The sequence below is a fragment of the Microcaecilia unicolor genome, chromosome 4 (genome assembly GCF_901765095.1).
Source record: "Microcaecilia unicolor chromosome 4, aMicUni1.1, whole genome shotgun sequence".
In the NCBI taxonomy this organism is placed as follows: Eukaryota; Metazoa; Chordata; class Amphibia; order Gymnophiona; family Siphonopidae; genus Microcaecilia; species Microcaecilia unicolor.
Window position 1 is genome coordinate 18,687,266 of NC_044034.1, and position 72,089 is coordinate 18,759,354.

The following is a 72,089-nucleotide window of genomic DNA, read 5'->3' on the forward strand; positions in this document are numbered from 1 at the left end:
AAATTGACTACTCCCCAGAAAAAGTCAATTTTTTGGACACCACGGTCTCAATCAGTGATGGCTGTATACAAACATCTATATACAAGAAACCCACAGACAGATGCAGCTACCTCCACAACTCCAGCTTCCATCCTTCACATACAAAAAGATCCATCATTTACAGCCAAGCCACAAGATACCACCGTATCTGCTCTGACCCAGGGGACAGAGACAGACACCTTAAAAGCCTGACTGCATCCTTCAAACAGAAAGGCTACAACCCCAAAATAATCTCCAAGAATATTGCCTCCTCCCTCAAAACACCCAGGGAGAATCTGCTACAGTACAAGGAGAAAAAATCCACAGACAGAATCCCCCTTGTAGTGACATACAATCCAGAGCTGGAAAAACTGAGGAAAATCATAAGAGATCTACAACCTATACTCCAGGAGGATGAATTACTGAAAGAGATATTCCCATCCCCACCAGTACTGGCCTTCCGACAGCCACCCAATTTAAAACACAAGCTAATCAGAAGTAAACTTCCATCACAGACTGAAAAGGAACAGAAGGGCACACTTCCCTGTAATTTATCCAGTTGCAAACTATGCCAAAATATTTCACAGGACCCCACAGTCATCCACAAAGGAAAGATATTCAACATAAAGGAATCTTTCACTTGCTCATCTTCCAATGAGGTATATATCATTCAGTGTAAAAAATGTAACGAAGGATGCTATATTGGAGAAACAGGCCAGATGCTTAAGACAAGATTCAATTTACATAGACATCACATGAACAATACTGGTGCCAGTAGGGCTCCCACCCCTGTTGGTCAGCATTTTACAGGACTAGGACACTGTACCAGTGACTTCACAGTGAGAATCCTGAAAGGTAACTTTAAAACCATACAAGAACATAAGACCTTTGAAGTCAGAATGATTGAATATTTTAACACCCAACAGAAAGGACTTAACAAGGATCTGGGGTTCCTAGCCCATTATAAACCATAAAGCTGTATTTCCCTGTTGATCACCCCACCCCTCACCTATCCACACCCATCCTGTTAGAATATCAATGATATGCTTTGATGTCCCCATGCATACCTCCTACCCACTCCCATCCTCCCACCCTGTCAGACTGTCATAGTAATGCTTGAATGTTTTCACTTATATACACTGTCAGCTAGCACATTTGCTTATTTCCGATCTGATGAAGAAGGGCAACCTTCGAAAGCTAATCAAGAAATGTATTAAGTTATGTCCAATAAAAAAAGGTATCATCTTATTTTCTTTTCCATGTTTTATTTTGTTTGATTTCTATTAATAACCCTCTGTAATTTGAGCACATAAAATAGTCTTGCTCTGCCATCTGCTGTTTCAGTGATTTTCTGCAGACCTGTATTGGATAAACACATTTCCTAAGCTGCTTTCTAATCCACAAGTGACACTGAGGTTGTCCTGCTGCTGAAAAGTGGCAAAGGGAAGAGGGATATAGTACAGAAGGCAAGGGATAAAATACCATTGATAACTGTCCTAACGTCCCTGCTGGTATCTAGGAATCTGCTGATGTCAGTACATTGTCAAAGTGATTCTCCAGCAGATTCCAAGGATCAGCAGATGTGAAAAGATAATGGATTACTACAATGGCAGAATGACATTTTCTGTATTGCTTGCTAAGGTGTGAGCAAAATCCAAATTCTAATCCTCTTGATTGCTGCTGCACATTGAGTCAGGGGCCCTATTACTAAGCCGCATAGGCGCCTACGTGCGTCCAACGTGCGTCAATTTGGAATTACTGCCCGGCTACCACGTGACCCGGGTGACAATTTCATTTTTTACGCGTGTCCACTACACGCACCGGAAAATAAATGTTGATTTTCCGGCGTGTGGCGCTAACCAGGCGGTAAAAGGCATTGTACATGCGGAGACCATTACCGCCTGGTAAACACGTGAGACCTTAGCGCTAACTGAATGGGTGGCGGTAAGGTCTCAGACCCAAAATGGACGCACGCCAATTTTCATTTTGCTACACGTCCATTTTCAGCAAAAAAATGCATTTTTTACAAGTCTGCTGAAAAATGGATCTGTGCGTGTCCAAAACACGCCCCTACACTAGTGCAGGCCATTTTTCAGCACGCCTTAGTAAAAGGACCCCTCAGTGTCCCCACAATGACTCTGTTGTATTATCTGGGTGCAAATGGCTAAATTAAAGCCCACTGTTGTGTATGGGAATCTTGGATTATTTATTCCCATGAACAATACATCACTTGGCACTACGTAGAAACACAGAAAAATGTTGATAGGTAAAGACCATATGACCTATTCAGTCTGCCCATCCATGCCATTTCCTCTCCCTATTACTCCCTTAGAGATCCTATGTACTTTTCCCAAGCTTTCTTGAATTCCGATACTGTTTTAGTCTCTGCCACTTCCACCAGGAGGCCATTCCACCAGGAGGAGTAGCCTAGTGGTTAATACAGTGGACCTTGATCCTGGGGAACTGAGCTCAATCCACACTGCAGCTGTCCCGTTGGTGGCCGTGCCACCCTTCAGACTTACCCTGTTTCTGGGAGTCAGTGTCTGTGCTGGCCCCTGCTTGTCTCTGTGTCTGTGTCTGTCTTAGGTTCTCTCTGGCTCTGTGTGCTGATTGCCCTACTGAACCTCACCTGTGTGGGCTTTGCCTCTTCCAAGATGGCTGCCGCCTCTTCGTCTCTGCCAGTATCCAAGATGGCTCCCGCTGTTACTTTCTATGGGATGCCTGCTCTGAGTGTCAAGCCTCTGTTTGGTTGCAAGGTGATTGCTGCACCTGTGGCTCTGGTGTTGATGGGCTTTATTAGTCACCTGAAGACTAGAGCCTTGGCCTTTGTATCTAATTCCATCTCATCTAAAGGTCCTGGTGTATAGAGTGCTCTGTACCCGGTGTCAGTGTTTGCTCTGTGTGAGTTTCTATGTTTGTTTGACTAGCTAGCTTAGGCACTGTGTAGCTTATAGCCTGTGTATAGCTTTGCTAGTGTTTTATGTTTGTTCAGACTAGTTAAGCTAAGGCACCGCCTGGCTTGTTGCCTGTGCATAGCTTTACTAGTGCTCTATGTTTGTTTCCAAGGTATGACTAGTTAGCTTAGGCACCGTCTGGCTTGTTGCCTGTGCATAGCTTTACTAGTGCTCTATGTTTGTTTCCAAGGTATGACTAGTTAGCTTAGGCACCGTCTGGCTTGTTGCCCGTGCATAGCTTTACTAGTGCTCTATGTTTATTTCCAAGGTATGACTAGTTAGCTTAGGCACCGTCTGGCTTGTTGCCTGTGCATAGCTTTACTAGTGCTCTATGTTTGTTTCCAAGGTATGACTAGTTAGCTTAGGCACCGTCTGGCTTGTTGCCTGTGCATAGCTTTACTAGTTCTCTATGTTTGTTTCCAAGATATGACTAGTTAGCTGAGGCACCGTCTGGCTTGTTGCCTGTGCATAGCTTTACTAGTGTTCCATGTTTGTTCCTCGTGTCAGCTAGCCGTCCTGCTAAGCTACTGCCAAGACTATGTTTGTTCCTCGTGTCAGCTAGCCGTCATGCTAGCTATTTCCAAGACCATGTTTGTTCCTCGTGTCAGCTAGCCGTCCCGCTAGCCATTTCCAAGTCTGTGTTTGTTTCTAGTGTTAGACTAGCCGCCCTTGCTAGCCACTATTCCAAGATTGTGTTTGTTCCTAGAGTGAGACTAGCCGCCCTTGCTAGCCACTATTCCAAGACTGTGTTTGTTCTTAGTGTAGACTAGCCAGCTTAGGCCCCGCTGGCGTGTAGCCTGTGTCAAGCCGCGCTAGTCTTCTGTGTTTGGGTCCAGGGCATGACTTGTTAGCTGGGGCACAGCTTAGTTGTTAGCTGGTGTATAGCCTTCCAAGCCTCTTGAGTCTGCTCTGTGTATGTTCTTGTGTATGACTGGGTTGCCCGGGTACAGCGTCTCTATGCGCCTGGGTCCAGCTTACTTGTCATTGTGTTGATTCCTGCTGACTACCAGAGCCCGGATAGTTCCTGATTGTCTGCCTTGCCTTCGCCTAGGTGCCAGGGGGCACTCCTGGATCTTCATTCCTGCTGTTCCTGTAAGTCCTACCGGCTGCAAGAACCTGAGGGCTCAACCCGAGGGGGAAGGCAGTCAAGTGTAGGTGAAGCCTAGGTCCAGGGTGTTCCAGTTCCGTGGGTTCCGCTCCAGTGTGTTCCAGTCCAGCGGGTTTCACTCCTGTATGTTCCAGTCCAGTGGGGCCACTCCAGTGTGTCCAGTCCAGTGGGCCCCACTCCAGTGCGCACCAGTCCGGTGCGTTCCAGTTCCGAGTGTTCCGGTGTACAACTCCAGTCCGGAGTTCCGGTTCAGTCTTTCCTGCTTTCTACCTGGAAGGTGATTTTGCCTTAAGGACTCACAAACCCCGCGCTCCCGGGGACGAAGCCTGAAGGTATGCCAAGGTCCTCGAGAGCGCGTCGAGCGCGTGAGGCGCGACAGAATACAAAGGCCATGAGTTCGGCGAGATCATCAGTCCAGGTGGGCTTCATGCCCATAAGTTCGTGCTCTACGGACCATCCCAGGGGAACTGCCAAAAAATCTTTTTTTTCTGATTCCGAGGACAGTCTAGTTTCTATTTTGGATCCCAAGACAAGCTTGGAGAAATACCGAGAGATACTTCTGACGAATCCAGCCTTTATGGCTACTCCTGAAGCAGCAGCGGAGAAAGAGCGGATTTACCGAAGTCTGTGCCATTATGACCCAGTTTTTGGCCTCTATGACCCAGTTTCTGAGATGAATTCGGCCATCCCGCTCAGTGAGTACCGCCGCCAACTTCGGGAGGACCCTGATCTATGGGATACTCTGGAGTCTGAGCTTGAAAGAAGCCGGGACTGTTCTCCGCCCGAGTTTTTTCGCCCACCTCAGCCGAGTAGCCGGCCATACTATGGTGGGGCAAGTCGTCATCGGGATCATAGTCCACAGATGCTGAGTCCAGTTCGAAGAGGGGCTCCAGTGAAGCCTCTAGTCAAGCCACTGCGGTCGGGCCGAGGGAAGCGTCAGACCACGCCCCAGACCTCAGTTCAAGTGGCGCGGCCTCCTAGGCGCTTGAGTCCAGTCCAGGGGATGCTTCATACTGAACCTCCTCTTCCAGTCCAAGTAACGAGGAGGCTTAAGTCTCTGAGACCAGTTCGAGGAAAGCGGTCGATGGAGCCTCAGATTCCTGTGCAAGTGGCACTTCAGGTCGAGCCTCCAGTCCTCCTTCAAATAGCCTGCCCTTTGAGGTCTCCGAGTCCAGTCCGAGGGAAGCTGTCGAGGGAGCCTCAGATTCCGGTGCAAGTGGCGCTTCAGGTCGAGCCTCCAGTCCTCATTCAAGTGGCACGCCCTTGGAAGCTGCCGAGTCCAGTCCGAGGGAGGCTGTCGATGGAGCCTCAGATTCCTGTGCAAATGGCACTTCGGGTCGAGCCTCCAGTCCTCCTTCAAAGGGCACGCCCGTTGAAGTTTCCGAGTCCAGTCCGAGGGAGGCTGTCGATGGAGCCGCAGATTCCTGTGCAAGTGGCACTTCGGGTCGAGCCTCCAGTCCTCCTTCAAATGGCACGCCCTTTGAAGTCTCCGAGTCCAGTCCGAGGGAAGCCTTCGATGGAGCCTCAGATTCCTGTGCAAGTGGCGCTTCGGGTCAAGTCTCCGGTTCTTGTTCAAGTGACCCGTCCAGTCAAGCCACTGAGTCCAGTTCGAGGAGCGCTCCAGATCGAGCCGCCGATCCCTGTCCTAAGGGTGTGTTCGGCCAAGCCTCAGTTAAAGTTCCGTCCCTGCCAGGAGGCAGAGGGCGTCTCGAGTTGCAAGTCCAGTCAAGATGCTGAGTCTGGATCGAGTTGCCAGTCCAGTCAAGATGCTGAGCCTGGACCGAGTTGCAAGTCCAGTCAAGATGCTGAGCCTGGATCGAGTTGCAAGTCCAGTCAAGATGCTGAGTCTGGATCGAGTTGCAAGTCCAGTCAAGATGCTGAGCCTGGACCGAGTTGCAAGTCCAGTCAAGATGCGGAGTCTGGACCGAGTTGCAAGTCCAGTCAAGATGCTGAGCCTGGACCGAGTTGCAAGTCCAGTCAAGATGCTGAGTCTGGATCGAGTTGCAAGTCCAGTCAAGATGCTGAGCCTGGATTGAGTTGCAAGTCCAGTCAAGATGCTGAATCTGCACCGAGTGCAGAGGTCAGCCACGATATTGAGTCTGCTATTGAGGAAGAGATGATGTTCCCAGAGGACTGTGATAGACCTTGTGTTGATTCAGCCTGGGAGAAGATCTCCGAAGCTATAGCTGAGAGAGGGTGTGTTCAACAGCTTGGAGCCCGGAGAAACCCATTTTCTGCATTTCAGCCTGCTAGCATGCTCTGGGGATACCAGGGCCGTCTCCTCTTGAACCCTGCTCGGCAGAGGCCGCCCGAAGCTAAGGTTAGAGAGACGTCCCAGTCCGGCCAGAGAGGGGCGTCCAGCCCTGCAGCTGAATCTCTTCCAAGTTCCAGTTCTAACCAAGATGCTAAGCCTGTTCCGAGTTCTAGTTCCAGCCAGGAGGCTGAGTCCGTGTCTAGTTCCAAGTCCGACCAAGATGTTGAGGTCGTCCTAAGGTCCAGTGTCCGTCAGGAGGCTGACTTTCTGTTGAGTTCTCGTTCCAGTCAGGCTCCTGAATTCAGTTCCAGTCAAGGGGTTGAGGCCAACCCAGGTGCTAGGTTCAGATTCATTTCTGTTCAGACTTCTAGCTCCTGCCAAGATGGGAATGCCACCTTGAGCCTCAGCCCAGCTGCTGATGTCAGCTGGGGTAGTGACTCCAGTCCTGTTCCTGTCATTTCATGGATTTGCCAAGAGGGTCAGGACATTGTGGGTTCCCTCAGGGGAGGGTTACTTTTGAATTGTGTTCCTCTTGATGCATCCATGTTCCTGAGATTGCCCCGTGGTGACTCGAAGGAGCTTCCTGGTCACAAGTTCTATTTTTGTTTGCCAGTTTTGATCTTCCTTGTGACTTCCAGCCCAGTGATCTATGTCTGGCTTTTGAGACCTATCAGGAAGTTTCATCATAGTTACCCCTGGATACCCGACCACCTCCGGGAGACCGAGAGGGGGGTCTTGAGGAAGGGATACTGTCCCGTTGGTGGCCGTGCCACCCTTCAGACTTACCCTGTTTCTGGGAGTCAGTGTCTGTGCTGGCCCCTGCTTGTCTCTGTGTCTGTGTCTGTCTTAGGTTCTCTCTGGCTCTGTGTGCTGATTGCCCTACTGAACCTCACCTGTGTGGGCTTTGCCTCTTCCAAGATGGCTGCCGCCTCTTCGTCTCTGCCAGTATCCAAGATGGCTCCCGCTGTTACTTTCTATGGGATGCCTGCTCTGAGTGTCAAGCCTCTGTTTGGTTGCAAGGTGATTGCTGCACCTGTGGCTCTGGTGTTGATGGGCTTTATTAGTCACCTGAAGACTAGAGCCTTGGCCTTTGTATCTAATTCCATCTCATCTAAAGGTCCTGGTGTATAGAGTGCTCTGTACCCGGTGTCAGTGTTTGCTCTGTGTGAGTTTCTATGTTTGTTTGACTAGCTAGCTTAGGCACTGTGTAGCTTATAGCCTGTGTATAGCTTTGCTAGTGTTTTATGTTTGTTCAGACTAGTTAAGCTAAGGCACCGCCTGGCTTGTTGCCTGTGCATAGCTTTACTAGTGCTCTATGTTTGTTTCCAAGGTATGACTAGTTAGCTTAGGCACCGTCTGGCTTGTTGCCTGTGCATAGCTTTACTAGTGCTCTATGTTTGTTTCCAAGGTATGACTAGTTAGCTTAGGCACCGTCTGGCTTGTTGCCCGTGCATAGCTTTACTAGTGCTCTATGTTTATTTCCAAGGTATGACTAGTTAGCTTAGGCACCGTCTGGCTTGTTGCCTGTGCATAGCTTTACTAGTGCTCTATGTTTGTTTCCAAGGTATGACTAGTTAGCTTAGGCACCGTCTGGCTTGTTGCCTGTGCATAGCTTTACTAGTTCTCTATGTTTGTTTCCAAGATATGACTAGTTAGCTGAGGCACCGTCTGGCTTGTTGCCTGTGCATAGCTTTACTAGTGTTCCATGTTTGTTCCTCGTGTCAGCTAGCCGTCCTGCTAAGCTACTGCCAAGACTATGTTTGTTCCTCGTGTCAGCTAGCCGTCATGCTAGCTATTTCCAAGACCATGTTTGTTCCTCGTGTCAGCTAGCCGTCCCGCTAGCCATTTCCAAGTCTGTGTTTGTTTCTAGTGTTAGACTAGCCGCCCTTGCTAGCCACTATTCCAAGATTGTGTTTGTTCCTAGAGTGAGACTAGCCGCCCTTGCTAGCCACTATTCCAAGACTGTGTTTGTTCTTAGTGTAGACTAGCCAGCTTAGGCCCCGCTGGCGTGTAGCCTGTGTCAAGCCGCGCTAGTCTTCTGTGTTTGGGTCCAGGGCATGACTTGTTAGCTGGGGCACAGCTTAGTTGTTAGCTGGTGTATAGCCTTCCAAGCCTCTTGAGTCTGCTCTGTGTATGTTCTTGTGTATGACTGGGTTGCCCGGGTACAGCGTCTCTATGCGCCTGGGTCCAGCTTACTTGTCATTGTGTTGATTCCTGCTGACTACCAGAGCCCGGATAGTTCCTGATTGTCTGCCTTGCCTTCGCCTAGGTGCCAGGGGGCACTCCTGGATCTTCATTCCTGCTGTTCCTGTAAGTCCTACCGGCTGCAAGAACCTGAGGGCTCAACCCGAGGGGGAAGGCAGTCAAGTGTAGGTGAAGCCTAGGTCCAGGGTGTTCCAGTTCCGTGGGTTCCGCTCCAGTGTGTTCCAGTCCAGCGGGTTTCACTCCTGTATGTTCCAGTCCAGTGGGGCCACTCCAGTGTGTCCAGTCCAGTGGGCCCCACTCCAGTGCGCACCAGTCCGGTGCGTTCCAGTTCCGAGTGTTCCGGTGTACAACTCCAGTCCGGAGTTCCGGTTCAGTCTTTCCTGCTTTCTACCTGGAAGGTGATTTTGCCTTAAGGACTCACAAACCCCGCGCTCCCGGGGACGAAGCCTGAAGGTATGCCAAGGTCCTCGAGAGCGCGTCGAGCGCGTGAGGCGCGACAGCAGCTCCTTGTGACTCTGGGTAAGTCACTTAACCCTCCATTGCCCCTGGTACAAAATAAGTACCTGAATATATGTAAACCGCTTTGAAGGTAGTTGCAAAAAACCTCAGAAAGGCAGTATATCAAGTCCCATTTTCCCCATCCCTTTCCATGGTAAATGGAGCTCATTCTGACAAAAAGGATGTTATCAGTGGTGTGCTGCAAGGTTTGGTTCTTGGGCCGGTTCTTTTTAACATTTTTGTAAGCGATATAGCTGAAGGACTGTCTGGTAAGGTTTGCCTCTTTGCAGATGATACCAAAATCTGCAATAGGTTAGACACCCCTGATGGTATGGATAACATTAAGAAGGACTTAGCAAAGCTAGAGAGAACGGTCTGGAATTTGGCAGCTTAGATTTAATGCTAAAAAATGCAGGGTCATGAATTTGGGCTACATGAACCCCGAGGGAACGGTGCAGTTTAGGGGGTGAAGAACTTTTGTGCACAAAACAGGAACGGGAGTTGGGTGTGATCGTATGTGATGATCTTAAGGTGGCCAAAGAGGTAGAAAAGGTGATGGTGAAAGCTAGGATACTTGGGTGCACAGGAAGAGGAATGGCCAGTAGGAAAAAAGCGGTGATGATGCCCCTGTATAAGACTGTGATAAGACCTCATTTAGGGGATCTTTTACAAAGGCACGGTAGTGTTGTTAATGCGACGTCCATAGGAATATATGGGCATCTCTAGTGTATACTCCCTGGTGACACCACATTGGCTCTATCTGCCCAACAAGATAACTCATATGTGCTACTTTTTGTGTATACCCTACTTTGATTTGTACCTGTGCTCTTCAGGGCACAGACCGTATAAGTCTGCCCAGCACTATCCCCGCCTCCCAACCACCAGCCCCGCCTCCCAACCACCGGCTCTGGCACAGACCGTATAAGTCTGCCCAGCACTATCCCCGCCTCCCAGCCACCAGCCCCGCCTCCCAACCACCGGCTCTGGCACAGACCGTATAAGTCTGCCCAGCACTATCCCCGCCTCCCAACCACCAGCCCCGCCTCCCATTACATGTTTGTACCATTACATGTTTTCTTTAGCATTGACTTATGTGTTTATTTTATATGCCTCCCCACATGTTTTACACGTTTTTTTAAATACGTTTGTTAAATATTTTCACTATATTTATATTTTCACTATTTTTACTAAGTTTGTACTATGTTTTAAATGCAATTGCATCTTTATTTTCATGTATATTTTACTGTTTTTACCATGCATATTTATTTAGTTTTTTTATTCTATTATTTTAATTATTCCATTGGTTCATATTTTTATCTAAGCAGACTCCTGAAGAAGGAAGTGTGCATTCCGAAACAGGGTACCTTGTTGAGTCATCCTCCATTAAAGATTATTTTTTGACGGTTGGTGTTCCTGGTCTGTTTCGAAGCACCTGACTCCGTTCCCACTGTTTGCTCCCTCTTCTGAAAACACACGCTTTGCATTCCCGTACAACAACCCCCTCTGTGAGAATCTATGTAAGATCTATCCCATTCTACCCCTGAGGTAGCAGTGTATATTAAGCCTGGATCTGGAAGTATATTGTGAAGAAAACTGGGATACTGTTCATTTACTTTACAAATCCAATATTATTATAGTTATCACCAGTGCATTTTTTCTAGCAAAAAAAGGTGCCGGTACTCAAATGCTAGGCCACCCTTCAGGGGTGGGGTGATCGCTGAGGGACCGCCAAGCCCCCTGCAACCAGTCAGAGAATCTATGACAAGGCAGGATTGGTGTGTGTAGAGTCTGATCTCTTTCATTAAAACTTGGGTTTCATGGGTCAAGTTTAACAGACAATGGAAAATGTGCTGGTACTCAGTACCCCCAAGTACCCCCTCAAAAAAAAAAAAAAGCTCTGGACAGACATCAATAATGCACAAGCCATTTGCAAAATGTCAAAAAACCCCACTCACTCGGAACGGAGATCAATCAATGAGAAAAAAACAAGGTTGGCCTCAACGCACGCTGCGCGTATCCCTTTACTCGATGCTTTTTGACCTACGCGGGACTCGTAGCGCTCGGCGTGCTGCGTTTCCATAGCGACGCACTGTGACCCCTGACCCGCGCGCTGTTGTTCTTTTCGTCAGTCGCTTTCCCGCCAGCAACGGGGCAACTGGCGGTCGTTTTATTTCCATGAAAAAATACAACAAATGCGTGAATTAGTGGCGGCGGTGGCGGCCATGGATGAGCTCTACCTGGAGAACATCGACGAGTTCGTTACCGACCAGAACAAGATAGTGAGTGGCGGGTAGGGAGGGGAGGGGAGCACGCGGTAGAAATGCCGAGCTAGGGGACGTTCAGGTACACGCGCAGGTGGTGGGGGGAGGGGGGATATGAAGATTAAGGAAACGTCGTTGCCATGACAGTTTGGACCTCTGTTGCCTTGTTTAGTTATCCTGCATTTAGCATCTGTCCATATGACACATAGGCCCGCAAAGTAGTTATTTTAAATGCAAACCATTATGTCATAACCATACTCTGGAAGCCACATTGAGCCTGCAAAGAGGTGGGATACAAATGCAATAAAATAAATAAATAAAAAGATGACTGAAATATAGAATAACAAAGCACGGAGAGGGCAATAACAAAGATAAAAGCCAATTTTCTTATTTGTTTATGACATTTATATCCCACATTATCTCAAATAGGATTCAAGTTCCTTGTGGCTCACAGTATAACAAAAGTAGAACTGACAAGGCGTTCTGATTACATATATATATATTGCACTTGTATCCCACATTTTTCCATCTATTTGCAGGCTCAATGTGGCTTACAAAGATCTGTTATGGTAACAGAGAAGAAATACAATTGGTGTTGCAAAGGGATAAAGAAGTCAAGAAGATCAGGTTATGCAGCTCTACAAAGAGACATTTTAAGTAAAGGAGTGTGAGGGTTGTGTTCTAGTCCTTATGGGTTCTCGTAGTAGGCTTTGCCAAAGAGAGAGGTTTTCACAGCTTTGCGGAAGCTGTTTAGTTCGTTGATCGCTTTCAAGTGAGCTGGTAGTGCATTCCACATCTTCGTTCTCATGTATATGTATATATATATATATATATATATATATATATATATATATATATATATATGTACACACACACACACACACATACACAGCATAACATGAAATCCTGATGATATAACATGTTTGTGGTAGTCTGATAAGCCTTTACCTCCCTTTTCAGGAGAAGGATCATAGGAGTTGGAAGATCTGCCTTTCAGTCACGTCTACACCCCTCCTCCCCCAGTTCCTTGGAGGGCCATTCCCTGCCCAAAATGTGGGAGACTCAGGAGATAATCATCTGTTTCATTGTGTGCCTGCAATCCTGAACAGATCATCTCAAAGCTGATACTCCCTGCTTTTAAGATAAGCAGATAGGAAGTAAAGGTCTTCAGATTTTAAGATGTTCAGAGTTGCAGATGGGTAGTGGGTAGGGCCAAAAATCTCCCCCTTGAAAATTACTATGAGGAGCACTGAGGTAGGGATTGAAGAGAATAGTAGTTAAGGTAGAGGGCAAAGTTGATAGAATGTATAGTCTTTATCTGCCATTTTATTTGTTACATTTGTACTCCACATTTTCCCACCTATTTGCAGGCTCAGTGTGGCTTGCATAATACCATAAAGGTGTTCGCCAGTCAGTTGATGAAAAATACAAGGTTATGTTGTGGTCGAATGAGGTAGTTGTGTATCAGGTGCCATGAAGGTCGGAGGGAGTGAAGATTCTGTATTGTCCAGTACCATCATTGGTTATGCTGTGTTGCTGGGTGTGGGGATTTATGTTGGATTGGTGGGGTAAGCCTTTTTGAAGAGGATGGTTTTTAGTGATTTCCTGAAGTTTAGATGGTCATGGATTATTTTCACAGTTTTTGGGAGTCCATTCCATAATTGTGCGCTTATGTAGGAAAAGCTGGATGCATAAGTTCTTTTGTATTTGAGTCCTTTGCAATTTAAGTTTAAGTGTGATCGTGATGATCTGATTCTGTTTCTGGTTGGTAGATCTATGAGGTCTGTCATGTATCCTGGGACTACGCCGTAGATGATTTTGTGAACCAAGGTGCAGATTTTGAAGATGATCCGTTCTTTAATTGGGAGCCAGTGCAGCTTTTCTCGGAGGGGTTTAGCACTTTTGAAGCGTGTTTTACCAAATATCAGCCTGGCAGCTGTGTTTTGGGGGGTTTGGAGTTTGTTTTGCGAGTTTTTTTTTACATCCTGCATAGATTCCATTGCAGTAATCTGCATGGCTTAAGACCATTGATTCTGTGTTTTGTTTTATTAAATACAAACTAAAAATTATGTTTTTAAGATACGTTATGGTTGAAGCCTTGACAAGCGGCACTACTGCTGACAAGCTTCAAACTTGTGCTAACACAATAATTGTTTAAAATGAGATTTGATTGTGGCTCTAAGAACAGCATAATTTTTAAGTGGTGCGCTGAATTGCAAGATGGAAGACCAGTACTGGAAATAGACTTCTTCCTTCCCATGTCTTTCCTTTTTCATTTTATGAAGGATATATGTTAAAAATTTATGGGTCATATAGGAGGCAGTTTTATAAAGTCTTTTTCACATATATGTGGTCTCTTATAAAATACAGACCAGTGTAAAAGTATACCCCTTGACACAGATTTTGCTGGCAGGCATGTACAGGGGCGGAGTTTGCAAGTACACGTCTAGATTATAAAATATACTAATCTACTGTGGGTTTTTAAAGTATAGGTATAGACATATGTCCATGCCTGCGAGATAGGTACATACTTTAGAACAGTAGCTTAATAAGGTACCTACTTACATCCTTGAACCAGGTGCCCTGTTATAATATTCCTTGGGATGTGTTTGATCAGGGGCATCCAACAGTGTGGCACATAATCAGAAATCTGTTGTGAGGGCCAGATGAATATTTTAGCCTGTTACAGTATGATACATACTCAGCAGAATGTGTGAATCTCTTCTGAAATTGGGACTTCATATCTACCAAACTGCCCTGTAATAACATAGTAACATAGTAGATGATGGCAGAAAAAGACCTGCACGGTCCATCCAGTCTGCCCAACAAGATAAACTCATATGTGCTACTTTTTGTGTATACCTTACCTTGATTTGTATCTGTCATTTTCAGGGCACAGGCCATATAAGTCTGCCCAGCACTGTCCCCACCTCCCAACCAGCCCCCCCTCCCACCACCGGCTCTGCCACCCAATCTCAGCTAAGCTTCTGAGGATCCATTCCCTCGGAGCAGGATTCCTTTATGTTTATCCCATGCATGTTTGAATTCCGTTACCATTTTCCTCTCCACCACCTCCCATGGGAGAGCATTCCAATGCGTCACTAATCGGGTAAAAACATTTTTGTTCTCTCAGGTGGGCTGCATTTGGCTTATGTGTTGCACATTGGATGCCACTGTTTTAGAGCCTCACAGCTGGTTTGGGTCCTCAGAACAGGAATTATAGGTATACCTAATTAAGGCAATTCTGACACAACCCATTCAAAGTGTCACATGGCTTAGTAAACAGGGAGATAAGTTTGCAGGAATTTGAGTAGCCAACCTGCCATGCTACAAATGTGGTATGTTGGGGACCTGGAATGTAAACTTTGATGGTTCTTACAGTAACGTATTTGGAGACATTGAGGTGGATTTTCGATATATCTAAATCTGATTTTGGATGTTTTGCTAAAAACGTCCAAAAATCCAGTAGCAAACATGGCCATTTTCAAACCAGAAAAACGTCCAAACTTTTTGTTTCAAAAACCGCCTGTTTGCTAGATGTTTTTCTGCTCACTGCTTCTGTCTTTTAGGACCCCCCCCCCCCCCCAAAAAAAGTGCAAAAACAAGCCATTGGGATGTATTGCGGTGGGGGGCAGCATTCCTAGCACACTGACCGCACAGACATCCCAGCAGAGCAGTGGGGCACCCTGGGGGGCACTTCAGTGGATGTGACATGAAAGGTCCCAGGTACATGTTTCACTGTTACCCCCTTATATTGTGTTGTGAGTCCTCCAAAAACTTACTGTACCCAAATGTTTTTAAATCTAAGCTGAAAACCCACCTTTTCACTGCTGCTTTTTAGCTCCCATTACGTCCCTCACCCGTAACTGTCTTGTCTGTCTGTATTATTTAGATTGTAAGCTCTTTTGAGCAGGGACTGTCTCTTTGTATCAGGTGTTCAGCGCTGCGTGCGTCTGGTAGCGCTATACAAATGCTAATAATAATAATAATAATAACTGTACACCACTACAATCGCCCTTATGTCTGCAAGTGTCACCTATATACAGTAGGGTACAGTAGGTTTTTAGTGAGTTTGGGAAGGCTCACACTTTCCACCACAAGTGTAACAAAGTGGATTATGGACCTGGCTCTCCTTCACTACAGTCCACCGCACCAACCACTACACTAGGCTGCTCCAGGGACCTGCTTTGCGCTCTAATAGGACTGGCCTTAACATCTAAAGCTGTTTTGGAGGCTGGTAGGTACTGTTTCTTTCACATCTTTTTTGGGGTGGGGGGGTGGGATGGGGGTTAGTGACAAGGGGAATCATGCCTTAAGCCTTCCAGTGCTCATCTTATCATTTAGGGCACCTTTTTGTGACTTAGATGTGATTGGAACAGTTCTAGACCAAAACATCTAACTTTTAGCCCTGGACATTTTTGCTTTGTTCCATTATGGAAGAAAAACATCTAAGTTTTGGAATGCCTAAATTCCACCCCCAACAAGCCCCCTTGTGGTTTGGACAAATTGAATCCAAGTTTTGAAGATTGATATGGATGGAGCTTTTTTTTTTTTTTTTTTTAAACCATCCAAATGCCACTTTATGCCATCTTCAAAAACGTTTCTCTCTTTTGAAAATGAGCCCCATTGCTTCTGAAAGCAGCCACAGTAGTGTGTATTACACAAACATTCATTTTTTATTTATTTGTAAATATTCCCAGTTATGGAGTTGGACTTGGGAGTGCTTCTGAGCCATTTCTCATATTTCCTGGGAGGCAGAGTAGCAGTTGCTATTTAAAATCTGTAGATCTATCTTAGAGAGCCATTGAATTAACCATAAAAGACATTCTGTCCTGAAGATTCTCAGTCCTTCCTTTCCTCTACCCACCAGAGGATTTGAAGGTGGCTCATGAGGTTAAGGTTTAGTGAGATCATGTCATAGGGAAAATCGGAGCATCAAGGCGAGTTTTTATTGCAAATCTGTGGCATTCTGTTTAGCCTTAATGCAGTAAACATATTTCTCATTGTGAGTTAAGAACGTTAAGGTGTGCCATGCTGGTTCAGATTAATGGCCCATTGAGCCCAGCATTCTGTCTCCCACAGTGGCCAATCCAGGCCAAGTTCTTGGTAGGCTCCCAAAGAGTAGATCTTTTCCTTGTTGCTCTCCCCCAGGGATAGGCACTGGCTTTTAAGTTTGTTTCCAAATCTTCGTGGGAAACACCTTTTAACCCATCTATAGTAGATGCTTTAACTTCATTTTCCAGCTACAAATTCTACAGCTTAATAGGGCTTTGAGTGAAAAAATACTTTATTCAAATTGTATTATGTTTTAATCTTTTTATTCACTGACTCGCAGTATATAGCACATAATCTAGTACTTCTCAGACTTTTATCTAGTATGACCCCCATTTGACCTCAGATGATGAAAACAAAATAGCAGACCCCCACTCCTTTCCCCTCCACCCACTTATTCAAAGCATGAAGGCAGCAGCACTGGTCAGCACAGATCAGGTGTGTGCCATGCACTTGTGCACGCAGGTTCTAGAATATTAACAGTTAGGCCCTAGCATTTATCCCAGCCTTTGAGCTAGTGTGAGTTCTTGCACTTAAAGTTAGACGTGTAAATGGAGACATGCTAGTATCCTATAACAGCAGTTACATGCACAGTAGCTATATAGAATTCACACTTTTGAGAATTACCCCCAATTGTTCCCATTTTTGATGCAACAGAACCTGAAGGTGGTGATTACTTAGAAATATATTGGCGACTCTTAACGTTGTAAAAGGATCCCTTAGTGACTTGCCCAAGGTCACATAGAACCACAGTGGGATTTAAACCCTAGCAGTCAGCCCACTGCTCTAATCATTAGGCTGCTACTTCTCTAAGTTGATTTCACCTGTTTTATTTTTGTTCTTATCTCTTTGAATGTAAACTGCCTTGAACAGCCCTGGAGCTGGAGTTGTGTGGCATACAATTATTCAAATGAAATTAAACTGTTGAATTTACTAGGTGAAAGTATGTTTGTTATTGCTGACATGTAATAAAAAATCTTTCTCTGTTCCAGGTGACATACAAATGGCTAAGTCATACACTGGGTGTTCATGTGAACCAGGCGAAACAGTAAGTGTTCACCAAAGTGTATTAAGAGGACACTTTTTTTTTTTCAAAGCAATTATCACGAGTAAAACAGTGAATCCCTTTTGGAAATGGGCTATTTGTGCATCACCCCCTCCCCCCTTCCTGTGCTGGAAAAAGGGGAAAGGGAAATGGGACTTGATATACCGCCTTTCTGAGGTTTTTGCAACTACATTCAAAGCAGTTTACATATATTCAGGTACTTATTTTGTACCGGGGCAATGGAGGGTTAAGTGACTTACCAGGAGTCACAAGGAGCTGCAGTGGGAATCGAACTCAGTTCCTCAGGATCAAAGTCCACTGCACTAACCACTAGGCTACTCCTCCACTAGCAACGTTCCATGTAGAAGCCTGCCCTTGGAGATCAGCAACACGGCTGCGCAGGCTTCTGTTTCTGTGAGTCTGACGTCCTGCACATACGTGCAGGACGTCAGACTCACAGAAACAGAAGCCTGCGCGGCCGTGTTGTTGATCTCCAAGGGCAGGCTTCTACATGGAATGTTGCTTGTGGAATAGCAACATTCCATCTAGAATCTCCAATAGTAGCAACATTCCATCTAGAATCTCCAATAGTAGCACAGAATCTCAATAGTAGCAACATTCCATCTAGAATCTCAAATAGGGAAAGGGAAATGGGACTTGATATAGTGCCTTTCTGAGGTTGTTGCAACTACATTCAAAGCGGTTTACATATGTTCAGGTACTTTTTTTGTACCAGGGGCAATGGAGGGTTAAGTGACTTGCCCAGAGTCACAAGGAGCTGCTGTGGGAATTGAACTCAGTTCCCCAGGATCAAAGTCCACTCCACTAACCACTAGGCTATTCCTCCACTCCATAAAAGTATGCGCATAACAGTGGAGGTGTTCTGAGGCAAGGAAGGAATAAAACATGCATGATTTTGTACGTTCCCAAACTACATCTTAGGTTTTAAGCCTTGGAAAAGTAGGTGCAAAACCTCTGTGAACCTTTTCCTTTAAGCAGTTTCAAAGTGAAAGAACACGCTTGTGTTCACTTTCAAATTGTTGGAAAATCATGGGGGGATAAAAAGTACCTGTGATCTGTATAACTGTGCAGGCAGAGTGTGCTAGTTGTCTTCTGTGAGGTCAGTCCTCTGAAGTGCACCAAAATGCAGCACGCCGAGCATGAATTCTATAACGGAATCTGGGCAACCAGATTCTGTTATAGAATGCTAGCGCAAGCCGGCATTTGTGCATCAGCATTTAGACTCTCCCACTTACATCCGGGCAATAGAGGGTGTAAATATGCTCCTAAATATAGCACTTTAGCATGTAAATGCAAGTGTCCTATATGTGCATAAATGTTTGACACGTCCATGCCGCACCCATGCATCTTCCCCTGTTCATCTCTCTTTACAGGATGCTTTACGAGTATGTAGAAAGGAAGCGAAAGGAGAGCTTGGGAGTTCAGCTGCATGTCACCTACTTAGTGACGGGAAAGCTCATTCAGAATGGATATACAGTAAGTGCCTGGGCTGTCACAGGCAGTCATTGCAAAGCATGTGGTATGTGTGACTGACATCTTGCTGATGAACGGGTTTCTTACATATTAATGCATATTTAATATTTGTTTTGGATCTTACTCGGAACAGTCTCTAAATGCCTGCCATAATCCCCAGCACGTTGTAGTTTCATTGTTGATGCTGACCCTCAGAAACTAAAGTTAATAATAGCTATAATAAACCAGTAACATGTATGTGCACTCACACACTGGTTTGACAGTGATGGAAAGAAAATTCTGTTTAAAAGCTGAGTAACGTGGTGTGGTAGCTGTGTTCACTTTAAAAGGTAATAAATAGAAATAAAACAGAGAAAAGAAAATAAGTTTAAATTTATCAATTTGATATACCACCTCTTTCGAAGCATGAATTGAGGCGGTTTGTGTATAACTATAGCGGTACTCGCACTGTCCCTGCTGGGCTCACAATCTAAGTATATTGTACCTGGGGCAACAGAAGGTTAAGTGACTTGCTCAGGGCCACACGGAGCTAAAGAGGGAATTGAACCTGGTTCCCTAGGTCTGCAACCTGCTGCACTGACAATACATTTTTGGATTAGCTTTCGAAGGTAGCCCCTTCTTCAGATCAGAAATGAGCAAATGTTGACAAATATTGGATTGTATAAGTGAAACACAAAAGCGTTCCAATGACAGTTTTACAGGAAGAGAGTAGGTTGGGTTAGGTGACTTTTCACATATCTGTTTGAAAATTTAAACGGTTGTGCTGTTTTTCACTCCTCTGACCTGCAGTATGTACACAGGAGTGTCTCCTGTGACTAAAAGCACATGCACTTAGGAAGCTATTATCTTTGGAGCTCACAATCTGGTCAAGACAAACAACACCAACAAAAAACCAAAACAAATTAAAGGATCTGAGTTTTGAGATGGCCAAGGCCATGATTGAGCAAATCTAAGTTATGGCTGCTTTAAAAGTGGACTAACACAGCAATCACACTACAAGGCGTATTTTCAAAGCGCTTAGCCCAGTGGAAATAACCCCAGTCCCTGGCTACATACAAGAATTTTTCGCAATATTGGGGGTGCTCAAGCACCCACAGAGCCAGCTCCTAGGAGTCTAAGTGCTTTGGAAATGAGCACCTACGTATTTGAACATGGCCTTGGAAACCCACTGAATTAACGCATCTGACCAGTCATCTGAACATTTGGGCCGTATATACAAGAACATAGGGTTTGCTGTATGGGATAAACTGAAGGTCCATAAAGCCCAGTATCCTGCTTCCAACAGTGGCCAGTCCAGGTCCAAATACCTGACAAGATCCCAAAGAGTAAAATAGATTTTATGCTGTTCATCTCGAATTAAGATGGATTAAGACAAGGCATTTGTCCGATTTGCCTGTGCTTTAATCCCGTCTTGCCAGTAGTCCTTTCTCTCTAACATGTCACTCAACGCTGCAGCTTCAGTAGCTCCCGTTCTTTCCCTCAGTCCTGCAAATCTCTTCCCACCCTTCCACCCCCAGTGATCTCTTTCTTCCCCGAGCTCCAGTTGTCCCTTTCTTCCATAGTCTCCCTCTCTCTACCTCTCCAGTCTCTGCTGCATCTATTTATCCCCCCCCCACCCCCCCACCCAATATCCCCATTGCTTCTTGCCCATCGGATGCACTGGAGGTTTAGGTACTGCCTCAGTCTGAATGACTCTCACACTTTGCTAATACAGCCACATGTACAAAGCATTGCATATGTCTCAGCGCTGCTCCCACCTCCTCTCTGCCCCCAAAACAAGGAACTTGTGGCTCTAGATGAGACAGGAGCCATGCAGTAGCAGGTGTCTCTTTCATCGAGCAGAGCTGGCACTTAGGAGATCAGGGCTGGAGGATCATATGTTAGCAGTGCTGCCCTAGGCAGTTATTTAACCCACCTAGTGCTGTAGCTGGTCCCGCCCACCATTGTACACTTGGGTGGTTTGTTCCTGGATGTGCATATTTGGCTATGGATAACCATAACCATGTGGTGTTAAAGCATAGTAACATAGTAGATGACGGCAGAAAAAGACCTGCACGGTCCATCCAGTCTGCCTAAGAAGATAAATTCAAATTTATGTGCTGCTTTTTAATTTGTACTGTCCTCTTCAGGGCACAGACCGTATAAGTCTGGCCAGCCCTATCCCCGCCTCCCAACCACCAATCCCGCCTCCCAACCACCAGCTCTGGCACAGACTGTATAAGTCTGCCCAGCACTATCCCCGCCTCCCAACCACCAGTCCCGCCTCCCAACCACCGGCTCTGGCACAGACCGTATAAGTCTGCCCAGCACTATCCTCGCCTCCCAACTACCAGTCCCACCTCCCATCACTGGCTCTGGCACAGACCGTATAAGTCTGCCCAGCACTATCCCCGCCGCCCAACCACCAGCCCCGGCACAGACCGTATAAGTCTGCCCAGCACTATCCCCGCCGCCCAACCACCAGCCCCGGCACAGACCGTATAAGTCTGCCCAGCACTAGCCCCACCTCCCAACCACCAGCTCTGCCACCCATTCTAGGCTAAGCTCCTGAGGATCCCTTCCTTCTGCACAGGATTCCTTTATGCATTTTCTGAAATGTAAACGAGTGTAAGATCCTAAAGAGCATTGAGGATTCTGTCTTTCCTTTGCAGTTCCACAAGGTGGCAGTGGTGAAAGAAGAGCAGCTGGAAGGTAAATGTTATGAAGCCATTTTGTATTTCATGCTTTTCACCTCTGGAGAGTCCAAACCCCTCTGTATAGAACAATTAGATTTGTAGTTCTCTAAAGGTTGAAGCATTAAAGGTATATTTATTCTAAGTTAAAGTGAGTCAGTGTTACAAGTACCAGCTGCAGAGTTCTGTAGCTATGAGAGGAACCGGTCTGAGCATAGTGATTGAAAAGAAGACCCTGGTTTTGCCCATAGCAGCTCTTGTTGCACATTTGGGGTCTGTATTTACCAAACACTCCTCCCCTATCAATCAACAGCGCTGAAGTCCAGACTAGCAGTGACGGCCAGTGTGCATGTGTACAGCATCCAGAAAGCCGCGCTGAAGGACAGTGGGCCTCTTTTTAACACAGACTATGACATCATCAAGACCAACCTTCAAAACTGCAACAAGTGAGTATGTGACCCTTGGCGAAACCAGGTTGAGGTATCATGGGTTTTAAATTGTACTGGCCAATACTTTATCAGTATAAGAAAGAGAGAAATAATACCCAGTTCCTACCCTTAAGACAATATCTTTGAATTTGTTAAAGTTGCTCCCTTTTGTAATTCCCTTAGACCTGGAGGCTGCCCTATTAGAAAGAGCAACAGATTACCACACAGTTACTGATTTATGATGGGTCCCTATTGATAACAGAAATGATATGGCACCTGCGTGGAGAAGCCTTTCAAATCCCATTTCATCATGTGAAGGTGACACTTTCTGGATATACTTACATCCTGGTTTGGGAGTATGGGAGCTGCAGAATGCTTGTAATGAGTGATAACTTTAGAAGTGACCATTTGCCTTGATATAGGGTGAGTGTTGCTACACAGCAGAGAGAAGACGACAACTTTCATTTGGGGAAATTGTAAGATTTGATTTTGGAATCTTTATCTTGTAAGGGACTGATGATAATTTGGTTCCTGTTTTGCCCAACTGAAGGGGAGAAAGGAAGAACAGTGATCACACCACCCGAACTCTCATCCACTCTCTCATTACCTCTCGCCTCGACTACTGCAACCTACTCCTCACCGGCCTCCCTCTTTGCCATCTATCCCCCCTTCAGTCCATTCAAAACTCTGCTGCACGTCTTATCTTCCGCCTGAACCGGTACACTCATATCACCCCTCTCCTCAAGTCACTTCACTGGCTTCCGATCAGGTACCGCATACAGTTCAAGCTTCTCCTATTAACCTACAAATGCACTCGATCTGCAGCCCCTCCCTACCTCTCTACCCTCATCTCCCCTTACGTTCCTACCCGTAACCTCCGCTCTCAAGACAAATCCCTCCTTTCAGTACCCTTCTCCACCACCGCCAACTTCAGGCTCCGCCCTTTCTGCCTTGCCTCACCCCATGCTTGGAACAAACTCCCTGAACCCATACGCCAGGCCCCCTCCCTGCCCATCTTCAAATCCTTGCTCAAAACCCACCTCTTCAATGTCGCCTTCGGCACCTAACCACTACACCTCTATTCAGGAAATCTAGACTGCATCAACTTGACATTTCATCCTTTAGATTGTAAGCTCCTTCGAGCAGGGACTGTCCCTCTTTGTTAAACTGTACAGCGCCGCGTAACCCTAGAAGCGCTCTAGAAATGTTTAGTAGTAGTGATAGGAAGGGATGCCATTTTCCCTGCATTTGATTTGTTTTTGTGGGAATGATAATTTTGTCAGACCCGATATGAAAATTATCCAGAGATAATGCTAGGGACTGCACTGGTACCTCTTTAGGTGTGACAAGATGGGTATAGAAAGCAGAACCATGAGATAGCCAAAAGAATTGATACTAGCGGGTTGATGGGGGCTGGGCATTATCCAGCAACATCATGGGGACATAGGTGGCTGGATGTTAGGACCACAACCTCACTAGTTTTTGGTAGCTGATTAAGTCTATTTCAAATCTTGGTGATAAGATATGGTGAGGTGGGGTGGGGGGGCTTAGATGTTCAGTTTGTATGCTCATCTATCCAGGCTTTTAAAAACCCTACGAGAAAGACAACAAAAACTGATTTGGGTAAGAAATAATATCATATATACAATCAGGCTTCAGCTAGCAGCTGGAATATAGCCTTAGAAGTATAGACCAGAATAACTGGGCAGACTGGATGGACAGGAAAGAGAACTTTTCCTAGGCATATAAGTGAAAAGAGGAAAACCAAGATGCAAACATTAATAATTTAAAGGGGAAGACAGGTTTATGGAAGAGGGGAAGCAATTAAAAAAAAAAACCCAGTTCTCTCTATCTTAGGAACATCACTGCATATGGACAATTCAAGAAGGCCATTAAGAGGTGGCTGTTTGGTCGAGCTTATAGTTAGTGTAGCATCCTGTGTATCCCAATTGCAGACAGGAAATTCTGGATCAGGAGCAGACAGGGATCTTCGTTTCCTATGTCTGTTTTTAGTTTAATGGTTTTCACCCTGTGCATCCCTGTTGTGATGTGTTTGTAGGATTCTTGATTCACCCTTGCATCCTAATTAGAACAAAATGAACTTTATAAACTACCTTTTGTATGAAGTGTTGAAAGATGGTCAAGGCAAATCTGGAAAATAAATCCCAGAGGCTTATATCATTAAATCGAATATTCAGAATAGCACATGTGATGATACTGACTCTGGATTAGAGTTGACTGTATGTTGATTTCTTTCTCCACACAGAATCTTTGATTATCTTGTTTGACAGTCTGGAAACAGAGCATCTTGTTATAAAAGATGCGTTCTCTTTTCTAGGTACAGTGCCATTCAGTGTCCGGCAGCAGTGCGCAGGCCTCTACCCCAGGTCTCCCACCCACAACCACCTTCACAGGCATCCGGAGACCCACCTGCTGGTGGCATGCTGGCTACAAATGGGCATGGCCCACCACTGGCTGCCAAGGCCAAGTCCCAGCAGCCTAAAGGAATCCTGGGAATGTTCAGTGCCAAGATGGCTTCCAAACCCCAGGACAGACCCAAGGAGTCTAAAGCGGAGGGGCATGAAGTAGCAGCTGCAGTGAGTTGACTAGCTGTTCTCTCTACGTCTGCATGAAGTGATAATTCAGTTCTTCCCTGGCTGAGGGTATGAGATGGTGAGGAAAGGAGGGCAGATTTTATAGGGTGGGACTCATTCTCCCTATTTAGTGAGACAGGCATATAGGAGGGCTCTTACGCAATTTAGTCTCGCCGACCGGGCCCAAATTGAATATTCAGTGGCACCCAGATAGTGCGGGGGTGGTCTGCACAGGTATTCACTGGCACTATCAGGCAGTTGAGTATCTGGGTTTGGGCAACCACAAGAGGTTATCTGGATGCTGGCCAATACACAGATAGCTCTTCTCTCTTGCCTGAATAGTTATTTGTGTAATCCTACGTATTCAGGTAGCTATCTGAGCATTACCACTCAGTATCGCTGATGGTCAGATAATTTTTGGGTCTGCCCCGGCAACTTGCCAGGAAAGCGCCCAACAGGCTTCATACTTACCACATGGAAATCTGGGCAGTTACCTGGTGGGATACAGCTTTTTTATTAAAGCCAAACTTTACTATACCTTAGTAAAATAGCCCCTTAGTCACTTAACTAATAGATCTTATGATCTTATTATACACTGGAGAAACCTAAAGATCTCATCTTCATACTAGAATGTTTCTGTGCAAACTGAAGGAAAGGGCATCTAGCCTGGATCCTTTCTCCTGGCAGATGTGGCAGCTTTTCCATAGCAAACAAATCAGATAGGGAAGCGCTAGAATGTTACAGCCGAAAGAGAAAGAAGCATAAAAATGAAAAGAGTGAATATGACAGAAGATCATAGAATACAGACAGGACCAACTCCAGAGAATAATCAGGGCAGGTGCTGCAAATCTCTATAGCCAAAAGTTTAGAAGGAAGCCTAAAAAGTACATATGAAAATTCTGAAGTTCAGAGACATGTATGTTGATGGGACACATACCTCATGGAGCTTCAGTGTTTAATACGTACGTTTTTAAGAGAGAACTTTGTATATTTTGTGATCTGCTGTTGTACAAATGCCACAACATCAGATCATGATTTCTTGACTACATCTGTGTGATTACTTGCAGGCAACCAGCATTAAACCATCAGGGAAAGCGAATGCCGTAAACAATTTCTTTGGGAAAGCTTCTTTGAGTGAGTATTGCACGCTTGCAAAGTCTCCAACTCATGATATCCAGTTCTCCTGAAGCTGTTCACCAGTCCCAGAAAAGCTTCACTGTGTTAGAATATTCTTCTCATGCTACATGTATGTTACGTAGAGGTGGTGTTTGGTTTTTGGTAAGTTACAGTAGACGGAACAGATAGTGAAGGAAAACGGAGACATTTAATCAATAATTCTGGTTAAAGTGCTCCTTGGTGCTCTGCTGGAAGCAGGGAGAGGGAATACATTTAGTACTTGTTAGTTCCTTTGCAACTTTTAAATACAGGATGATCAGACTCCCACTCAGTCTGGGATTTCTGTCCTGAAAAAATGGTGATACAGTATATGCAGGGAGTTTCACATTTAATTTTTCTTTTTCCCTCACTTTTTACTTTACTTTTCTTCATTCTAATTTTTTTCTCTTTTTAATTTAAAAATCTCTTTGTAGATCTCATGGACATTCTGGAGAGACTAATGTTTTAATGTTCTTCCTTATGGTGTAGTGCTGACTGTGTTTTTCTGTTTCAAGGTTTTATGCTTTTTGTTTTCTTTTTACTGTGTTTTTATTTTAGCAGCTTTACTGCATACATCACATTGGGCTGCTTATTAGTCTGAGATTGCAGTTATACATTTGAAAATAATACTAGTACTTGAGCTGATGAAGGTTTGGTCTAGGTCAGTTATTTAATGGGCACTTCTCTGTGTATGTGTATCTATATATCTATAGATATAGATTTAATTATTTATTTGTTACATTTGTAGCCCATATTTTACCACCTATTCGTAGGCTCAATGTGGCTTACATAGTACCGGAGGGCGTTTGCAGACTCCGGTGAGAACAAATACAAAGTGATGTTGTGGTAAGATAGAGATTATGTGGCATAGCCACATTAGGGAATTGTGCATTGGAAGGGTTGACTACATAGTTTACTACCTTTAGATTGTAAGCTCTCTTGAGCAGGGACTGTCCTTCCCCTTGTTTAAAATTGTACAGCGCTGCGTAACCCTTGCAGCGCTACAGAAATGCTAAGTAGTAGTAGTAGTAGGGTTGAGTTTTGTCCATTACGTACTTTGGTTTTGTTGTGTTGCAGGGATCAGGAATTTAAGTAGGATCGGTGGGGTATGCCTTTTGAACAGGTTGGTTTTTAGTGATTTCTGGAATTTTAGGTGGTCTTACGTCATTTTCAAGGCTTTTGGTGTGTGTGTGTGTGTGTGTGTATATATATATATATCAGAATGGTGGATTAGGTATGCACCGTTGAGGCTCTTTGCCTTAGCTGGTAAACTGAAAATGAGAAAATTTCTGGAAAAATAGTACTTTCATTGCTGATTTGTGAGGAGAGCGTTGAGAGTGAATACCTCGGGCCCCATTAAAAAGGTAAAAGAGGAGGAGGGGTGCTGTAAATATCACCTCTTCAGTCCCATGTTCACATTTAAATGATCAAATATATCAATTATCATACTCTCAGTTCCTTGGGGCATTTAGGAAAGTTCTTCAGAGTTATGGAGCACAGAATGACAATGTAAAACCTGAACAAGTTTTCTGTGTCCAGAGAAACCCTTCAGAAAATTATAAAAATACCTTAACAAAGTAGCAACAGTTTGACATTTCATTAATATTGTGTTTATTCACAGAGAAGTTTAAAGCCATTTCAGAGCATGAAGAGGCGGTAGAGGAGCTCAAACCAGCAGTGTCTCCTTCGGCTTTTATGGCAGAAGTGAAACTTTCTTCCAGAGAGGTACCTGAGAAGCCTGCCAAGAAGCAAGAGCCTGTGAAAGCACAACAGAAAGACAAGAAAAGGTGAAGGAAACATGTGCCTACTGTATGAGAAAGATATGGTAAATGTGTGGTGAAAGTGTCCTCAGATGAACATGGCGAGGTTCCCAGCATTCAAGCACAGCATGCAGTACAGAGAAAAGGAACCAACTTGGTGCTACTAATTTGTGTTGAAGCACCTTCATACAAGCTTTAAATTGCAGTTACCTGGCTCTTTGTTGGTACCTGTAATGTACAAAAAAAAATGTCTTCTAATGGCACTGTGCAATCTTCTCCACTTTTCCATTGAGAAATGGAGGGGTGTGGACAGACCGAACAAAGAAAGAGATGAAGCAGAGGCCTAATGCTGTTCTCATGTTTTCTCTCTCGATAAAAATCTGAGTTTGGTCAAAAAGTAGACAGCTCCAATGCAAAGGTAGGACCTCTGAATATTAACTGATGGTGAAACCAGTTCCAGGCTTTCTCTGTTCTTATTTATTTATTATTATTTGACAGTTTTTGTATATTGCATGCTAGGGAGGCAAAATTCCTTGACGAAATCAAGGACTGCTTTATGGAGCAGCTGGTACAGGAGCCAACAAGAGAAGGAAAAATTCTAGACCTAGTCCTTAATGGAGTGTATGATCCTGTTGCAGGAGGTAATGGTGCTGGGCCACTTGATAACATTGATCATGATATGATCAGGTTTGATATCAGCTCTGGAGTAAGTACACACAGGAAATCCAATACGTTAGCATTTAACTTTAAAACAGGAGACTGTGATAACATGAGAATGGTGAAAAAAAGAACTTAGGAGCAGTTGCAAATGTCAAAAATTTACATCAGGCATGGATGCTGTTCAAAAATACCATCTTGGAAGCCCAGGCCAGTTATATTCCATGTACTAAAAAGGGAAGAAGGAAGGCGAAATGAAAGCCAGCATGGTTAAAAAGTGTGGTGAAGGAAGCTATTAGAGCTAAAAGAAAACCTTCAGAAAATGGAAGAAGGATCTGACTGAAAACAATAAGAAACAGCATAAGGAATGGCAAGTCAAGTGCAAAGCACTGATAAAGAAGGCAAAGAGAGACTTTGAAAAAAAAAAGATTGCATTGGAGGCAATAAAACATAGTAAAAACCTTATTCGATATATTAGAAGCAAGAAGCCGGCAAAAGAATCAGTTGGACTGCTAGATGATTGAGGGTAAAAGGGGCACTCGGGGAAGACGAAGCCATAGCGGAGAGATTAAATTAATTCTTTGCTTTGGTTTTCATCGAGGAAGATTTAGGAGAGGTACCAGTGCCAGAAATGGTATTCAAAGCTTACAAGTCAGAGAACTGAATGAAATTTCTATAAACCTGGAAGATGTAATGGGGCAAGTTGACAAATTGAAGAGTAGCAAATTGCCTGGACCGGATGGTATTCATCCCAGAGTACTGATAGAAATGAAAAATGAATTTGCAGAACTATTGTTAGTAATATGTAATTAAAATCAAGCATGGTACCAGAAGATTGGAGGGTGGCCAATATAACGTTGATCTTTTAAAAAGGTTCCAGAGGTGATCTGGGAAATTACAGACTGGTGAGCCTGATGTTTGTGCTGTGGAAAATAGTAGAGACTATTATAAAGAACATATTCAAAAGCATGGATTAATGAGACAAAGCCTGGATTTAGTGAAGAGAAGTCTTGCTTCACCAATCTATTACATTTTCTTTGAAGTGGTGAACAAACATGGGTAAAAGTGAGCTGGTCGATATTGTGTATTTGGATTTTGAAAAGGCATTTGAGAAAGTACCTCACGAAAGACTCCTGAAGAAAATGGAGAGTCATGTTCAGGTCTTTATGTGGCGTCATTTACTTTGTTGTTACTATGAGATAGGAGGTAGTGTTCTATTGTGGATTAAAAATTGGTTAAAAGATAGAAAACAGAGAGTAGGGTTAAATGGTCAGTATTCTCAATGGAGAAGGATAGATAACGGGGTTCTGCAGGGGTCTGTGCTGGGAACACTGCTTTCTGACATATTTATAAATACATAGTAGATGACGGCAGAAAAAGACCTGCACGGTCCATCCAGTCTGCCCAACAAGATAAACTCGTATGTGTATACCTTACCTTGATTTGTACCTGCCTTTTTCAGGGCACAGACCATACAAGTCTGCCCAGCAGTATTTCCTGCCTCCCAACCACCAGTCCCGCCTCCCATCACTGGCTCTGGCACAGACCGTATAAGTCTGCCCTCCACTATCCTCGCCTCCCAACCACCAACCTCTCTTCCCCCACCTGCTCCGCCACCCAGTTTTGGCTAAGCTTCTGAGGATCCATTCCTACTGCACAGGATTCCTTTATGCATATCCCACGCATGTTTGATCTAGAGATGGGAATTACTAGTGAGTTAATTAAATTTGCTGACAACACAAAGTTATTCAGAGTTGTTTAATCGGAAGAGGATTGTGAAAAATTACAACAGGACCTTATGAGACTGGGCATCCAAATGGCAGATGATGTTTAATGTGAGTAAGTGCAAAATGATGCTTGTGGGAAAGAGGAACCCGAACTATAGCTACGTGATGCAAAGTTCCACATTAGGAGTCACTGACCAGGAAAGTTGAAACCCCCTGCTTAATGTGCAGCGGCGGCTAAGAAAGCAAATAGGTATTATTAGGAAAGGTTGGAAAACAAAAATGAGGATGTTATAATCCCTTTTTATTGCTCCATGGTGCGACCGCACCTCGAATATTGTGTGAAGTTCTGGTCACCGCATCTCAAAAAAGATATAATGGAATTAGAAAAGGTACAGAGAAGGTCAATGAAAATGATAAAGGGGATGGGACGACTTCCCTATGAGGAAAGGCTGAAGCGGCTAGGGCTCTTCAGCTTGGAGAAAAGACAGCTGAGAGGACATATGATAGAGGTTTGTAAAATAATGAGTGGAGTGGTGTGGGTAGACGTGAATTGCTTGTTTACTGTTTCCAAAGACACTAGGACTAGGGGGCATGCAATGAAGCTACAAAGTAGTAAATTTAAAACAAAGCGGAGAAAATATTTCTTCACTCAACATGTAATTAAACCCTGGAATTCGTTGCCAGAGAATGTGGTAAAAAGTTAGCTTAGCGGGGTGTAAAAAAAGGTTTGGATAATTTCCTAAAAGAAAAGTCCATAAGCCATTATTAAGATGGACTTGGGGAAAATCCACTGCTTATTTCTAGGATAAGCAGCATAAAATGTATTTTACTGTTGTGGGATCTTGCCATGGACTTGGGGAAAATCCACTGCTTATTTCTAGGATGAGCAGCATAAAATGTATTTTACTGTTGTGGGATCTTGCCATGTACTTGTAACCTGAATTGGCCACTGTTGGAAACAAGGTTCTGGGCTTGACGGACCTTCGGTCTGCCCCAGTATGGCAACACTTATGTTCTTATGTTACTCTTCAGAGCGATTCACATAAAACTGTCATCATACAACATATAAAAATATTTGCATTACATGTAAAACATCATGAGTTAAAACCCTAACTATTACATTTCAGAAAGAGCCAAATTAAACAAATATATGTTTAGCTCGTTATAAAAGGTTTGTAAGTTACTTTCCTGACAAGTAAATGGCATTTGTTACTTCACAAACAGAGGGACAGTGAAAACATGAAGAGTTCTGTGAGCAAAGCTTATGTCAGGGGCTATGCCAGTAAAGAACTTGCTGCACATCAGAAAATCTATCTGAATGTAAGGCCTTAATTCCAAGAGTCACAATTTAAATAGGTAATGAGCGTAAACTGAATAATAAAGCTGCTGTATGATTGCATACCCTTCTGTTACTGCGTTATTGAACACGGCCTTGAGACTTTTTAATGTCTGGAACCTTTTTCCATTCCAGCATATTGTAAAGGAACGGTGCAGTCTTTAGAAATAAGCAATGACATACCTCTCTGTCTTGATATCCTGGTGCAGTAAGCTAAGGCGAGGTGAAACGTCAGACAGTGACAGTGACCAAGAGTTGGAAAGTCTGAATAAGAAGAGGAGGAGAATCAAACAGCCTCAGGCTGATAGCAGCGAGGATGAAGGTAAGAGGAAATCCGGTGGAAAAGTGGACTAGCACAGCTTTTCATAGGATGTTTTGGAATGTGTTCTGTTTCTATATTGCCAGTCCTCTGGTGGTTTAAAAAAAAAAAGGCAGCAGGCGATCGGTGGGGGCTGAGCGGGAACCTTAGGGGACTAGTCATCTTGGAGCAGAGAGGGAAAGATAGTGATGTGCGGGATGATTCTACTCACACCAGGATGTACCTTTTGAGGAGGCTTCTGGGCTTTGACCAAAAATGGTCTGAAATCGTTTATACTGTGCCACATGGTAGGCTTTTCGCCACACTATTTTATTCAAATGAAACAATGCACTTTAAAAAAAAAAGTCTATTAGGTAAGTGGTAATGTTAGTAGAGAGATAATCAAAATGCTTGATTGAACCTTTCCCTATATCTATTGGCCAAGGACCCATGGGGTTATAAGAGTCCAGACCCTATGGGTTGTGGAAGGGGAGACATGAGATCTTGGAATAGGGAGGGAGGGTAAGTGAACACTCCTGGACTATGTGGTTCATTCATGGTTATCATAAAAAGGTTTGTGGTAATGTTATATGGTTGAATTTAATAAAACCGTTAAGCGTAGGAAACGGGTGGGGGGAGGGGGGAGTACGAATTCTATAAAAAGTTGATGGCTGTAAGTAATGCTGTATTTCTGAAGTGTTATTCCACTAAGTTCTGTAAAACTGTATTGCCACTGCAATGTTACGGTGGAATTGTACCTTTTGCTTTGTCATCAATAAAAACCGTTGAAACATTAAAAAAAAAAAAGTCTTACAAATGTACTGGGGATCTTTTACTAAGGCACGCTGGAGTTTTTAGCGCACGTTAAAAATCGGCGCACGCTAAAGACGCCCATAGGAATAAATTGGCATTTTTAGCGTTTAGCGCGTACCTGTTTTTAACACGTGCTAAAAACGCCAGCACGCCTTACTAAAAGACCCCCCATAGTATTTGAGGATGATTTATGGTATTATCATGTGTAGTTGCTTGTTTACCTCACTTTATTTCTTGTCTTTTTGTTTACGCTGTATAGTCCATCCCGCCATCTTTGTTCTTCCTACAAGCTCCTCCTTCCTTTGGCATTTTACTTTGGACTCATTTGGACATCACCTGCTAATCAGCATTTTTTTCACTTGGCCTCTCATCCCTGTGGGAATCCTTTGCCATTTGCACTTTGTGCTAAGCTTTCATTTAAAAAGTTCAAAGCAGCTCTCAAGACTCATTTGTTTTGCTTGCATTTGCAGACTGAGTGTAGGTCGTAGTTGGCTGTGGCAGCTTAGGTGCACCCCAGTCTCTCTTCCTTTTTGGTTTTAAACTTTGCTGACTTCTGCTATTTCTAGCTTTCTGATTAAGCCTTTCTATATCCTTTCTGATTATGGTGGTCTTTTTACCTATTGGCTCTCTGGACTCTAAACATCTGCAACCTCACCCCTCTCATTTCTTTGGTTCCTCTATTGTTCCGGTAGATCACTTTTGATACTTGGGTGGTTGTTCTAGACTCAGTCTTTCCTCAGGATTCTGTATCTTGAGGCAACTATGCTCGATCCACTCCTACTTTGATCATGACTCATTCATTTTTACTGGCTCTCTTGATTATTAGGATTGATTACTGCAACATCATTTATTCTGGTATAGCCAAAGAAACTATTAAAAAGATCCAATCCTTACAAAGCACGGCTATTCATTTATTATGTCATTCGCAAAACAAATCATGTGACCCCATTACTGAAGAACCACCACTGACTTCCCATGGAACGTAGAGTTCAATTTAAGATTTTGCTCCTTGACTTTAAGGCCTTTAGGATTGGAGCTCCAGCATTCCTTTCCTTTTTAATTATATCCTACACTCAGTGGTGTAGCTAGGTGGGGAGCGATGGCACCTGTTTTTCAGCCAGTGCACGCATTTAAACTATGCGTGCACCTGTCCGCTCCCCCTGGCGTCACAACCTGGCAACACTTCTGCCTACGCTCCAACCCTAGATCTTTAAACGACTATCACATGATACTGCCTGAACCTCGTGCTGCCCAGCATGAATCCATGTGGTGATCTGCTTTCTATTTTACTGCTCCTGCACGCTTCAAAACTGCTATTAAGACCTGGCTTTTCTGGCAGGCCTTTGGAACCTGAGTGGGAAATGGATGGACAGCGCAGTGTTCCCTGATTGTCTTTTTTTTTTTTTTTTTTTGTTAAATTTGTACCCTGCGCTTTCCCACTCATGGCAGGCTCAATGCGGCTTACATGGGGCAATGGAGGGTTAAGTGACTTGCCCAGAGTCACAAGGAGCTGCCTGTGCCTGAAGTGGGAATCAAACTCAGTTCCCCAGGACCAAAGTCCACCACCCTAACCACTAGGCCACTCCTCCACTCCACATATATTAACCCTCTCTAGTGTTTGAATGCTTGTCTGTCTATCTTTTCTATTCAATATTAGGTAGTTCTCTTTCATATTTTAGTCTGTAAACCGCAGAGCCCTGCTTGACAGTCTATGCAGTATAGTAAGTTCAAATAAATAAAATATTTCCCTTGCATTTCTTTTAACAATGAAATATTTAGGAGTTTGTGTGAATTTTAGTGTTCAGTGTATGAACATTGTCTGTCAGGTGCGTCACAACAGAAGAAAGGTTGAGAAACCACTGCTCTAGGATGTTATAGATATAGAGGAAACTGAAGGTAGGAGATGGGCCAGATGACCTCTTTGAGTTTCCTTACACAGCCTGTTTTCAAATGAGTTTGTAATTTTCTCAGTGTAGGCTGTGGATATTAATTTTCCACACCTCCTATGCTGAGTGCTATGGGCAAACAACCGAGCACCAGTGTAAGAGGAAAGGGAAAGAGGATGGGACTTGATATATCGCCTTTCTGTGGTTTACATATTATATACAGATACTTATTTTGTACCTGGGGCACTGGAGGGTTAAGTATCACAAGAAGCTGCAGTGGGAATTTGAATCCAGTTCTCTAAGTTCTCAGGCTACTGCACTAACCATTAGGCTCCTCCTCTTTTATATCTAGCCCTATTTTATTTGCCTCACAGGAGTGTCTATTACCCAAGACGTTAAGGTACCATCTCCTAACTATGAAGCAGTGCAGAAGACCGAACCAGAGCCACAGCCCCCAGTGGTAAGAGCACATGACAACGGTCCAGAGTACCTCTTCTATAACTCATGCTGCCCTGTCTCTCTCATATAAGCTCTGAGGCCAAGAGGGTTATTTAGCAGGGTGTGTCAGGGATTAGGCCTGTGTATGGATCTGTTCAACATTTATAAATGCAATACTGGAGAGGGATTATCGTGGAAGGTTGTGTCATTTTACAAATAATACTAGAATCTGCAACAGGGTACATATTCTGGAAGGCACAGAAGGGATAAGGAGTGATTTAAGGAAGTTTGGGAAATAATGTAGATTTTGCCACTAAAATTTAATACACAACTTTTCTTCTAGCAAACCATACATGTTTCTCACAGTCACTGTCTGAGAGGAAAAAAAGACTTCAGATACCCGGTACTGTTTCACTCAATTAGTGGAATGTACTGCTCCGCTCAGCCGCTGTGTGACTGGATTAGGAACTGGTTGACGGACAGACGACAGAGGGTGGTGGTAAATGGAGTTCGCTCGGAGGAGGGAAAGGTGAGTAGTGGAGTGCCTCAGGGATCGGTGCTGGGTCGCTTCTGTTCAATATATTTGTGAGTGACATTGCCGAAGGGTTAGAAGGTAAAGTTTGCCTATTTGCGGATGATACTAAGATTTTCAACAGAGTGGACACCCGGGAGGGAGTGGAAAGCATGAAAAAGGATCTGAGGAAGCTAGAAGAATGGTCTAAGGTTTGGCAGTTAAAATTCAATGCGAAGAAATGCAAAGTGATGCACTTGGGGAGTAGAAACCCAAGAGAGACTTATGTGTGAGGCGGTGAGAGTCTGATAGGTACGGATGGGGAGAGGGATCTTGGGGTGATAGTATCCGAGGATCTGAAGGCGACGAAACAGTGTGACAAGGCGGTGGCCGTAGCCAGAAGGTTTCTAGGCTGTATAGAGAGAGGTGTGACCAGCAGAAGAAAAGAGGTGTTGATGCCCCTGTACAAGTCGTTGGTGAGGCCCCACCTGGAGTATTGTGTTCAGTTTTGGAGGCCGTATCTTGCGATGCAAAGAAAAGCTACGAGAATGGTACGGAATTTGCATTCCAAGACGTATGAGGGGAGACTTGCTGACCTGAACATGTATACCTTGGAGGAAAGGAGGAACAGGGGTGATACGATACAGACGTTGAAATATTTGAAAGGTATTAATCTGCAAACCTGTTCCGGAGATGGGAAGGCGGTAGAACTAAAGGGCATTAGTTGGCTGGCGTTTTTATAGACTGATGAGGATGCCCGCCAGCAGCAGTACAGAAATCTAGTCACACAGCGACTGAGCGGAGCAGTACATTCCACTAATTGAGTGAAACATACCGGGTATCTGAAGTCTTTTTTCCTCTCAGAGAGTGACTGTGAGAAACATGTATGGTTTGCTAGAAGAAAAGTTGTGAATTGAATTCAACAGCAAACACCAGGTGGATTAAACTAAAATTTAATAGAAAAAAAAATGCAAGACCATGTATTTGGGGAGCAGAAACCCAGAGGTCCAGTACAAAATAGGGGAAGAAGTTCTGATGTGTAGTAAATAGAGGGGTCTGGGAGTTACATTGGATGATCTAAAGGTGGCAGCAAAATCCAGAAGGTCGCTAGGATGCATGAAGAGAGAAATGATCAGTCACAAAAAAAAAAAAGAGATGATGTCACTGTATAAATCTCTGAGATCTCATTTAGAATATTGGGTCCAATTCTGAAGACCTGACCTGTAAAAGATATAAGCAATATAGTGCAGGTTCAGAGGGATTCTACTAAAATGAGTGGTCTTCCCTTTACAACACATAGGGAAAGACTTGAGGTCCTAGACATGTATAGCTTGGAGGACAGGAGAAAGATAGAAACCATTGGATACCTCGAAGGAGTAATACACATGAGGTAGGCTTTACTCAAGGAAAGGGAAGTTCGAGAATGTGGGGGTCATGGAATGATTGTGAAAGGGAAAAGACTAGAGGAAAATATGAGGAATTATTTTTTTATGGAGTTCAAGTAAGCATGGAACAAGCAGTGGGATCTATGGAAGAGAGGAGAAGAATTGACATACCAAGGATCAATTCAAGTGTGCAGTAAGTTGGATAGAAGATGGTCACTGAATGGGCCTTTTAGCATTTATATACCAACATGTTAATGCCTTAGCCAGTGCTTGTTGGGATAAGATCAGTGAGGAATTCTAAACTAATTAAGCAATGAGGAATTCATTGTCAGTTTGTGGTAATACAGTTAAGTGTAGTAGGCTTTAAAGGGTTGGCCAAGCTCCTAAAAGAAAAATCCATAAGTCATTATTAAGGTGGACTTAGGAAAATCCACTGCTTATTCCTGGGATCTTGTAGTCAGAGACAGCACGTAGCAGTTCCCCTTGAGAAAGACAGGAGGGCGAAACAGGCTCCTGTTGGGGGTGTGCTTGTCTGACGGCACGCGGATACAAGATAAGTGACAGTTCACATAATTAATGTGCTAGTAGCTAGCAGAATAGAAAAAGAAAAATAGAAAAAAAGAACTTAGCTACCAGTGAAGACCAGCGGAAGGATGGTGGGTACAAGTCTATGATTATAAAACCGCAGCAATAACGCCAAGAGTAGCTGCAATGTTGAAATGAGACTTTGCCCTTAAACCTCCTATACACTGGTATTCACGGTAGTTCTCTACTAATTTTGTGTGTATTCCTGGGATAAGCAGCATAAGATCTGTTTTACTCTATTGACATTGCCAGGTACTTGTGACCTGAATTGTCCACTGTTGGAAACAATACTGGGTTTGATAGACCTTCGGTGCGATACTTATGAATTTCTAGGCCTTAGGATCAATGAGACCTTTTATTGAGTTTCCTGTAATTTTCTTCTTACACAATGTTATTCTGCTGTAACAGTGAAGCCATTGTAACAAATGATTGTATCAAAAAGACAAACTATCCACGTGGAGCAAGGCAGTAAATCTGCATGGTTCAAACTACCAAATGGGATGAATGCCCTTTTTAAGGTTATTTACTGATCTGGATTTCCTGTTTCACTCTCAGTGAAATCTGCTTTCTGCTGCTTAGAGAAATCTTGGCTTCCCTGTCGGCCTTCCATACCAGTCCAGACACTGACGCTTGGGTTATGCACACCTACCAGCCGATGGAGACTGTGAACATTTAAACTTGAGAACTGTATAATATTCCTGTGCAGTTGCCACCCACTCAGCAGATGGTGGATGTGGCACTCCGTCTGGCAGGCCCGGGGAGGTGAATCTCTTGGGGGGCGCCTTCTAAATCTGATTTTAAATTTTCTTCCTTTACTAGTTATTGAATTTAAAACATTTGTCTGTTCTCTGTGACTGAACCCTACCTGTGTTGGGATGTTAGTCTGTGGGGGCCACGTTTTACCCAGAGATGCTGTGCCTCTGGTCCTCCATTTCCTCCTTCAGTACGCTGACAAGACCCTTTCTGGTTGCCTTCGAAGAACCCGCGGTATTGTCACAGAGTAGTGCGCCATGAACTCCAACCTGCGTCAGTGTAAATTGTGCAGCCACAAAGGAGTACAGGTTCTTGTAGCTCCCTGTAAGTTGTGTGGAGAGCCCAAGTCAGCGGTTATACCAGTGTCATAAGGCGCTGGCCATGAATTTGCTGGGGTTTGCAGATCTTCTCTGCAGGCATATACACTCTGTCAATCTGAGTGTAAAAATGGACTCCACAGTACTCCAGGGTGGGATCTGAATCTGGTCTTGTCTGTGTTGGTGTCCGCGCCTTTTTGAGCCTTATCTGAGTCTACCTTGAAAATATTAATTTGAAATGGGTGCTGTTGGTTGCCGTTTCCTCAGCTCAGAGGATCTCGATATTACAGGCCTTGTTATGCAGGGAGCCTATTTTGTTAGTGTTAACAGCTGGTGCCTTCCTTTCTCCTAAGGTGATGTTGACCTTTCATTTGAATTGGTCCATTTCACTCCCAGTCTTAGGTGATGCTGAAGGAGATAAGGAGCAGAGGCGTCTGATGTCAACAGAGTTCTGTTGGCTTATGTGAAGACAACAGAAGACTTTTGATGTTCTGATTGATTGTCCTCTACAGGGATTCAAGCAGAGGAGCAGCGATTTCTATGGCAACCATAGCTCCCAGCCATCACATTAGCCTCCTTAAGCCAATCTTCTTAAAGGACTGCTGGTGCCACAAGCTTTTAAAGCAATGATGAGTAGTAGTAGCAGTAAGTAGTACATTCCACCAGGGTCTGAAAATAGTCTGATTCTGCTGCAGGATATATGTAGAGCAGCAATCTGGTCCTCCTTGCGTTCCTTCACACAGCATTACTGGATAGACATATATGCGAAGCAGGATGCAGCCTTTGCCATGGAGGTGTTGACTTCCAGTCTCCGGGGTCCCGCCTATGATTCTTACTGCTTTGGTACTACCCAAGCGTCAGCTTCTGGTCCATAATGGAGGGCTATCAAGGAAGGAGAAATTAAGGCTTACCTGCTAATTTCTTTTTTCCTTTAGGCCCTCCAGATCAGTCCAGAATCCACCCATTTACCATTGGCAGTTTGGAGAATGCAGAGGCGCACGGTCTAGTCTGGGGTCAGGTTGTGGAAGGTTCTGTTCATTCAGCTGGATATTTTGTGTACATTTTTGGTTGAATTTGTTTTACGTGCTCTGCTGGTTGCTGTGGTTCTCTATAACAAAACAAAAACAGGAAAATCCAAGAAAGAGTGCACCATAGGGGTTCGATGGAATCTATGTTGTGTCAAGAGAACAGCCATAGGGAGAGAAAGGAGAGTTGCTGACCCTGGTCCATGGAGGAGGCTGGGAGAATGAACAGGGGCAGTGCTCCGGAACAGCGCGTCAGGCTGCTGATGTCATTAAGGTGGCCTGGCAGGAAGAATAAAAGCCAGCAAGGTGTAGCTGCAGGGTGTGGCCAAAGGGACACTCCAGGCCCCGGAGGAGCCTCTGTGGGCCTAGGAACTCTGGTCAGTGATTGTTGACCATATTCTTCATCTAAAGTAGTATCTAAAGTGGAAGAAATTGACAGCAAATTAACTTTATTGGGTAATTCGGTAAAAAAAAAAAAAACCCTGAATCTTATATTGTGAATTTGTAACAAGCTGGAACATCTGGACTAAAGGATAGCTTGATTCTCTATAGACAATTAGAATTATTAGAGAATCAAATTAGAGCTAATAATTTGAGGTTTCTAAATTTTCCTGTCCATTGTTATCTGCTGAGATACTGTTAAGAAAATATTTTAAGGAAATTTTGTCTCTATCGCTGACTCTATCTATTTCCAAATGTTATTACTTACCTACTAAGATAGTGAGGAAAAAACAGGATGATTTGGCACCAGATGTGTTACCAGTTAAAGCTGACAAGTCTTTAAATTTGATTGAATTTCTAGAAACTACTCAGGATGATATATTACTACTACTACTACTACTATAAATATATCTGCTTGTGTTACTCTCCTGGTTACTTCTTCCTCACAGAATGATAAAGTTCTTATATTGAAGAATTATTTTTGTAAGAAAGGTTTCTTATTTTGTGGAGGGGAACGCCTCACATTTTTCCAGATATTTCTAGAACAACTTGAGCCAGATGTAAGCAATTTCTTCAATTGATGTTAATTGTTTTTATGAGCCAGAATAGTTAGAAAGATTGTTGTTTAGATAGGGAAGTGAGATGATGATGTATGTAGGTAGATAGATAGTATATTAGATCGCCTTAAAGATTGCCAGGGAAAATACGGAGTACCTTGATTTCTTGTATTTGTTTGGTTTTTTTTTCTCCTCTCAATTCTGTGATGTGGGCTGTATTGTTCTCTTCTAAATGCTTTTTGTACTATTTATTTTGAAATTTCAATTAAAAAAACAAACAAACTAGCCATGGAGAATATTGATATTAATCTGCTGCTTTGTTATTGAAATACTGGCTGGATGTCAACTGCACAGGAATATTATATAGTTCTCAGGTTTTTAAGTGTTCTCAGGCTCCATCTGCTGGTAGACATGCATAACCCAAGTGTCAGTGTCTGGACTGGTCTGGAGGGCCTAAAGGAAAGAAAATTGGCAGGTAAGGCCTAATTTCTCTATACTTAATAAAGATGCCATTTTCAGCTTCAGAATCGAGTCTCCTACGTGGTTTGTGTTGGGAATTGTGGGTACATCATAGTGGATATTAATACTTGGTATTTTATACATGTTAACCAAAAAATCAACCCAAGAACATGATTGACTAAACTTGCTATAATGGCTGGAACAGTACAAAGTGCTGTGCCATGAGACTCTTAATATATTCCTTGCTCCTAAGGTAATAGAGATCAGCTGTCACAGAGCAACGTGCACGTTTTAAATTTCAGTCTTCCCAACCCTGTCTTGGTATTTCGTTGTTGCTAGCTGAAAATCACTGCCTTCTCAAGTAGTTGAAAGCAAGGTACATTCAGGTACAGTTGGTATTTTCCTGTCCCTAAAGGGGACCCGAGGCAATGGAAGGTTAAGTGACTTGCCCAAGATCACATGGAGCAGCAGTGGGATTTGAATCTGGCTTCCTTGGTTGTCAGCTCAATTAGGCTAGTCCTCCACTCTATGGCTTCATTTTTGGTGGTTGGGAAATGTCTTAAAACAAGGGTTTCCCAACAAAAGCCATTTCTACCCTCACCCCTCCATACCCTTATCCTAGAAAATTCTAGAAAGGAGACCTGAATAAGCCTTGCGACCATGTTACAAAGGTTGTCTCTCCCAGCTTCGCTTCTTGTGTGTTGTACTGGGTAGGATTTCTGAGCCTGAGCCTTAGTGTAACTGCATATCCCTTGTGTAAACATGCTGTAGCTGCAGACCAGAGAAAAGAAGAGAAGACGCAAGCGGGTACTGAAGACCAAGACCTTTGTGGATGAAGAAGGCAGTATGGGTAAGGATCTCTGGTCTTAATGGCCCTACAATTGAAACTGCGTATGCTTGTCATCTGCTTAGCCAGGTTTATGGCTTGTGTAAAGTGAACCTCTGATTCAACAGAATATGTAAAACGTGCTGGCTCCTCAGGCAGTTCATTGCTTCTCTGTGTCCCAGGTAGTTATCAGGTACTGATAACAACAAATGTTCCTCCTCTCCCTCCGGTAGAAGCTGAAATGCAAATGTGCAATCAAAACTGATCAGAGGATGTTAGAGGAGGCCCATGAGTAGCTTGTTCCCAGAAGTTTGCAAACCCATTAAAAAAAAAAAGTTTTATTTATCAGAACTTTAAGAATCACAAATACACGATCCATGGAAGTAAAACATTTAAAAAAAAACCCATAACCAACATAAATGCAACCACTTAAGCTTATTTTTAGGAGAAACTTTTGTAGGGTTTCACTTGGAAAAATCCACAGAGGGCTACTGCTACCTGGATTTCTTATCCTGCATTCTCAATCTTGTATTGTCTTTATGAATTTATGATGAGGTCGCTGAGAGTGAGAAATAAATGCCATTAAATACAAAATATGCAGGGTAAAGAAAATTACATCCATCCCACCTTGCATCACTCTCTTTTTCCATAGCGTCCCACAGATCAATCCAAGAGACTGGTGGGTTATGTCCCATTTGAAAATTGCTCTTTACGTTCTAAAGTGTATTGTTATCTTGCTTAAGTCCCAGTTCTTAACAATAGCAGTAGCTGGGTGAAGGCCAGTTCTAGTGATGGATGCTTAGAAAAGGATTGTGATAACTTATAGTGCAATAAAAATAGATCAAATCACATTGGTTCCCAAAAGCTCATCGGCATAGAACCGAAGTAATCGAGCATACCTAAACAATAGAATAACTATATTAGATCAACAAAAAAAAAAGGGGAGGCCAGGAATAAGAGTTGAATCAGAAGCAAGAGGGTCAGTGGATAGTAGAGTACTCCAGTGGTTCTCAATCCAGTCCTTGGGGCACACCCAAGCCAGTCAGATTTTCAGGATATTCACAGTGAGATTTTGTGTGAGAGGGATTTGTATATGTTAATCTGTCTCACGATTCCCACTTCAGGCACAGGCAGCTCCTTGTGACTCTGGGCAAGTCACTTAACCCTCCATTGCCCCATGTAAGCCGCATTGAGCCTGCCATGAGTGGGAAAGCGCAGGGTACAAATGTAACAAAAAAAAAATAGATACTATTGAAGATTCTACATGGAATGTTGCTACTATTGGAGATTCTACATGGAATGTTGCTATTCCACTAGCAACATTCCATGTAGAAGCCTGCGTGGCCACATTGGTGATCTGCAAGGGCCGACTTCTACATGGAATGTTGCTAGTGGAATAGCAACATTCCATGTAGAATCTCAAATAGTAGCAACAGTGGAAGAGTGGCCTAGTGGTTAGGGTGGTGGACTTTGGACTGAGGAACTGAGTTTGATTCCCACTTCAGGCACAGGCAGCTCCTTGTGACTCTGGGCAAGTCACTTAACCCTCCATTGCCCCATGTAAGCCGCATTGAGCCTGCCATGAGTGGGAAAGCGTAGGGTACAAATGTAACAAAAATAAAAAAAATATGTAAAAAATATAGTCATTGTGCATATCCTGAAAACCTGACTGGCTTGGTGTGATCAGTGACTGGGCTGAGAACCATTGGAGTAGTCAAGTTGTGTGACTATTGTGGATTTCAGTTTTCAAAATTATTTATCCAAGTAAATTGCTTATCTGAAAATTTTCCATAAATGCAGCTGAAAGCACAAGTGGGATTGCATAGCATGCATCATTTCTATCCAGATTGATGTGAGGTATTCCCAGAAACTTGTTAGGAATGAGCACGCACAGATTGTATTTTCATAGCTATGCCATTATTTTTCTTAGAAAGTTTTTGGTTGCAGAAGCAGCTTGTGCTTGGTACCCTTGGATAATTTTCAAAGGGAAGGTACACACATATGTTCCTTTTGAAAATTAGGAACAACTTTTCATCTATGCAGGCAGCCTGATAAGTGTCCTGTTGAAATAAAAGTGAATCATGTATTTCTGAGATGTAAAGATATCCATGATGACTTCAGCACATAATTCTATAAAATTTGCCCCTGTGTTATTTGACTTGGGATTCTCTTAGGCAGTGGCGTACCAAGGTGGGGGCGGTCCGCCCCGGGTGCACGCCGCTGGGGGGTGCCGCGGCGCGCGCCTGTGGGCTCCGACTTCGCTAACTTCGCTCGTTCGCTGCAGCTCCCTCTGCCCCAGAACAGGTTACTTCCTGTTCAGGGGCAGAGGGTGCTGCAGTGAACGAGCGAAGTTAGCGAAGTCGGAGCACACAGGCGTGCGCCGTGGCATCCCCCCCCCCCTCCCAGCAGCGTGCACCCGGGGGGGGGGGGGTGTCATTTCGCCGGGGGAGGTGCATCGGCAATCCAAGCTAGGAACGCCACTGCTCTTAGGTTTTTTTTTTTTTTGTGGGAGGGGGTTGGGGTTGTTAGGGGGATTTGAACCCAGCAGCTTTCCTTCTGTTCCTTTTGGTCTTCCTGCTCTGTCAGACCCAGGGTTGTGATCCAGTATAATGAGCCCAGGGCAACCTAACAAAATATTAGAGATAACTGTCTAAGAGCTGGAGGAAAAGTGTGGAACATCGACCAAGAACAACAACCCACAGCTTTCATCATAAATTGAACATTTCATTCAGAAATGCATCTTTAAGCTAGATTTATTAAAAAAAAATTATATAGATGTGCTCATAAATGTTGAGAGACCATCAACATCAGATTTTTGTGGAGAACTCAACTGGTGTAATCAAAGTAACATAGTAGATGACGGCAGAAAAAGACCTGCACGGTCCATCCAGTCTGCCCAACAAGATAAACTCATATGTGTATACCTTACCTTGATTTGTACCTGTCCTTTTCAGGGCACAGACCGTATAAGTCCCAATTCACAAAGGCGTTCATAGGCACAAAAAAGATTTTTATATACAAGACTGTTTAAATGCATTTATCTTAAATCATAGATGCCTATAAGAAATCGGTTGGCCATTCAACAGGCGACACAACTTATATAAATTCCTGTCCTTGGGATCCCGACATGGATCATGTTTTGCCTGGTGCTGCTTCAGGGAACCCTCAAAGACTTGCTCATATTAAAGATGCGGTGTCTTTAATATGAGCAATTATCCATTCCCTTCAGACTTTGAACATTGGCTGTCCAGCATCCTGAGCCTTGAGTGACCTGGGAAAGCAGATCCAGGTCCTCTGCATAATAGTACTCCGCATTGTCACCAAGTCACAAGACCAGCCCAACAAAGTCAGTTGTGTGAAGCAGGGGCGTAGCCAGACTTCGGTGGAAGAGGGCTCCAGATCTCGAGGTGAGGGGGCACATTTTAGACCCCCCCCCCCCGCCATTGCCTACTGTGCCCCCCTCCCGCTGCCAACCAGCCGTCGCCTACTTTTGCTTGCGGGGGACCCCAACCCCCGCCAGCCGAGGCCCTCTTCTTCTCTCAAAAGGTTTCCTTCTGTTTCTGACGTCCTGCATGTTGTACGGCGGGGGGGTCCAGGCCCAAATCTAAGGGGGCCCAGGCCCCCCAAGGCCCCACGTAGCTACGCCACTGGTGTGCAGGTTTCACTACTATAATTCCAGAATGTGCTAGGATCCGGTCTAGTCGAAAGGCATGTATACCACCAGATTTTTACAGAGATAATGGACCTTTTTCCCCATACAGTCCAAGCACTAAAACTACTAGGGAGAAATCCCTTAAAATAATAAAAAAATGGTTGTAATAAACACTAGGCCATACCCTCCCCCCTATACATGTTTCTATTTTTTTTTAAAGTGTGTAATAAGGAGTAACGTGATTAGTTTTATTATATAAACAATCATGGAGTTCAGATGAAGCTGTCACTTCCTGCTGATTCTGCTGTTTTATTAGGCTGGTCTTGTGTGCCCTTTTTTCTTTGCCAGTGAGCCAGGAGTAGAAGGTGGATGAAACTTGCATCACACCCTTCCTTCAGCAGATTTGTTAATGCATCAGCAATTTTTACATTGCATGCATGGGAGATGACACATCTGTGGTATCAGCTGTAGCCTTACAAAAACCTTGGTTTCACTATTCATTGCCCCGACAACATCCCAGTAGTAAATAACTCCCTTTCCCTGTGTTAAAGTTGGCGGAGAGGCATTTGTTTTCTCTCTTATGTATTAAAACAAATGCTGCTGTGAAGGTCTTAACCGCTCATCCCATCATTTTCTTCCAGTGACTGAAAAAGTTTATGAAAGCGAGTCCTGTACAGACAGTGGGGAAGACTTTGCAATATCAAAGGTAGCAACAGCACAGAAGCCAATGCCTGCAGCAACCATGAAGCAAGACACCAAAGCATTGAAGAAAGGGGCAAGCATCAAAGGCACCAAGCAAGCCTCCATCATGGGCTTCTTTCAGAAGAAATGAACAGGCGACTGGAGGAAGCAATTGAAGATGACGTGGTATCGTCTTCCATTTATTTCTGTGGTCGTGGACCACACGGAGGCAAAGCCCCCAAGGTGTGTTTGGTGGAAAGTATCTTGCTTACCGTGTAAGCAAGCACTGTGATTCTAGTACCGTTTCTCACATCCAAAAGTGTTCATCTTGTTAGATCTGTTGTGGGTTTGAGTTCTCCATTTTCTGTAAATTAAATTCTACTACATAGATCAACAATATTCACTAGGGAAGTGGCTTATCCGTTGGGAAAAGCCCATTTTGTACAGGGATTATTAAAAATCCAAACCAGCCAGCTAATGTGATTCGCATGTAGTGAGATGGGTTGTCCAGTCATTTAGAGCCACACATCTAATGAATCACATTTGGATTAACTAGATTGGGTGCGTCTGATCAGAAGAAGGAAGCTATATGCAGATCTGGTTCTCACCTGCTGTTCTGTGATTTTTTTTTTTTTTTTTTAACTGCACTGCTGGTATTTTGGAGGTTGAGTCTTCAGAATTCCTTTGACATTAAGTGAAATGTGATTTTAAAAGAAAGCTATCTTATTCTTAAAATGTATTTGTGTAGGCTTCCTTCCACTCTTTTTTCTGTTTTTAAGCCTGTGAAAATGATGATACAATGCCGTTTACCCCAGAAATGACAATACAGTGTTAATGGGTGCTGAAACCTTCTTCAATTTGATTTTAGTGCATGAAAACAAATTTAGTACACCAAATTGTGGTGTTATCAATTGCCCTGCAGATTTTATAACAATAAGAAAATGGAAATATAGAGAAAATGCCTGACTGTGTTCAGATTAAAGCATGGTCTCTTTCATGTTATTTTCCTCCTAAGTTTCAATCTCACTTTGAATCTCAAAGTTCAATTTAGGTGAAGCATTCTAGTATGCCTAGACTTGAGCGTAGTTCTTTGAGGGCAGTATGGAAACACATCAGAACTATGCAAGGAGCCTGGTACTGCTCCTGTTGACCCAAAAGAAGAGCATTTCTGTATTAACGATGTCCGTCTGCCTGTCTGTCATCTTTCACCATTACTAAATGCTTTCGAAAAGCTTCACTGATGAAAGCTTCTAATTAAGAGTATTTCTGGCCTGAGTATCCGGATGTTGAACCTAAAAGTAGCTGATACATTTGTGGCTGATTGGCTCCATCTTTCCGCCACCGTAGGCCAGTCTGGTTTTACTTTTCTCCCACAGCACATGTGGAATTGTAATCCTGGCTCAGGTAGAGAAACCAGAGCTTAAGGGCTTTATATTCAATGGGGTAAAGTCTGGACTGGATCAGCCTAGCCTGAAAATATGGATTCCTGTTAGTAACCTGAGCACTGAGTGTGATCTAAGATATTGCTTTATTTGTAACCAGTAAAAGGCCTCTTACTTAACCAGGACGTTATAGGGACTGGGAAAAGCCTCTGGGACCCATCACAATTCACGGCTTTTATTCTCTTCATATCTTTGTTTATGCATTTGTATCTTTTTCATTGGTATTTTGACTCTTGAATTCAAGGTGGTCTCTCTTGTTCCAATTTTTTTTATGTGGCTTTTTTTCTGCTGTTTCAGAGCTACAGCTTAATTGAAACTAGCTGGGGCTGTGAGTGCCATGAGCATTCGTTTGCAGCTACCTGGTTTCTTACCTCTTCCATCTAACCCAGCTCTCCTCAGTCTTGGGTCAGTTTGGGTTCCCTCCAGTACCAGGAGCATGTGCTTCTCAGATCTAGTCATTAGGTGTTGAGCAATGACTGATTACCTCATTCCTGGGGCTGTAAACTGTGTCAGCAGCATCCCAAGCCAGCCTGAGAAAGAGGAACAAGGCTTGAAAATCAGACATGAAATGCCCTGCCTGCATCCACTGGGTCAGATCGTAAACCTGTACTTTCAATGGTTTCTTTCTATGGAAAGATGATCTGAATTGATAAACATCACTTGCTTTCCAGTTAATTTAGTAAAGCACCCAGCAGGTGCCATGGACCTTCAGCCAAGCCGCTCTGTATGCGGAAATTAAGATTATATGCTGAGGAAGCGAGGAGGGGCATGGAGATTATAACTGTAGAATTTCTTCCATCAGTGTGCACTGGTTTTGACTATTGGCATTGGTTTAAAGCTATTTTATGAGGATATGCCTCTGGATTTTTCCTGCACATGCCAATGAAATCCTGTTGACTAGTGACCCATTTGCAGGAGAGGGGACCCAGCACTTTTCAGGGAGCAGTGGAGCTCTGGACTTTGTTTCAAGTATTGTCATGTGAAAAACATGCTGTATAAAGAAGCAAAATTTATGTGTATACTGTAGGTTGTGTTCATGCATTGAAAACTGCAGACAGATTATATCTTCAAATGAACTGTGTTTTTCTTCCATTGGAGATATTACTCTAAGATAATTAAACATTTGTACTTTAAAGCATCTTTATTGAAAATATAAATAAAACATCAATGTGCTTGGATGCAATTTTAGTTTATCCATCCCAAACCTTGTAAATGTGTTTTCCATGTGATAATCTCTATATATAAAAGGCAACTCCAACGTTCTATGAAGCCTCCAACCGGAACTTTGAAGCGGGCGAGATATCCGGTTTGCTCTAGAGTGTGTGCCCCGCCCTCGCGTCACAACGTGATGACGAGGGCGGAGCAAACACACTCCACGAAACGCCATCTCCCCCTGCCCCTCGCTGGCCATTTTTCACATGCACACCGCATCGCGGAGCGCCAATGACAGCAGCGGACAGGTCCCTGGAGGGGGGATTGGGGTACAGCTGGATCCCTGGCCATGGGTGGCTGCAGGGGGGGCCGGGGGATGGAGCGACAGCAGTGGACAGGTGCCTGCCTGGAGGGGGGTTGGGGGGCAGCTGGATCCCTGGCCATGGGTGGCTGCAGGGGGGGCCGGGGGATGGAGCGACAGCAGCGGACAGGTGCCTGCCTGCAGGGGGGTTGGGGGACAGCTGGATCCCTGGCCATGGGTGGCTGCAGGGGGGGCTGAGGGATGGAGCGCCAGCGACAGCAGCGGACAGGTGCCTGCCTGGAGGGATGGTTGGGGGACAGCTGGGTCCCGGGCCATGGGTGCCTGCAGGGGGGGCCGGGGAACAGGACGGTCGCCGGACACAAAAACCTTGCTAGCGCCCGTTTCATCTCTCAAAGAAACGGGCCTTTTTTGCTAGTGAGTATATAAATGCTGCACGGTGTGGTGGTGTGTGTGTTTTTGGTTTTTTTTTTTCACAATCCTGAATTTATAAAATTCACCATTATGTTGACGTGTCCATTATATGCAGCAAACACTGTGGTGTGGATGTAAGCCTCTTAACTTTCTGAAGAAAATCATTTTCTACAAGATTTTTACATCTTTCTCTTTAGACAATCGGGGGCGATACAAGCGCACTCTATGGGGGGGGGGGGGGGGGAGAGGATGTTCTCAATGAGTCCTCAGGACACAATCAGCCACTCAGGTTTTTAAGATATCTACAATGAATGTTAATGAGATAAAGTTGCATGCACTATCTCCATTATATTAAAAGTTTCATACTTAGTCCTGCAGTGCCCCAAAGGAGACTAAAGAAATGCTTATCCACCAGATCCTTCAAGATTTTCAAATATCAATGCAGAAAACCCCCTTCTTGGTCCAGGCAATAATGAGACGACGAAGGCTCAAATACAGCCAGCATCAGGGCATGATCAGCAGCAAATTTCGAACTAGTCAGTAGTTTAAGAAGCAGCTCTGAAACTTAATAAGGCTTCCAAACCACAAGCGTATACCCCTCCTGGGAAAGAAAATAAGATCCTAGGTGCCGTAGGAAAGACAGTATACCAGAGAATCATGCTCAACTTCAGGATTGTTGCCCGTTAGTTGCAAATTTTGCTGTTCTGTCATGCCATCTTACAACTCAGTGAGCAACATCAACCCTTGTCATCACAAGATCAAATTTCCCCATCTTCATTTAAATCTTCAGGCGGCTGCGTGGTCCATGTATGATGCGTTTGATGCAGTAGCTTAAGCTGCAGCGACTACCATCAGTGCAAGACAAATGGCTATGGCTTAGAGTGTTGGGCCTTGTTGAAGACTTACACAATCATGAACAATGATTTTTTTTTGGTGACAAAATGAAAGACCACTGCTCTATCCATAGGTAGCTGTTTTCAACCTATTGACTAAACACGCACTACCCCCCCCCCCCCCAGTGAGGCCAGCAGACCCAGTTCAAGAGATCTTATCACTAATACTTCCAGCAGTTTTACACTCAGACAAGGTATCAAGCTTTCCCCAGACAGATTAAAGGCCAGTCCCAAGAATATGGCCAGAGACAGCAACCAAGAGAACACAACAGCTCCCTGCTGCCTCCACAGCTAAACTGGCACCTAGTTTTAACTTCTTGCCAGTGGGTGGAAGGTTTCAGGGAGGGAATGGTAGAACATCACAACAGATCAATGGGTTCTCACCATAATAAGGCTACAGATTGAATTTCTCTGAAAAGCCTCCAAATGCTTTCTATCAAATGCACTGAGCATTCCTTATCACATTCATACTGACCAGAGCAATAAGAGAAGGTCCATCCCACCAACAGAGATGAGCTTCTACTCCAGATTCTTCCTAATTCTCAAGAAATCAGGAGGCTTGCGACCATCCTCAGCTTGCAAAACCTCATTGTATATCAAAAAGGAAAAATTCAAGATGACTTTCCCTGCCCACATTCCTACCACTATTAGATTGCAACAATTTGCTTGCCTCCCTAGATTTAAAAGATGTCTACACCCACATTCTAGTTCACCCACAACATTGAGAAAGATGAATTGTAGGAATTGCCAATCAACACATCCAGTAGAGGGTCCTTTTCTTTGGTCTGTCCTCAGCACCCAGGATTTTCACCAAGTGACTTGCAATAGTTGCTGCTTATCTCCATGGAGAGAAGCACTACACTTAACCATTCCTAGGCAAGTGGCTCATATTGGGTACTTCACTGGAATCCATTAATCAAATCTATCCATGAACACCCTTCAATCTTTGGATTTCCTTATCACCAAGGAAACGTCTGTTAGTCCCTATGCAGACGATTTATTTCCTAGGGGCTTGTCTTCCTACCAGGGCCTAACCAGCAGACAGGGTGTGTACGTTAATGCAGTTAGCCACTCAGATGAGTCAAGCTCGGTCAGTGACTGCCCGCAATGTCCTTATTCTATTAGGACACATGGTGGTAGCTGTTTATATAGTCTCCCTAACCAGATTGCACATGCATCTCAGGCTCTACTGGGACTACCCTTTCCATCCTTTCAGGAGGAAGATTCCCTTGCTGAGCAAAATACCACAATCCCTGCAGTGGTAGATGACCCTAACAAGCCTAACAGCTGCCCATTCCTAACATTGCAAACCCTAGGTAACTCGAACCATGGATGCTTCTATGCATGACTGGAGATCATCGCCTCAATTTGCGCACACAAGGGATATGGAGTTAACCGGAAAATGCATTCCAAATCAATGTTCTGGAACTCAGAGCAACACTTTCTGTCTTCGATTTGAGGGAAGATTGTACTTGTCAGAACAGACAATTAAGTAGCAGTGTCCCAAGTCAACAAACAAGGGGGCTCTGGTTCCCTTTCTGTATGTCAACTGAAGATCTGGCAGCTCACATACTTATTGCACATCATGCTTCAGGCAACCTACCATCTAGGGTAACAAAACCTAAAAGGAGCTTTTCTAAGTTGAAAGCAGGGTCATCACGAATGATCACTCAATCTCCTAGTTGCACAATGTTTTTTTTGAGAGGTGGGGAAGCCCAAGAATAAACTTCTTTGCATCTACAGAAAATGCAGAATGCACTATCTTATTCTAATCATCCAAACCACAGATTTGTAGTATTTTGGAGCATCTTTGCAATAACAGTGCTTATTTTCATTATTCCATGGTAGACAGGGCAGATTTGGTTTCCTTGGCTAATTGCTCTAGCAAGAGATCAGCCCATATGCCTCAGATACTATCTGTCACTTCTAACTCGGTGTCAAGGTTGCCTTTTACATCCAACAGGAGGAGCCTATTTCTCACAGCTTGAAAATTGAGCAGTATATAATGTCTCCCTGCTACAGAAGATGTAAAAGAGAATTTGCTAGCTTCTGGAAGATCTGCAGCATGAAAGTGCTACCATCTTAAGTGGCTCTGTTTGTCCAAATGGCTCATAAGCAAGATCCCTTTTCATGCTCAGTATCACAGGACAAATCTTCTTCAGTGCGTATTCACTTGTTGGTTGTTGCTGCCTTCTGTCACCAAATTAGAGGGAAATGTCTTTCATGAGAGGCCTCATGAACATGAAACTGCCAGTAAAATCTTTTCCTCAGCTTGGGACCTCAACATCGTTCTTGCTAGGTTCATGCGGAGCCCATTCGAGCAATTGAGTGTTGCCTCACTTAAACATCTCATATGGAAAACCATCTTTTTGACAGCCATTACCACAGCATGAAGAATTGGTAAACTCCATGCACTAGGTGCAGGTTAGGATAAAGTTGGTCTAAAGTCCTTCCTGCAGAGCTGAATCTATGAGCCTATCCTCCACATGGGATCCCCTGTATGTTTTGGGATGAACTCAGAGTAGTAGCACTTTAACCGGGTTCTCTTCTCACCACCGAGAACTGCTCTCCAGATTATATCTAAGTGGGAGGAGACAGAGAGGTAGTGAATAGTCTGTAGGAGACTCCCCTGAATCATGAGTGACGGGGCAGACCCATTCTCAATTCCCTTATACTTCAGGGCAAGCTCTGATTAGGAGCAGGGCCTCCAAAATGTTCCTTTCAACAGTAAATTCCTAAGGGTAGGATGCATTAATAAGTTATTAGGTGAACCAAGAGGCATTATTGTTGATGTCATATGTCACTGTTTAGGCAGAATTGTTGAGTTTCTTTCTGTTCATGCTCCCAATGGCCTTCCAGGAGGAGGAACCATCTTATATTCCATGATGACCAGAACTGGAGGCACTGTTAAATGATGGAGAAGAGAGATGTGAAGTCAGAGACTTTCTGAGGTAAATATTCAGCGATGTGGGCACCTTATAACTTTTAAATGAATCACTATCTGTTTGAAATTCGCTTTATCAGTATTATCTCTATAAGTGCTGGTACTAAACATCCTATATAATAAAACACACCTCCAACATTCTGAAGCCGACTGCATGGCTGAGGCATTCCTGCTCTCTGTATCCATCTCCTGAATTGACATCAAGCACTTCCGGGTTCGTCACAAGCAGAAGGGACCAATCATACGAGGTTTCTCGGCTTCAGAATGTTGGAGGTGTCTTCTATTAAATAGGATTGGTCAGTTCCTTGAAGCACAGCCAGAGCTCAGCATCCTGCACAGTAACGCTCAGACACCAGAGAGAGAGAGAGAGAGGGAGGGCCTGACACCAGAGAGGGGGGGGGAGGTATCTCTGTCACACACACACTCTCACAGTCAATGTCTCACACATAGTAACATAGTAAATGACGGCAGAAAAAGACCTGCATGGTCCATCCAGTCTGCCCAACAAGACAAACTCATATGTGCTACTTTTTGTGTATACCCTACTTTGATTTGTACCTGTCCTCTTCAGGGCACAGACCGTATAAGTCTGTCCGGCACTATCCCCGCCTCCCAACCATCAGCCCCGCCTCCCACCACTGGCTCTGGCACAGACCGTATAAGTCTGCCCAGCACTATCCTCGCCTCCCACCACCGGCTGGCTCTGCCACCCAATCTCGGCTAAGCTCCTTAGGATCCATTCCTTCTGAATAGGATTCCTTTATGTTTATCCCACGCGTGTTTGAATTCTGTTACCGTTTTCATTTCCACCACCTCCCACGGGAGGGCATTCCAAGCATCCACTACTCTGTCTCACACTTATCACATTCACTATGTGTCACACACTCTTAGTCTCATACACTCAGTCTCACAGAGTCTGTGTCTCACACACACTCTCACTCGCACACACTGTGAAACACACTCACTGTGCCTCACATACGCACTTGCACACTCATTCTCACACACTCTCACAGACACACTCGCACCCAGACTCACTCTCTCTCACACACACACTCGCAGTCACTCTCTCACACACAGTCACTCTCACATACACTCAAACATACACACCGAGGAAAACCTTGCTAGCGCCCGTTTCATTTGTGACAGAAAGGGGCCTTTTTTACTAGTTCCCATATAAAACTTTTAAATGGATAGTTGCAGGTTACCATCAAGCATGCAAAGACCTCCAGAAGGGAATTCCCGATATGTATATACCTCCCAACATTTAAGAGTCTTTTTCCTAAGCTGCGGGAAAAAGGGCCCTGCAGTAGTGACGGGGGCTGTTATTCCCACATACCATGGCCCTTTTTACTGCAGCAGGTAAAAAGCTCCCTCCCCCCCAAAAAAAAAGAAACTGGCCATGTGGTGGGGAGCACACCTCCACCCATTTAGGTGACAGTAAGGGATCTCGCAATAACTGGGCAGCGCACGGTGATCCTGATTACCGCCGGGTTACTGCTATGCTAGAAAAACATTTCTAGAGCGCCAGAACTGGCACATGCTCTACCCGGAACTACCACTGGTGGCCATATTGGGCCAGTGGTAGTTCAGATTGAGCATGCGATAAGCCCATGTTGGGACTACTGCCGCTTTGTAAAAGACCCCCTTAGGGAGCTCTGGTAAGAAAAAGTTTAATATGTCCCATTCTTTTGTGATATAAATTGGAAGCAAATAGCAGGGGGGAAGTATGAAAAAAACAATACCATTTTTGATGAAATAAAAAGTACAGAAATCTCAACTCCTATCTAATATTTATTTGGATGTGTCGTACATTTTTCAGTAGTAACTCAAGGTGAGTTACATTCAAGTACAGTAAGGGGCATAATCGAAAGGTGTGCCCAAGTTTTCCTGAGGACGTCCTCACAGGACGTCCCGGCGAAGGGGTGGGGAAACCCGTGATGGGCGTCCATCTTTCATTTCGATTATACAGTTGAGGATGCCCAAATTGAGAAATTTAGGTCGACCTTATAGATGGTCATCCCCAATTTTTGGCGATAATGGAAACCGAGGACGCCCATCTCAGAAACGACCAAATCCAAGCCCTTTGGTTGTGGGAGGAACCAGCATTCGTACTGCACTGATACCCCTGACATGCCAGGACACCAACCTGGCACCCTAGGGGGCACTGCAGTGGACTTCAGAAATTGCTCCAGGTGCACAACTCCCTTACCTTGTATGCTGAGCCCCCCAAAACCCACTCCCCACAACTGTACACCACTACCATAGCCCTTATGGGTGAAGGGGGGCACCTACATGTGGGTACAGTGGGTTTTGAGGGCTCACATTTACCACCACAAGTGTAACAGGTAGGGGGGGATGGGCCTGGGTCCGCCTTCCTGAAGTGCACTGCAGTACCCACTAAAACTGCGCCAGGGACCTGCATACTGCTGTCATGGAGCTGGGAATGATATTTGAGGCTGGCATAGAGGCTGGAAAAATATTTTAAAAAATGTTTTTGAGGGTGGGAGGGGGTTAGTGACCACTGGGGGAGTAAGGGGAGGTCATCCCCGATTCCCTCCAGTGGTCATCTGGTCATTTTAGGACATATTTTTGTGGCTTAGTCGTAAGAAAAAAAGGACCAGGTAAAGTCGTCCAACTGTTCGTCAGGGACACCCTTCTTTTTTCCATTATGGGTCGAGGATGCCCATGTATTAGGCACACCCCAGTACCGCCTTCGCTACGCCTCCGACATGCCCCCATGAACTTTGGTGGTCCCCGCAACGGAAAGCAGTTGAGGATGCCCAAAATCGGCTTTCGATTATGCCGATTTGGGTGACCCTGCGAGAAGGATGCCCATCTTGCGATTTGTGTCAAAAGATGGGCGCCCTTCTCTTTCGAAAATAAGCCTGTAAGTGTTTCAGTGTTCCCAGAGAGCTTACAATCTAAGGCTTCCTTTTACTAAGCTGTGGGTTTTTCTGTGTACTAAGGCCATTTTTACCATAACTTTTTTTTAATTTTTTTTTTTTAAATAATAATTATTAATGGCTATGCACTAATGTTCCAAACTCCACCATGTAATATAAATGAAAATGGAGGAAAAGCCTCGGAACACCCAGGTAAACAACCTGTTATGGCGTTAAATCAGTCATTGGCATAAAAACCTTAACAACTCTGTGTCTGTAACATAAATGTCTGCAGCAACTAAACTGTCCACAATTCTCATTTATGTTTAAATCTGTTTATTAAACTTTTCAATACAGAAGGAAGAGTCAACTCCAAAACGAGAGCACAGTACATGTGGCATAACACAAGACAAGATCCTGTCTCAAAGGGCCTTGTTTCTTATGGCCCATCACCAAGAGACATCTCCTCTAGTAAAGCGTCTTTGTAAACCTTCTTTGTGGAGAAGTCCCATCAAACATTTACCATCAGCTGTCATCAATCATTGTAGTGTCATTTGCCCACGCGTACTTGCTAACAGCTTTAAATGCTTTTTGTCTGCTATTTAGGTGGGTTATGTTGCAAGTAATATTAAATACAACACAGTGGTTCAAACATCATTTCAATATAATCAAGAGCTTTGTTGCTGTGGTAAGACTTGCCACAATTATCTTTTAAAGAAGTACTTCACCTGTGGGTCCCACACTGGCCAGCGTTTTGCGAACTGCTTCAGGGACTCGGGGAACTGCAAAAAACACAAAAACACAACAGTAGAATCAAGCTGCCTTTGTGAAATTAATAAAATAAATTATGGCATGGAAGAATAGCATTGTCTATGTGCTGTACGCATTTACACCTATCTGAAACTCCACCTCCACTATGCTCCCCTCCGCCCCACGAATGCTTATGTTTGTTTGTTTGTATGCTTGATTTACTGCCATTTATGAAACAGGTCACAGCAGTTTACAATAAAAATCTAAATTTTTCATACAAAGGCAGAAAAGGAACGTCATGATCAATAGGATAGAATTCAAATACAACATACCCAACAAAGAGTTAATCATTCACACAAAAATAAAATAAACATACCACTGTTGCCGTTATTTGCAAGCCTCTCAATGATTGGAGGGAGAGAATGCCTACATGCCAGTAGACTCAGATCATGTAAAAGCAGGCACACACTTGTTAGGCACATATTCAGTCCAGCAATTATATAAAAGCCCTTTTCAGAGTGTAAGTCAGGCTTTGTGTGTGGAAAAAAATCTTTAGTATCCAGACTCACGAGCGGTTGAAGAACAAATTATCTTCTCTTTGGCTGCTACATGTGTCTTGAGGCCTCACCCAATGACTATTGGTGCCTTTTGAATCAATGAGCGAAACTTCTCTCACGTTTTTCACAGAGAAACCACTAATCTTATTAGCCATTGCTTGTTCATTGCCCTCATATACACAGTTGAACTAAAATTTCCCCCCCCCCACCCCAAACTCCCCAGATCCCCATTCTTAACGTGCCTACAATTAGCGTGCTCACTAACCTTGTAGGCACCTATAGGGATATTGTAGGTGCGTACATGGTTAACGCGTGTTTAAAAAGGTGAACGCGCCTATAACGCTGCTTAGTAAACAGGGCCCCTAGGCAGGAAGGAATAGCAGGTCAATGCAAGAAACCCTGGATTATGGGAGGGTGAGCCTTTGTCCGGAGAGTCAGTGGATGGTGTCACCAATAGTGTGTCTGTATTATTCTGTTGCTTTGTCTGTAACTATGGTCCTCTGTAGACAACTTTGATGTGTGTTCTTCTGGAAAATAAATACCGTATTTTTCGGACTATAAGACGGACCGGACCATAAGACGCACCTAGGTTTTAGAGGAGGGAAATAGGAACAAAAAAAATTTTCCTTTTTCCCTCCTCTAAAACCTAGGTGCTCCGGTGCGTCTTGTCCGAATCCCTCCCTCCGAGTTCGGGATCGCCCTCCCCCCGGCCCTGACACCACTTCTCCCTACTCACGTCACGCGATCTTCCCTGGTGGTCTGGTGACGTCGGGGCAGGAAAGAGCCCCCTCTTTCCTGCCCAGCGCGCTGCTCTCCATCCTCCTGTATGCAGCCTGACGGGCTCGGCGAGATTCAAAATGGCCGCCGAGACTTCAATTCTCGGCGGCCATTTTGAATCTCGCTGAGACCATCAGGCTGCATACAGGAGGATGGAGAGCAGCGCGCTGGGCAGGAAAGAGGGGGCTCTTTCCTGCCCCGACGTCACTAGACCACCAGGGAAGATCGCGTGACGTGAGTAGGGAGAAGTGGTGACAGGGCCGGGGGGAGGGCGATCTCGAACTCGGAGGGCGGGCGGCCAGCCCGCCAGCCAGCCAAATCTACCTTCGGACTATAAGACGCACCCCCCATTTTCCTCCCAAATTTTGGGGGAAAAAGTGCATCTTATAGTCCGAAAAATACGGTACTTTTCTCATTGTAATTTCAGCTTTTTTATCAGAAACTGAAAGTAACTTACTGTTGCTGATGGCGTGAACTGTATCCTGTTCAAAGCCCATACCCTCTGGAATGCCAATCGCCTTAAACCTTTTCTTCTTCAATATTGGCAACCAATGCAACTTCCTTCCTACGTAAAGGCTTTGGAGTGATGTCTAAAGACAAAATCATTTACAAAGCACAAACAATAGCATATCAAGGCTTTGTACATCTCTACTGGAGTCAAAGGATGGACAAACGACCAGAACAAACACAATATCGGAGAAGGAAATCTTCATATGTTAGGTCCTAAGCCACAACGCCGTTCCTTCTAAAGAAGAAATTTTGTCAGATGTCCTCTTGATGAAACTGTACAGAACAGACCCTGTGCTAAGGTCAGAAAATATAAGTTAGAAACCTGGAAAAGCTACAGGGCGTGTTACTTATCAAACATATAAACGGCAAGTGACCGACTCACCTGCAAATGCGCAGTAGAGACTTCCCTCTCCGTCCCGCCCTCACGTCAAGACGTGATGACGTCAGAGGGCGGAACAGAGAGGGAAACGGAGTCGGAGTCACTGTCGGATGCTGCCGCCTGGAAACAAACATCGCGCGCACCAACCTCCACCCTCCCCCCATCCCCGCTGCTGCTCCCGCACTCCTCCGCATCAGGCCCCCTGCACTGACCTGACAGCGCCTCTCACCTCCGTGTGGAAGCGCTGCAGGCAGCAGCAGAGCGATCTGCCTGCAGCGCTTTCACACGGAGGTGAGAGGCGCTGTCAGGTCAGTGCAGGAGGCCCAACACGGAGGGGGGAGGGAGCGGCAGCGAGGAGGGTAGCTGGAAATCTCGCCCGCTTTTACGGGCTTAACGGCTAGTTACTAACATAAAACATAGGCCGGAAATAAAAAGTTTTGACTCGGTAATATTGCAGTCACTGTTGTCAGGTACAGCTAACAGAGAAGCAATAAGTGAAATATTTCAACAAAAAGGCATTCATGGTTTTGCATTTTTTTCCAATATTTACAGCAGTTGTTTCCTGAGTTCCTGCTTAATCATTCAGTCAAAACAGCTACTATGCTGTAGCTCTGTGTGTCCTTGTGGTCCCAGAAGTTCTCCAGCTCTTGCCTTTAGCCTCTCAAAGCACCTGTGAAGCCAATTAAAGACTGAAAATAATTGTCTTTAGTTCCCACCAGATAAGATTTCTTATTAATCTGCGGAATTCCAGAAAACGGATAGCATTCCCAATTACTTAGTTTGAGCTACCCAGCTGCAAGAAGTAGGAGTGACAACAAATTTAGAATTCTGAATGAACCTCTAGCTGTCCTCACTTTCCACAGCTGGCAGTTGCAACCAGAAGAACATAAATCAAAATCTGTATTTTTTTTCTTTGTTTCATATTTTTATTAAGGTTTCTCAAACATGACACAAAACAAAAAGAAAAAAAACAAAACAAAAGCAACAACAATCCATGGCAAATAGAGAAACAAAAATGAAAAGACAGAACCAACATCAGCATTTCATGACAATACCCGTAGCAAATCAGCAATTATATAGTAATCAGTTAGTGCTGTTAGGAGTCTGACAAAATGAATCTAAAGGAGCCCCAAGTCTTCAAGACAGACTGAACACACCGATGTTTATGGGCTAGAATAGTTTCATATTTTCTAATCACACACACATAACTCCGCCATTCATTATAATTTAGATTTACATTATTTTTCCAGTTTGAAACAATTAAGTGTAAAGCAACAGCCAACAATATATTAAACAATTTCTTATCGGATTCTAGGATAAAGAGGTTAGGAGAAGACGCACTTAATAGCACAAACATCGTAAGAGAGCACTGTTGACGCAGGCAAATGAAAAATAAGGCACAACTTAGCCCAAATGAGCCGCCAGTACGCCGCTCTTACGTTCTTACAGTAAAAAACCACATGGGCAAGGGATCCATCTGATTCTTGACAGGACCAGCACTTGTAGTCAAGACTCTTGGTAATCCTGGCTCTACTCTAGCAGAACATAAATCAAAATCTGTATTTTTAATCTGAACTGTAAGCCACATTGAACTTGAGCTTGTTTTCGGGATAATGTGGGATATAAATGTCATAAATAAAGAATTGCCCTGCTGGGTCAGGCTAAGGGTCCATGTAGCCCAGTATCCTGTTTTCAACAGTGGCCAGACCACTTCACAAGTACCTAGAAGAGTCCCAAAAAGTAACACGATTCCGTGCTACCAATCCCAGGGATAAGCATTGGCTTTCCCCAGGTCTGCCTTAATAACAGTTTATGGGCTTTTTCTTCATGATATTTGACCAACCTTAATGTAATGTACCGTAAATAATCATCCTAATTACTAAATAATAAGACTGATCATGATCTAGACAGAACCGAACTTTTACCACAAGACTGACTACAACCCAATCTATTACTCAGGAACTTATATGCAATTACCATAACGTATTCTTCTTTACCATGTATGTACGCACCTTAATGCAATACCACTGTAATCCTTAAATCGAAAACGATCTCTCTATAATTGATGACCTAACATATGTTACAATCTAATCTATCGTTCAGGAACCTATAGGCAATACCATAATGTATTATTCTTTACCATGTATGTACGCACCTTAATGCAATATCATTTGTAATTCTGTTAGCCGGAAATGGCAATCGCCACTACGGCAAATGTAAGCCACATTGAGCCTGCAAATTGGTGGGAAAATGTGGGATACAAATGCTACAAATAAATAAATAAAATAATACTTATACCCCGCACTTTCCCACTCAATAGCAGGCTGAATGCGGCTTACATATTACATCAGGTAGACAGAGTAACATAGGGTGGATGCAGCTATAAAATACTGAGTAAAGAGGTGGTCGATTAGGTATGGATAGGTAAGATGGTCAAGAAAGGAGGAAGGTAAAGGTAGGGGAATAAGGGGAGGGTGTATATTGGGAATAGCATATTGTTGAGTATGGGAGAATGTATAAGGAGGGGAAGGAAGAGGGATGTGTTGGGATTAAATAAGGAGCACATTCTGGGTTCAGAATGATGAATGAAGCAAGTATTTTTTTTTTTTTAATGTGCCTCTCTGTAAGTTAGCTTGCAGGGCTGTAGCCACAGTTTATTCCCTGCCATTCAGGGGGTAATCGTATAAGCAAATTGGATGTGTAGAACCGCATTTAGGGGTCCTTTTACTAAGGTGTGCTGAAAATGGCCTGCACTGGTGTAGATCCGTGTATTGGACTCGCGCGGGTCCATTTTTCACGCACCCACAAAAAAGGCCTTTTTTTTGCCAAAAATGGATATGCGGCAAAATAAAAATCAGCACGCCTGAGACCTTACCGCCACCCATTAACTTAGTAGTAAGGTCTTATGTGTTAACTGGGCGGTAATTGTCAGCGCGCATACACTGCCGATGACCTTCCGGTTTGCCCCACATGGTAGAAAATAAAAAATATTTTCTGCCATGTGTATCGGACGCACATAAAAAATGGAATTACCGCCCAGGGCACACGGTAGCCTGGCAGTAGTTCCAAATTGACGCGCGTTGGATGTGCATAGGTGCCGAAGAAATCTCAGTGGATGGTGCCTCACCCAGAAAGACTGCAGAAGATTTACAACAGGAGCTTTTGGCTCCAGCGGAGGTAACCCTGGGAAGTATCTGGGCAATGTTACAACATTTAAGTACAATTACTATGAAAGCTGCTTCGGATACAACTTCTTTGGTAACAAAAGTTGATTTCCTGAATGACTCTGTAGAAAAGATACGGCAGGAAGTGAGTTCTCAGAGAACTACTTTTCAGCAAGAAATTGACTTGTTAAAAAACTCTACAGACAGCCTGATTAAGGATAAAATTATTCTACATAATAAATTAGACCAGCTTGAAAATTTTAACAGGCGTCTTAATTTGAGAATAATAAATTTTCCAAAAGTCCCAGAGATGAGTGCACTTGAACTATTTAAAAAATACCTTTCTGAAGTTCTCAATTACTCCTCTGATTTGATGCCTCCGATTAATAAAATATATTATCTCCCAATTCCACAAAAAGAGGAGCAGAAGAGAAAATCAGAAAATCAACCTATACAACCTCTTGGATTACAAGACTTGACAGCTTTTTTGGAACAGTCTATGAGTGACGTTCAGTCTCGCACTACTTTGTTAGTATCTTTTGTTTTTGAGCAGGATGTTAACTCAATTATGAAATTATACTTTAAAAATGCTCTTAAAGAATTCCTTGGAGCGCAAGTGTGGATATACCCGGACGTGACAAGAGCCGCTCAAGAAAAACGTAAAAAGTTTCTTGCATTGAGAGAAGAGACTAAATTGCTGGGAGCTAGTTTCCTATTATCGTATCCGTGTAAATGTTTGGTTAAATATAAGGGTAACAAATATATATTTTATGATCCGGACCAGCTGAAAAGTTTTGTTGAATTAAAGAAAATTGTCAAGTGACCCCTAGGGAAAGTTTTGAGGAATATAGTTTAACCGTGGATTAGCGTTCAGGCCTGTTTGCTTATTTAAAATATTATTCTAGTGTTCTTCTCAACTTTAAGAATTCCCCTCCTTCTTTTAGTGGTCTAAGAAGAGAGGATTAATTTCTAGTAAATGTGTTTGCTTTGTATTATTTGTGTTACCCTCATGTTTCTATTGCAAGAAATTCTTGTGAATGTATTGCAAAATATAAATAAATAATAGGATGTGCATAGGCGCCTACGCACCTTAGCAAAAAGGCCCCTTAACATGATAAGTAGGCACTTACAGAACTGCTTGGGGCTATATCTGCAAAATAGCCACAGTCTTATTCAATACCATATGATGATGCCCCAACGACCACGAAATTCCCCGTAGACAACTTTGGATAGGAGTTAAATCAACAACTGTTGGTGAAACCCTCACCACCAACAGAATATCGTCAGCATATACATATGGACTTATACCAAAACTTTCGATCAAATCTACCAACGGTCTTATAAAACTATTACAATATAAAGTAATACAATATTATCAGGAGCCACGGTCAGAAGATTAGAATGTAGAGGACTGCCAAAAGTTCTAAGGATGCTAAGGATTTTATACCACTGAGCTGGTTGTCTGCAGGTAGTGGCACTGAATATTGTCTGTGTTTGCCGTGGCACTGTCCGATTAGTGCTAGGTGGTCTGAGGGTGGAGCTTGAGCAGAACTGGCATTTAACTGGTCAATGGTGATATTCAGTCTGCTAACTGGTTGAGTAAATGCATAAAGTTAGGACAGCAAAAAGGCTAGCCTAACTTTTATCCACTGAGCCAACCGGGCACCAGTCTGAATATTGGCCAGTGCCCAGTTAACTTCCAGATAATTGCACTTACCTGGATATTTAACGCCAGAGTCTGGACATTGCCCAGCACTAAGTATCTGGGCTTAATTCAGCTTGCAGCTGTCATCAGCTTAAATACCATTGACCATCAAGGGCAGTATCTCATGCCCACCAACTCTAGTACAAACAGAAATAAGTCAGATACAAGTAAAAGGTCCTAGTTACTGACCTCATCTTCCCCCTCCCCCCATCATAAGCACATAAGCACTGCCACACTGGGAAAAGACCCAAGGTCCATCAAGCCCAGCACTCCGTCTCCGACAGTGGCCAGTCCAGGCCCCAAGAACCTGGCAAAAACCCCAAATTTAATAACGATCAATGGACTTCTCCTTCAGAAATCTGTCCAGACTCCCTTTAAACTCAGCAAGGCCAGCTGCCGTCACTACCTTCTCCGGCAATGAGTTCCAGAGTCTAACTACGCACTGAGTAAAGAAAAACTTTCTCCGATTCATTTTAAACCTAGCACATTCTAATTTCATCTTGTGTCCCCTGGTTCTATTATTGTTAGAAAGTGTAAACAAATGCTTCACATCTGTCCGCTCTACGCCACTCATTATCTTGTAAACCTCTTTCATATCACCCCTCGGCCGCCTTTTCTCCAGGCTAAAGAGTCCTAGCCGTCTTAACCTCTCCTCATAGGGTAGTCGTCCTTCCAGACACAGCATTCAAAGAAACAATATTTTAATTAAAAATGCATTCACAATTTGTGGCTTCCACTATTTTAACAGGACATTCCAGATAGCTCCCAGCGTGCAATGACATAAATTAACTCTCTTGCTACAGCCCTACAGTCTTCACGATCCCAGTTAGGAAATCCTGTGTTCCTCTCATCTTGAAGCCAATTAACAGTTGCAGATAATTGTCTCTTATTTCCACCACCTAACAATTGTTGGCATCCCCCCCAATCTCCAATGACTTTGTTCTGAGCCTCTCCAGCTGTAAGGGGTAGAGTGAAAACAATTCTGAACTGAGTATTAACCTTTCTGGCTGTCAGCTCTTCCCAGCCAACAGTTGCACTGCATGTGATATTTCAACCTATTCACTGTATTGGCACAGAGTCCGAATTTTTAATGATCGGTTTTGTGTGCAGAGTACGTAGGCTGTCACTGACCATCACCAGAATCCTATCTTTGTAATCGGATCACCTGGAAAGCCATTCTGAGAAATGCCTTATTTTCAGCTCTGTCCCTAAGGCAGTGTTAAGGTCAAAGCTGCGCACACAGTCAGTGGCTGGCGGGAATTTGGAATTGTGGCACATTACTTTAATGAACAGGACAAGCCTTTCCTATCAGATTTTCATGCATATTTTTATCCTGCAGACAATGGTAGGTTTATAATGTACACAAGCTATCCGATTATTCAGACGGTGGTGATGAGCATTTTTTCTCACCGCTGATGGCGTTATTCTACTACTACTACTATTAAACATTTTTATAGCGCTACTAGACTTATGCAGCGCTGTACAAATTAACATGAAAAGACAGTCCCTGCTCAACAGAGCTTACAATCTAAATTGGACAGACGAACAGACAGCTAGGGGTGGGGAAATTGCAGTGGTAGGGGTGATAAGTGAGGGTGTTGAGTAAGAGAGTCATGGTTAGGAGTCGAAAGCAGTAGCAAAGAGGTGGGCTTTAAGCCTAGACTTGAAGACAGCCAGAGACTGAGCCTGACGTACTGGCTCAGGGAGTCTATTCCAGGCATAGGGAGCAGCGAGATAGAAGGAATGGAGCCGGGAGTTAGCAGTGGGGAGAAGGGGGATGAGAGGAGACATTTACCCAGCGAACGGAGTTCACGGGGGGGGGGGGGAGTGTAGGGAGAGATGAGAGCGGAAAGGTACTGAGGAGCTGCGGAGTGGATGCACTTGTAGGTCAAAAGCAGAAGTTTGAACCGTATGCGAAAGCGGATAGGGAGCCAGTGAAGCGACTTGAGGAGAGGGCTAATGTGAGTATAGCGACTCTGGCGGAATATAACTACTACTACTACTTGACATTTCTAAAGCACTACTAGACTTACGCAGCGCTGTACAAATTGACATGAAAAGACAGTCCCTGCTCAACAGAGCTTACAATCTAAATTGGACAGACGAACAGACAGCTAGGGGTGGGGAAATTGCAGTGGTAGGGGTGATAAGTGAGGGTGTTGAGTAAGAGAGTCATGGTTAGGAGTCGAAAGCAGTAGCTATTCTCAGATAAGCAAAGCCAGGACGTGTGTGGGCTTCAGCTTTGACCATCCATTTATTTTTAGGTCAGTTAAGACATAGCCACTGAAGTTGATATTCTTCATCTAAGAGGCCATGGGTTACCACTTAAAAATAGGACAGACTTTTATGCGGTTCCTATTTATGAAGTAAACCTTTAGCAAAGCCTTTGACACAGTTCGTACAGGCCCCCGTGGCCCCACGTAGCTACGCCCCTGATCTGGCCCAAGACGATTTAGTTGTGTTCCTTTGTGCTTTGGCTTTTCCCTGTACCTTGGGCTGTTCACACCAATGTTGGTGTCCTTTGCCCCTTTTTTGGTACTGCGGGATGTTGATGCCACTCTATATCTGTGAGTGCTCTTTTCTCACTGCTGATGCCGAGGCTTCTGGGACTTCAGGCACAGGTGCGAGGTACTCCCAGCAGCGAGGAATAGACACCAGCTATCTGGTAGAAGGAGAAGGCAGGAGAAGTACCAGGCAGGAAACCAAGGGATCCTTTTACTAAGGTGCGCTGAAAAATGGCCTGCAGTAGCGTAGGTGCGGGTTTTGGGCATGTGCAGATCCATTTTTCAGTGTGCCTGTAAAAAAAATGCCTTTTTAAAATTTTTGCCGAAAATGGACATGCGGCAATAAAAATTGGTACGCGTCCATTTTGGGTCTGAGACCTTCCTTGCCAGCCATTGACTTAGTGGTAAGGTCTCTCGCGTTAACCGTGTGGTAATCGCCTACGCGCGTCAAGTTGGAGTTGCCGCCCAATTTTCACCGCATGCTAGAAAATAAAATACATTTTCTGGTGCGCGTAGCAGACGCACGTAAAATATAAAATTACTGCATGGGCCATGCGGTAGCCGGGCGGTAACTCCAAATGGACGTGTGTTGAGCACATGTAGGCACCTAGGCAGTTTAGTAAAACGAGGCACCTACGCAGTTTAGTAAAACGGCCCCCAAATCAGAATCAGCAGGCAGGGGAAAAGTCAAGACAGAATAGGTTAATAACCAGCAATCCAGTAGGAACCATCCACAGGATACCTATGTCCAGTGGTGATCCTAGGTCGGCTGCCACCCGGAGCAGATCACCGCTGCACACTCCCCCCCTGGGTACAGCGGCGTCCGTCCCCCCAGGGTGCAGCATGACACCCCCCCACCGGCGCAATGACACCTCCCCCCCCCCCCCGGCACAATGACACCCCTTCCCCGGCACATCAAGCCCCCTCCCCCTGGGTGCATTCTTGGCTGCTGGAGGGTGCAGAGAGCAGCTGCGTGCCTGTTGGCTCCACTGGCTCCCTGCTCCCTCTGCCCCGGAACAGGAAGTAACCTGTTCCGGGGCAGAGGGAGCAGGGAACCAGCCGAGCAGACAGGCGCGTGGCTACTCTCTGCACCCCTCCAGCAGCGTGCACCCAGGGTGGACCGCCCCCACCGCCCCGCCCTTGGTACACCACTGCCTATGTCAGAACACAGTGAGTGGGTGTTCCGGAGGCCAATCAGTAGAGAAACCTACTACAAGAACCAATCAAAACAGAGGCATACATAATGGATCAATAGGGATACACCAGATCATTAGCCAAGTTACCTAGTTCTAGGCTGGAGATTTTGGGACAGTTCAAAATTTGAACTTGCCTCCCACAACAGTGTGGGATTTCTACCGCCTGATTCTGCCCATTGAAATCAGTTGCAATTTCCGTAATGCACCAGGATGGTAGCAAAATCTTCAGCCTGGAACTGGGTAACTTGGCATCTCTGCTAGTGGCAAAATAGAGGACAAGAAGAGGGCAGGGTTCACTTCCTGTGAAGGAGCAGCCTTTTGCGATGCGAGTACACAACATATCATAGGTCTGTAAGTCCTAAAGCTATATAGTTCCTTGATAGTATGGAAAGCAGTGGCGTAGCCAAGGGTGAGCTTGGGTGGGCCCAGGCCCACCCAGTATCAGCACACCTATGATGTGGCTGGAATGGATCCCCAAGTCCCACCAGCTGAAAACTCTCAACAACTGTCCCTCCTTGCATACCTTTTAAATAGCAGATCTTTGCCTGGAGTGAGCAGCGACTGATACATACTGCCTGCACTGTCCCCATAACCTTCCCTCTGATGAATTCCCGCCTATGCGGAAACAGGAAGTTGTATCGGAGGGAAGGCTGTGGGGCCAACATGAGCAGTGTGTATTAGTTGCTGCTCGCTGTAGGTGAAAATCTGGTATGCAGGGAAGGGGGGAGGGGATGTTTGAGAGACCATATGGCATGCAGGCAACAGAAGGAGAGACCAAATCACTTGTGGGACAAGGCGGAGTTCTTCTGCCCACCCATTTTGGGCTCAGGCCCATCTAAAATTGGGTATCTGGCTATGCCCCTGATGGAAAGATAGAGTAGCCCAGTAGTTAGAGCAGCAGGCTGAGACCTGGGGAGTACGCGAAGGTCACTTTATTTGGAGAACCCCCCCCCCCCCTCTTCGTTTCACTAGTCCCAAGGACAAATAGCCTCTGTATTGCAATTGCTGGAAATTGAACCTCTTCCCTGCGGAAGATACGAAGCCTGGCCATGTCGGTGGAGGGTCTCTCAGCGTGGAAATCAGCTGCCAGTTAAGTGGTGCTAGTGATGCTCATGCGATCAATTAAATTTTGAGTATTTTGTGGACTGTTCTTAAAGCTATATCTATAAAAGTTGTTCAACAAAGTGAAGTTATCTTAAAAACTGAAAATGATGGATCGAAGAAGATGTGCACATTGCTGCTTTTGAAAGTTGGATAAGCAACGTTGATGCTGTGAATTCTGATGATCCTTTATATATAAAAAAAAAGTTACTACAGTGAAAAAATGTTGAGAGTGTGGTAAAATATCTATGATAGATGTTCTGACATGACATTCACTCTGCTGTTATATTGGATTTAAGTAAATAGTTACCTGGGACCAAGTATATTTTATTTTTTTATTTCAATATGAAAGAGCATTTAAAAGCATATATTTTTTATGTAGCTGGATGAGCAGACATTGTGTTTCAGTTGGCAGTGCCCTACTATTTATTGATTTAGATTTTGCTCACACCTTTTTCAGTAGTACCTCAAGGTGAGTTGTGACTTGCCCAAGGTCACAAGGAGCAGCAGTGGGATTTGAACCAGCCACCTCTGGATTGCAAGACCAGTGCTCTAACCACTAGGCCACTCCTCCACTAGCAACATTCCATCTAGAATCTCAAATAATAGCAACATTCCAGAATCTCAAAAAGTGGTGACATTCCATGTAGAATCTTCAATAGTAGTAACATTCCATATATTTTGCTTACACCTTTTTCAGTAGTAGCTCAAGGTGAGTTACATTCAGGTACTTTGGATATTTCTCTGTCCCAGGAGGGCTCACAATCTAAGTTTGTACCTGAGGCAATGGAGGGTTAAGTGACTTGCCCAAGATCACAAGGAACAGCAGTGGGATTTGAACCGGCTACCTCTGGATTGCAAGACCAGTGCTCTAACCACTAGGCCACTCCTCCACTAGCAACATTCTATCTAGAATCTCAAATAATAGCAACATTCCAGAATCTCAAAAAGTGGTGACATTCCATGTAGAATCTTCAATAGTAGTAACATTCCATATATTTTGCTTACACCTTTTTCAGTAGTAGCTCAAGGTGAGTTACATTCAGGTACTTTGGATATTTCTCTGTCCCAGGAGGGCTCACAATCTAAGTTTGTACCTGAGGCAATGGAGGGTTAAGTGACTTGCCCAAGATCACAAGGAACAGCAGTGGGATTTGAAGCGGCTACCTCTGGGTTGCAAGACCAGTGTTCTAACCACTAGGCCACTCCTCCACTCAGCAGTATTCCATCTAGAATCACCAATAATAGCAGCATTCCATGTAGAATCTGAAATAGTAGCAACATTCCACGTTCCACTGCACTAACCACTAGGCTACTCCTCCACTAGCAACATTCCATGTGGAATCTGCCCTTGCAGATCAGCAACACGGCTGCGCAGGCTTCTGTTTTTGTGAGTCTGACGTCCTGCACATACGTGCAGGACGTCAGACTCACAAAAACAGAAGCCTGCGCAGCCGTGTTGCTGATCTGCAAGGGCAGGCTTCTACATGGAATGTTGCTAGTGGAATAGCAACATTCCATGTAGAATCTGAAATAGTAGCAACAGAATCTCAATAGTAGCAACATTCCATCTAGAATGTCCAATAGTAGCAACATTCCAAAATCTCAAAAAGTGGCAACATTCCATATATTTATTTATTTAGATTTTGCTCACACCTTTTTCAGTAACAGCTCAAGGTGAGTTGTGACTTGCCCAAGGTCACAAGGAGCAGCAGTGGGATTTGAACCAGCCACCTCTGGATTGCAAGACCGGTGCTCTAACCACTAGGCCACTCCTCTGTTTATTATTCTTTAGGGTTCTACAGGGAATGTTGCTACTGTTTGAGATTCTGTATGGAATCTTGTCACTCTTTAGGATTCCAGAATCTTGATATTCTTTGGGGTTCTACATGGATTGTTGCTATTCTTTGAGATTCTGAATGGAATCATTATTTTTTTATTTAGATTTTGCTCACACCTTTTTCAGTAGTAGCTCAAGGTGAGTTACATTCAGGTACTCTGGATATTTCTCTGTCCCAGGAGGGCTCACAATCTAAGTCTGTACCTGAGGCAATGGAGGGTTAAGTGACTTGCCCAAGATCACAAGGAGCAGCAGTGAGATTTGAACCAGCCACCTCTGGATTGCAAGACTGGTGCTGTAACCACTAGGACACTCCTCCACTGTAGCAACATTCCATCTAGAATCTCAAATAGTAGCAACATTCCAGAATCTCAAAAAGTGGCAACATTCCATGTAGAATCTTCAATAGTAGCAACATTCCATATGTTTGTTTCAGTAGGAGCTCAAGGTGAGTTACATTCAGGTACTCTGGATATTTCTCTGTCCCAGGAGGTCTCACAATCTAAGTTTGTACCTAAGGCAATGGAGGGTTAAGTGACTTGCCCAAGATCACAAGGAGCAGCAGTGGGATTTGAGCTGGCCACCTCTGGATTGCAAGACCGGTGCTCTAACCACTAGGACACTCCTCCACTGTAGCAATATTCCATGTAGAATCTCAAATAGTGGCAACAGAATTTCAAACAGTAGCAACATTCCATGTAGATCAACATTCCATGTAGAACCTCAGATAATATCAACAATCCATATAGAATCTCAAATAGTAGCAACATTCCATGTAGAATGTCAAATAGTAGCAACAGAATCTCAAATAGTAGCAACATTCCATGTTCCACTGCACTAACTACAAGGCTAGTCCTCCACTAGCAACATTCCATGTAGAAGCCTGCCCTTGCAGATCAGCAATTCGGCCGCACAGGCTTCTGTTTCTCTGAGTCTGACACACGTCAGGCGTCAGACTCACAGAAACAGAAGCCTGCGCGGCCGAATTGCTGATCTGCAAGGTCAGGCTTCTACATTGAATGTTGCTAACATTCCATGTAGAATCTCAAATATTTATTTATTTAGGTTTTGCTCACACCTTTTTCAGTAGTAGCTCAAGGTGAGTTACATTCAGGTACTCTGGATATTTCTCTGTCCCAGGAGGGCTCACAATCTAAGTTTGTACCTGAGGCAATGGAGGGTTAAATGACTTGCCCAAGATCACAAAGAGCAGCAGTGCGATTAGAACCAGCCACCTCTGGATTGCAAGACCAGTGCTCTAACCACTAGGCCACTCCTCCACTATTTGTTCTTTTGGCCACTGTCACACACTGGGCAGAAGATTTCAGCATATTGTGTACAACAGCACCTAGATCTTTTTCTTAGGTGATGACCCCACAAAGTGGACCCTACCATCAGGTAACTATGATTCAGATTATTCTTCTCAATGTGCATCACTTTGCATTTGTATACATTAAATTTCATCTGCCATTTGGACATTCAGTCTTCCAGTTTCCTAAGGCCTTCTTGCAATTTATCACAATCTGCATGTGTTTTGACAACTTTGAATAGTGTTGTGCCATCTGCAAATTTAATAACCTCATTCGCCGTACCGATTTCCAGATCACTATTCACCCTCCTCCATTGAGAAAAATGGCCATTTAACTCTGCCCTCTGTGTTCCGTCCAATAACCAATTCCTAATCCACATCAATCAGCTCACCTTCATCACCTTTA

The 72,089-nt window shown here is 44.2% G+C and overlaps 1 protein-coding gene across 1 annotated transcript; it reads left to right on the top strand.

Moving 5' to 3' along the window:
* Positions 1 to 11,167: 11,167 nt before the first annotated feature.
* Positions 11,168 to 48,455, top strand: LOC115468350 (DNA polymerase delta subunit 3-like). The gene is made up of 12 exons (XM_030199994.1): positions 11,168 to 11,316; positions 17,343 to 17,398; positions 18,790 to 18,892; positions 21,541 to 21,580; positions 21,875 to 22,007; positions 24,328 to 24,586; positions 25,651 to 25,717; positions 27,360 to 27,525; positions 31,428 to 31,540; positions 34,590 to 34,675; positions 41,458 to 41,536; positions 45,806 to 48,455. The coding sequence occupies exons 1-12, from the start codon at positions 11,230 to 11,232 to the stop codon at positions 45,994 to 45,996; spliced, it is 1,380 nt and encodes a 459-aa protein (XP_030055854.1). The 5' UTR covers positions 11,168 to 11,229; the 3' UTR covers positions 45,997 to 48,455.
* The last annotated feature ends 23,634 nt before the right edge of the window (positions 48,456 to 72,089 follow it).

What these genes read in the sequence shown, in the direction of transcription:
- LOC115468350 (XM_030199994.1), top strand. Translation starts at nt 11,230, where the DNA reads ATGCGTGAATTAGTGGCGGCGGTGGCGGCCATGGATGAGCTCTACCTG. An exon ending in CATGTGAACCAGGCGAAACA is followed by an intron (nt 17,399 to 18,789) that starts GTAAGTGTTCAC and finishes CTCTCTTTACAG; the next exon opens with GATGCTTTACGAGTATGTAG. An exon ending in TGATAGCAGCGAGGATGAAG is followed by an intron (nt 31,541 to 34,589) that starts GTAAGAGGAAAT and finishes TTTGCCTCACAG; the next exon opens with GAGTGTCTATTACCCAAGAC.